The sequence below is a fragment of the Eriocheir sinensis genome, unplaced genomic scaffold (genome assembly GCF_024679095.1).
Source record: "Eriocheir sinensis breed Jianghai 21 unplaced genomic scaffold, ASM2467909v1 Scaffold714, whole genome shotgun sequence".
Lineage (NCBI taxonomy): Eukaryota > Metazoa > Arthropoda > Malacostraca > Decapoda > Varunidae > Eriocheir > Eriocheir sinensis.
The window spans coordinates 52,386-124,474 of record NW_026112070.1 but is presented as its reverse complement, the minus strand read 5'-3'; the positions used below and the strand labels follow the sequence as shown (position 1 = coordinate 124,474).

Sequence of the window (72,089 nt, the reverse complement as noted above, 5' to 3'; positions counted from 1 at the left end):
CAGGTTCAGGGATTTGCCAGTGCACCCGCCCATTGGACATGGCTTTCTGTAAAGAAGAGACATGTGAGTGAGTGTATATGCATGGATTATAATAATGTCAGTCCCAACATTTTCGTAGCAACTGATCAAACTTTTTGTACCGAAAATACTCACGGATGCCTGCTCATGGCCGTCTTCACTCTTGGTCGAGCCCCGTGTTTGCCAATGCGTTTCTTTAGTTTGACGGCCTGTGCCTTCCTCACAGACTCCCAAAAGTCCTGTGCCACCTCTATGCACACTCCTTGCTTCTCTTGTAACTTGAGTATAGCCCTCTCGTGGACTTTGATTTTCTTTGAGAAGGAGTCGATTTCGTTCAGAGTTGGGGGTTTCCCATCCTTCCCGAATATCTCTTCATCAAGTTCTTGTAACTTCCGAGATTCATCTATTTTTTTCATGATATCCTCTGGAATAGTTCCAGTTGTAGAGGCAATTACATCCACTTCACCTGGCGTGATCCTCCTTGAGACACGACTTCCTTCACTCGTTCCAGAGGTGGATTCTGTTGAGAAAGGAAATTTATCACATAAACATTCCTGCATATACGATATTCATATATTTTCGATTCACACAACATAGCCCATATTCTACCTTCAGTTGAGTCTTTGCCACATGGATCGGGCTCCTCTGCAGTGATTTGGCTGCCAGCTGCAAGAAAAGAGAACCGTAGGTAAAGACGAGCGAGATACAGAGTTAGACGTTGAATGGGTAGTAGCCCATATGTGTGTGTGTGTTTACTCACATGGAACTCCCAATCCAAGAGCCGTCACCTTCGGTCGTTTTTTCAGACTTTCAATAAAGGATTTCATTACCTCTTCCTCCTCGGAGGATAAGGTCAGCTTCGCCCTCTTTTGTAAAGAAACATATTCCTTGACACTGAACGTCTTGTCCTCGCAAGAATCGTCCACAGTCGACTCTGAATCCATGATTCTTGTTGGTTAATTATTTACCCTGTAAGCTGTAAGAAAGAAAAACTGTCAACATATTGTAGAGTAAAATATTATCCTACACATGCAAGGTAGGCGGTTTGTAGTCAGAGTGTTCCTTCTCATGTAGGCTACGTTGGTCCACGGCATAAAGATGCACCCTTTATTAGGGCCCTCCCATCCGCCAACTGGGAGACGCGCCCCTACGCTGTCTAGCCACAGCGCGGAGATTATTTTGGGTGTGTTCATAAGCTCCATGTCACTGCGCCCGGCAGGGACGTGACGCGGCCGGTAACCAGTCATGGCCTTAACCCGTCCGCTGCGGGCGACGACACAGTGTCGTCGGTAAACAAATACTCAAAACTGCGGGCGACGCACCGTTTGCGTCGGCAAATTAAAATATTCATAGAATATTCCCAATGCGTTCCCGAGCGCTCAAATTTTGACAGAGTCATCCCTGAAGGCTGCCTGTGCTTTGTGTATGTGGATGCCATCTGGCGAGGCCTATCTCGTGACTCACGCCGCGGGCCACGTGTCCAGTGTTGCCAGGTCAGCCAATTTCTGGCTAGATTTAGCCGAATTTTGCTGCATGTAGCCAGAAAAATAATCATCTAGCCGATAGCCAGAAAGATAGCCAAAAACTCATAAGAAACAGCTAGTTTTTAGCCATTTTATATCTTTCAGTCTTTTTATATATATAGATATATATATATATATATATATATATATATATATATATATATATATATATATATATATATATATATATATATATATATATATATATATATATATATATATATATATATATATATATATATATATATATATATATATATATATATATATATATATATATATATATATATATATATATATATATATATATATATATATATATATATATATATATATATATATATATATATATATATATATATATATATATATATATATATATATATATATATATATATATATATATATATATAAAAGGCAAACCCTCGAAGAAAGTGTTACGTATGCAGAGTGGTACACAACAAACGGAAGGACACTAGGTACTTCTGTCCAGACTGCAATTTGGGATTCTGTTTCTCTACTTGTTTCAAGGATTACCATACAAAAGAACACTTATAAGTGCAGCGAGAGCCAGTGTAAAAAATGTACATAAGTGTTCGTGGTGGAATACTCTGTAAAATGTGTAAATATTGTATATGTGTAAATAATATAGCATGAGAAAATGACTCATGTGTCAAAACCTTACAAATAATCTTTCTCGTGGACTACATAGTGGATTAGGCCTTTTGGGGATTACCACTGTAAAAAAAAAAACGAGCCTGTTATGATACCCCTTGGGTGGTTTGGAAAGTCATAGAATTTTACAAAAAAGTTGAAAAGAAAATGAAAGTGATGAGACATCGCACCTTTACACCTACTGAGATACGCTTTTTTTTCTATTTATACATTATCTGACTCACAAAACACAACACTCATTTCACTCATCTTCTTCACAACACAAAACACTCATATTATCTAACTCACAACACACAACACTCATTTTACCCATCTTATTCAAAACACACAACACTCATGTCACTCATCTGTCTTACTTCTGACTCACAACACTCATGTCACTCATTTACAGTAATTTACAACACACAATACTCATCTGTTTCACAACACACGTACAACACTCATTTCACTCATCTGTTTCAAAACACTCATGTCACTCATCTGTGACAACACATCACTTATCTACCAGACAATATACGCTATCGCTCATACTATTCTGAGAGAGAGAGAGAGAGAGAGAGAGAGAGAGAGAGAGTATTACTATCATGTGGTCAATTTTATTCATGTGAACATTTTGTCATCACGTTTATCTTATTGTTTTTTATTACTTTCGCATTCGCATATAATCACTACGAACATGCCTTGCCAATTTGAGGTACTAAAACGTTATATACATGCAGTAGACAAAGTAAAACATAAATAGTGACCGATATGGCAACATCATCAGCTGGTATTCACCGCTCACCAGAGTAGGCGTAGAAAAAGCTTTGCTCAGAGACGTTTTCGCTTATAGCACAAAACTTTACATATACAACAGGTACTTAGAACCCATTTTCCTTTGGTTTTGGACCACAAGGATTCCATTTCCGCAATAAAAAAAAATAGCTCAAACCCCGCCGCACTGGCGGTACATGTTTTAAAAAACTATGCCGCAGCGGACGGGTTAAGGAACGCCCGCTAGTAGCAACAGGCGAAACTCCCCAATGCGGTCGATGCCAGCATGACGCCATCTAGTTCCAGAGGAGGAGGCGTTGGCGGCGTTCACGCTGACAAAGCCGAAGCATGGATACTCTATCTTAACACACGAAGCCGATGCATGAGTCGACGACAGGTTTCTAACCGACGACATTGCGTGCGGCCTGCGGGCAAGACAAGGGTATCAACATCAAATCAAAGGAAGTGTGCAATGCCAGCCTTAGCCCGCGGGGCGGAATTGCTCATTGGTGATCATCCTTGTGGCTATAGCTCCCCGAAGGTTACAGGTATCTTTCCATATCCCGAGCAGCCACAAGGTAGTCATGAAGCTGGTACACCTCGACAAGGTTACACAGTCCCTTGCTCTGGTGGGGAAAGCCCCAGAGCCCTACCAGAAAATGTGGTTTGTTACAATCATGCAAATAGTTGGTCTGTCCACTCATTAGAAACGACCATATGCCCTCAATCTGTCAATCCTTCTTGAGTCTCGTATCACGGACTACACTCCTGGTGGTCCCCGTCCACCAATGTTTTGGGAACCACGCATTTGTATGAATTTTGTACCCATAAATTATCTTTCTTTGCGTAAAAATTTTGCATAAACATGTGTATCATCAGCCCGCAATTAGTTAGGCCTTCAGGAGTCTCATACTGCATCACATACTCCACTCCAGGTGGTCCCCGTCCACCAATTCCTAGGAACCACGCTTTTGTATATTCTGAGTTTTTTTGCCCATATTTCATTCTTTCCGCGTTATTTGCTATGTATCACGAGGAGTCGCAGCTTCAGCCCCAGCACACCGTCACCCGTCGTCGCCCGCGAGAGTGGAGTACTTCGTTCCAACCGACCGTTCGATAGAAGCTGCGTCAGTGTGAAGACTAGGGTTCCAACCGACGACATTGCGTGCGGCGGCATCACCTTCGGGATGCGTTATCGCACGGAGAGTGGAGTTACCATCGCCTAGAGAGAGAGAGGGGTCGCTGCATTGAAGGCTGATCGCATTGGAAAACACGGTATAAACGTGCGCCGCCACGAAGAGCCGCAGCTAATGCCGAGAAGCTTCTCATAAAAGAGAGGGGGTTGTGCGGAAGAGACGAGGGTGTCACATCAAATCGACCTGATAATCAGGATTGCCAGGTAGAAGCGAGCGATGCCAAGCCTTATTAGCGCGGAGAAGCTCGAGCGGGTTGTGGTGAGTTACTCCCGCTTTTCGCTCAACCTTCGTTTCCCCACACTATATATTCTACCGTTTTCTCAGGGTCCGTCCCGCACGGGGTTTCGATGCCCCGCGATGGCCGCATGAGCGAGCCAGAACCGGAAAGCCCATTAGGCTCGGCCCAGCCGCCGACTAGCCGTACCCCTCAATCTCGAAATTTCGCGCCAGAGGGCCCCTCCGAACGGTCACGAGCAACTTTGTCGCTGGAGTTGTAGGGTGCACTCGTCAAGTGCTACCGGTGTTGCCACTATTGCTACTATCACTAGTACAACTACTATTACGACTACTACTACTACTCCCACGAATATTACTACTACTAATACAACTAGCAGGTTGATAAATGCATCGGGAAATAATATAAAAATACAGTTTTCTTGATGTAACTCGGGAACTATGAGGCGTGTGAAGATTTTGAGGATACCATATGAATCCTCACTAAATTCCGCTTTGACACATATATTCGGCTTAAAATGTTAGCCCGCATAATTTCGAGCTAGCGAGTGGAGAAGAGTTAGTACTTACAATATACTGTATACAAAACTCAATACGGAGACTAGAAACGAGTCTGTATTGTTTATTTTCCTCTGTTTTTATTTGCGCATGTTCTAGTACAAGTCTTTATGAAGCCATTGATACCAAATCTATTGGAGTACGATATATCTGTGAGGGTAAAATACGTCCGTCCGAGACAGCGAGGGAGTCAAGTAAAGCGCGTGGCCACTCAGCCCCTTTTTTTTACCCTACTGTTGGCAGTTGTGCCGTTGATACAGTACGAGTGGGACGGCAGGTCCGGACATATGGTTCCGCTCTTGGTCGATCGGCCAGTGGAGCGAGGCTTCGTCCGTGTGATTATGCCTGAAAGCCTCTAAGGCAGAATCCCGGCTGGATGACCAACGATACCGCGTACGGCCTGCATCGGGATGGTCACCATTGAATTTTCGAGAGATTCGCTCCCCGCTCGTTCGCGGGCTGGGCTAGAAGATGGACCCGTGCAGAGGGAACTCGGGAGTGCCTCGACAAACAGGTTCAGGCTCTCCCCTCCCTAGTAGAGAACACCCATATGCTGATGTGCCGTACCGAATCGTTCGCAAACGACTTACGTACCGGTCAGAGTGTTGTTGGCGGCAGAGAAGCATCCTCACTGCGATCCGTTAAGACTTCTCCCTAACAAGGCTGGAGGTTTCGTCACGCAACCTGTTATAGTAGGATATCAATGTATTATTATTATTTAATATCACCACGAATTAGACATACAATTGTCAATGGAAAAAACCCACGACAGATAGATCACGCCACCTCATAGGAATGTCGTCCGTCAGTGTTTACCGTCTCTGTTTTGTATACTTCGCACTCCGATGGTGCGCAGAGGTCACCTTGACATACGTGACCAATTGTAACAATTATTTTCCAACCTGTAACTCGTCACTCCTTCACGAGAGTCCGGCTGACACACAACGACAGTCGCTCTCGCTCCGACGCTTCTTGTACATATAGGCTACGAATATAATTCGCCTTAAGGAAGCTGAAATCTTAATCAATGCCCTTTAAACGCCCCCCGACAAGCCCGTTACATTTGGTTGACAGCGGTCACCCCGCGCCTGTGCCTTCGTTACCTCGTTCTCCTCCAAGCCACGAAAACTCACCAACAAACTCCGGGGACAGGCGTACACAGGAAGGAAGGAGTCACAGTCCTGCCGTCCGCGGCAACGAGGAGGCGCCTGCCTCAGCCTCGTATGGTGGTGCTGGGTGATCCAGTGTCATTTATTAAGTCGTGTGCTGGCTACTACGACAAGCTGGCTATGTTCCCTACAAGTGGGAAGAATTTTCCCAAGACTTTTGGAATTGTAGCACAAGTCTAGACGCTGGCCCTTCCTACGACATACAATTTGCTGTGGGGCGGGTAAACTTAGCTTGCTCTTGAGCGCTGGACGGGGCCCTCGGTCATGAATCGTGTGGCGGATAAACGGCGGGGGTAACGCGCCAGCACCTGATGGCTTGTTTTGCCTTGTGAGCGCTGGACGAGGCAAGCGGATAATCGGCGGGGGTAGTTCGTTCTCCCTTAATAATGGTTCGCTTTGCCTCTTGAGCGCTGGCCGAGGCAGTCACTGACAGTTAAACGGCGGGAGTAACGGACTCAGGCCTCGCGAGCTCTGGCCGAGGCCAGCGGGTAATCGGCGGGGGTAGGTCGCTCGCCCTTTATGGTTCGCTTTGCCTCTTGAGCGCTGGCCGAGGTAGTCACCGACTGCTCGAGTGACGGGTAAACGGCTGGAGTAACGGACAAGTCAAGGAGACACTGGCCCTTCATACGACATAGAATTTGGTGTGTGGCGGGTAAACATTGCGTCTCGAGCGCTGGACGAGGCCCTCAGTCATGAATCGTGTGGCGGGTAAACGGCGGGGGTAACGCACCAGCACCTGATGGCTCGCTTTACCTCGCGGGCGCTGGACGAGGCAAGCGGGTAGGGACATCTCACTTTCAGTCCGGGAGAAAATGAGCATTTTGGGGTGCTCAACTAGTTATTCGTCGGAATATCTCATGGCTGCGGTAGCGTATTTTAATTAGCACCGAAAGCACATTCATGGCAGACTTGCGTAGCGTAGATATGTCTAAAATTGATGGAATTCATAGGGACATCTCATGACTGAGTGCTCGTACTTTCAATCAATCAGCACCGTACACATTACAGTTGAACCACATTAACTATACACTTCCGTAGTGTAGGAATGTTGCTCACTTTCAGTCCGGGAGAAAATGAGCATTTTGAGGTGCTCAACTCAGTCCAGTCCCAGAAAGTCCGATTTTTTGGGTGGGACTTGAATGAGCGAGATAGGGAGCAGGGGCTGAGCTGAGAAACCAAAATTACTCCTTTTCTCCCGAAGTTATTCGTCGGAATATCTCATGGCTGCTGTAGCGTATTTTAATTAGCACCGAAAGCACATTCATGTCAGACTTGCGTAGCGTAGGTATGTCTAAAATTGAAGGAATTCCTAGGGACATCTCATGACTGCGTGCTCGTATTTTCAATCAATCAGCACCGTACACATTACACATGAACCACATTAACCCTTTGTCGCTATTGTGGCCCTATCGGGCCACATAAGTCACGTGTGTTTTCGCGCCTATATAATGACGTCATGATGACGAAACACGCGTCTCTTTGGCTCAGCCAATAGAGGAGAATCTCGTCATCATAATTCGACCAATCACAGACCACCAGCCTGGCCGGGCTACAAGCGACGCTTCCACAAAGCCGGCAGTGTTCTGCAGACCTCCCTGGTCTTCACAAGTGGACCCAGTTGCTCCTACTCTCGCCGCCCTCACGCCCAAAATAATGAACGTAAGTAAATACCATTCACATATAGTACATTTGAATAAATTATCTCTTGAAAGAATATGGTTTCAAGTTATTGACATTATGGAAAGTTAGTGTAAAACTTACGTGAAAAAGTCTGTATCCCGATCGGTCCACAAAACCGAGTCGCCGACAACCATGTGTGGCCCTATCGGTCCACACTGATCGAGTTCCTCATAACCATATGTGGCCCGATAGGGCCACACTGGCCGCTTCTGGACATGATTTTTCGTATATACAAAATATAAGAAAAATCTGTAATTTTGCTTTTTAATACCTAATATAATGTCCAAAGTGACCATAATATATTTCCAACCCTATATATACATATATATACCGTATATATATATATATATATATATATATATATATATATATATATATATATATATATATATATATATATATATATATATATATATATATATATATATATATATATATATATATATATATATATATATATATATATATATATATATATATATATATATATATATATATATATATATATATATATATATATAATTTCAGTGCCCATTTGTAATATAAGGTTTGTATTTTAAACGAATATTATGTATTTTTATGTATTATAGCAATTAGAGATGACAAAAAGCCTCCAGGGCCAATCGAGGTCATCCTGGGACATATGTATTATGTATTTATATTATGTATTTTTGGTTTATTTGAAGACAAAAGTGGTTAAAGAGGTCATTTTAATTAACAAATATTCTCCATTGTTGCAGATTCCTAGCTCTGGTTTTTATCGGAAGGCCACCGACCCTAGGAGATGGGTTGCTCCTCCTGTAGCGGAAGATAGTGATTTGGAGGTAGAGGCTGAGAGTGATGTGGATGATAGTGACCTGGACCCTGATTATGTTGTAGAGGAAAACATGACACCTACAACTTCAGGTGAGAATAAAATAAATCTTTATTTACTTAACCCTCGGAACCAGGATGCCATTCTGGTGTAAATATATTATTATACTCTAGATAAATGATAGAGGATGACCATAAGATTTAATAAAATTGTCTAATAATAGCAATAATATTATTAGTAAAAATGTACCCCAATTCCGAGGGTTAAATTCAGTTATGCTAGATAACTACAGTATACATTCTATGAGTATATATATATATATATATATATATATATATATATATATATATATATATATATATATATATATATATATATATATATATATATATATATATATATATATATATATATAAAGAAATTAGCTTTATTTAATTAAGCCAGCTTTATTTTATCTCTGTTCATGTTACTAATTTATACACATTCCGCAGGACATGTGACTAGGATCAGGCCTGAAGAAATGCCTCTTGATGATGATGCAGGTGAGGATGATGAGGATGAGACGGTCTCGGGGGACACTCCACCACCCACCAAGAAGGTGAAGAAGGCCAAGGACCAGCCATCAAGGGTATGGAAGAAAGAAGACATCGGACACACTCCTTTACCCGAGTATAACCATCCAGTGCCTGATTTCCTCCTGAAGCCCTATGAGTTTTTCCTCCAGATGCTGACCATGGAGATACTTGAAGACATTGTGTACCAGACGAACCTGTATGCACGGCAGAAGGATGTCAGTACCGCTTTCTCCCTTGACATCCAGGACCTGATGGTGTTTTTGGGCATTATCCTCTACATGGGGGTAGTCCACATTCCTTCCCTGGATGACTATTGGGCAGTCAACACCCGCATCCCACAGGTGACCGACTACATGTCCGCAAAGCGATTTAAACAACTCAGATCCACCATTCACTTCAACAACAACGATTATGCCAAGGCTTCCACAGACCGCTTCTACAAGATACGGCCTCTCTTCACAGGAATAACAAAACAATTTATGCGGGTCAAGGAAACTCCCCATCAGTCGGTTGATGAAGTGATGGTGGCACAAGGCACAATGGCAGGGAATCTTCGCCAGTACATCGCAAACAAACCGGACAAGTTCGGCTACAAGTTATTCTGCCGTGCGAGTATCGATGGTTTCATCCACGATGTCCTAATGTATCAGGGACAAACGAGCTTCAGCAGCCACCCTGTAGACCTGACTGAGGAGGAGGAAGAACAGCTACTGAGCAACAGGATTGTGATTGTCCTTGCCAAGACCATCAAAGACCCCGCTAATTCCGCCATCTATGCGGACAACTACTTCACGAGCATCCAACTGGTTGAGTTCCTGAAAGACAAGCTCCAATGCCGCTATGTGGGGACTGCCAGACCCAACCGCATTGGAAATCCACCACTGATGTCTAGGAAGGAAATGGAGAAGAAGACCACTCCCAGGGGGAAGCACGATTATGTCTCCTGCAACGGGGTCCTTGCTATGTGTCGGAAGGACAACAAACCAGTCACTATCCTCTCTTCTGATGCCGGGGTTCTTCCACTCTCCAAGGCCAAAAGGTGGGACAAGGAATCCAAGAAAAAGGTCGACATCCCATGCCCAGCGGTCATCAAGGAGTATAATGGTAAAATGGGGGGCATTGATAAGTCCGACATGCTCACCCATCTCTACAAATCTCCGATGAAGGCTAGGTGGTATTATCTCAGGCTGTTCGGGTACATCTTGGATCTCTGCACCACTAATGCCTGGATCCTGTACAAGAGGGATTCCAAAGCCCTGTCAGAGAAGCCCATGCCCCTCAAAAACTTCCGCCTGGAGATCAGTGCCTTTGCCCGTGGCTACAAAACCAGACCTGCCAGGTGCCTCCGCGATACCCCTGAGAGTTTTGTCCGGCCAAAGAAGGGACAAAATCCCACCGCCCAGCAGACAACCTTCGCTATGACTACTCCAAATTCCACTGCCCAGTGTTTGTCAAGCAACGGATGACTTGCAAACACTGCTCAACTCACAAGGAGATGCACCGGTCTAGGTGGGTGCAAAGTGTGTCAGGTTGCCCTTTGCCACAGCGAAACTCGGAACTGTTTCGAGGAGTTCCACATACCCCCGGCTTCCAACTCGCCCTCCACATCCACCTCATCTAATAATGATATGTAATAATGATATGTAATAATTATCTATTCTAATTTCTATGTCTAAACTGGTCTAATAAAACAAATTCGTACCATTTCTCGGTCATGAAGTAAAGTAAATGGTAGGAAATTAGGTCAGAATAACTCACACTTTATTGCAGGAGGCATAATAATGATATGTAATAATTTTTTCTTCTAATTTCTATGTCTAAAACTTATTTAACCCTTAAACCGTTTGCTCAACAAAATTGTTGAGCTATTTTTTACTTACATAAAGTAAGTAATAAATGGTCCAAAACAAAATATTTCTCATCAAGGCACGTCTACATTATTGTCGAACATAAATAGTTCAATCTTGACTCAATAGATGGCAGTGGTGTGGTAGTCAGCTGATAGGACATCAACACCACCGGCAGCTAGCCGGCACGCTTCACCTGGCTCTACGTTTTTGCTTATATTGGATGCTACGTAGAAAGGTATGATGCATTTGTGTGACATTATTGCAAAGTCTAAACAATAGTGATCATGTTGATATGATGATAAGTCCCGAAGAATATGATAATGATGAAGTACTGGATCTATGAAATGTTGTCTACAATTTTGTTGAGGAGCCTGTTTATGGTAAAAATATGCCATTAGCTGGCTCATCGACAAAATTGTTGAGTTGCCCATAAAATCCAGATTTTTTTACACATTTTCTTCTCATTTTAGGAAAATGGATGCGCGGAGCTTTTACGGGAAACGACGGGATTTAGTAGCTGTCATCCCTGAGGATGGAGATGATTCAGACGACGGGCTTGCTGATGATGGCGATGATGATGTCAATGACCCAGATTTCACTGCTAACATAAATGAGGATGATTCAGATGATGCAGTCAGTGATCTTTCAAATGATGATGAGCAAATGCCCAGTGGTTCAACAGTGCAACCCTGCTTCAAAAAACGTAAAGTGAACACACCTCAACCTAAACTGGTTCCTATTGAGAAAAATGGAGCACCAACTTCTCATGTCAGTGATCCCATAAGAGGAAGGCTTTGGAGAAAGAGAGATATTGATAACTCTTACCCACTAGAGAAGAACTTTACAGCCCCAGACGAGTTATCAACACCATTTCAGTATTTTTCTAGATATTTTACTCCTGAACTGGTAGATCTTCTTGTACAACAGACTAATTTGTATTCAGTTCAGGAAACAACAGGTAGTATATGTACAACTGTAGGAGAAATGCAAAAGTTTTTGGCTGTGTTACTCTACATGGGGATATGCTCTTTGCCAGCAATGGATGATTACTGAAGTGTCCATTTTAGATATCCACTTGTGGCTGACATAATGAGTTCAAAAAGGTTAAAATGCCTGAAGAGGTATTTGCATTTTGTTGACAACCATAAAAAAAAGGACACCCAAGATGATAAGTTTCACAAAGTAAGACCTGTGTTTGAAATGGTTCGCAGACAGTGTAAGAAGATAGAGGGAAGTAATCACCAGAGCGTAGATGAGGTGATGGTGCCTTACAAGGGTACAAGGGCTGGGACACTAAGACAGTATGTGAAGAATAAACCTTATAAATGGGGTTTCAAAATTTACTGTAGATCTAGTTCATCTGGAATTGTACATGATCTACTTTTGTATCAAGGTACAACAACCTTTAATGATGAAGATCTACCTGAGAATGAGAAAGATTTCCTGCTTGGTGAAAAGGTCATGTTGGTATTGAGTAGGTCCATCCCTGATCCTTCCTCTTGTGTGGTTGTTTGTGATAACTTTTTTACCAGTTACAAACTGGTAAAGAAATTGGAGTCTTTGATTAGTATAAAATGTCTTGGCACAGTAAGAGAATCCAGATGCGGTGGAGTTGAGCTGCTATCAGACAAAGACATGAAGAAGCAAGAACGGGGTTACTATGATTATAAATCATCTGAAGATGTCATCGCTATCAAATGGCATGACAATAAATGTGTAACACTCCTTAGTAATGCAGTGGGAGTTGAACCTGAAGGAGCTGTGAAAAGATATGATAAACATCAAAAACGCAAGATTGACATTCCTTGCCCTTCTATTGTACTAGCTTACAATAAGCACATGGGAGGCATTGACCTTTCTGACATGTTGGTATCTTTGTACAAAACACCTATGAAATCCCACAGGTGGTACCTTCCCCTTTTTGGCTATTTGCTAGATCTATCAGTGGCCAATAGCTGGCTTTTGTATAAGCGTGAAGCCACATTGCTGAAGGAATCCCCAATGACACTGAAATGCTTTCGTGCTGAAATAGCTGGCACTTTAGTAAAGATAAACCAGAAGGTCAGTGTAGGTAGGCCAATATCCAGAGGAATAACACCCAAGAAGGGCAATGTAAAGAAAGCCAAGCCATCAAAGGATGTCCGATATGATGGAATTGACCATTGGCCTATGCCAACAAGCTCAGAAAAGCAAGCAAGGGGGCGCTGCTCTCTGTGCCCAAAAGGGGTTTCAGGTTTCAGATGCACTAAATGCAATGTATTTCTATGCCTGAAGAACAAACAAATGTGTTTTGTACAATATCACACAAAGACCTAGATGAATAACAAAGGATATGAAGCCAAATAATGCATACTCAACATTTCTTTCTGGATACTGTATCAATTGTTATTATTTTCTTGCATATAATGTGGAACAACTGTGATATACTTATAATTTCTTTTGCATATGGCTGTGAGGATATGAGGCTGTGATACATCTATTTATTTTCATTTCTTGCATATAATGTGATGATATATGTATATGTATTTATTTTTCTAGTATATAATCTGCAGTGGCAGTGAGAATATTTTCATTACTATCAAATTCCTTGATATTTTCGGAAGTGAACTATTTTTAGTTATAAAAGGAATTCAATACTACATATCTATTCCTAGAAAAATAAAAGAAATAGTACAATTATATTGTAAAACATGATTATAACTATAAATGATTATTTTATGGAAGTTATACTAAAAAAAAGGTATGTTATTCTTGAGAATCTACATATTTTTGTCACTACATAGGAGGAAATAATTCAGAAGATATTATTACCATGTCCTGGTATATCAACAAAATTGTTGAGGATCATAACAAGAAACCTATGAACAATATGAAAAAAGTTCCGAAATGAAAGTTGTTCCTTATTATCCAAAAGTTAAGGTAAAAACAAAAAAATAATTTTCAGTTATGAAAATTCCCAAGTGACCTACCTCCGCCGATTACCAGCTTGCCTCGTCCAGCACTCACAAGGCAAAACGAACCATTATTAAGTGCGAGCGAGCTACCCCCACTGATTACCCGCTTGCCTCGTCCAGCGCTCACGAGGCAAAACGAGTCATTAGGTGCTGGCACGTAACCACCCCCCCCCCCCGTTTACCCGCCACACGATTCATGACTGAGGGCCTCGTCCAGCGCTCAAGACGCATAGTTTACCCGCCACACACCGAATTGTATGTCGTATAAAGGGCCTGTGTCTCCTTGACTTGTCCGTTACTCCGGCCGTTTACCCGTCACTCGAGCAGTCGGTGACTGCCTCGGCCAGCGCTCAGGAGGCAAATCGAACCATTAAGGGCGAGCGACCTACCCCCGCCGATTACCCGCTGGCCTAGGCCAGCGCTCGCGAGGCTTGAGTCAGTTACTCCCGCCGTTTACCCGTCAGTTACTGCCTTGGCCAGCGCTCAAGAAGCAAACCGAACCATTATTAAGGGAGAGCGACCTACCTCCGCCGATTACCCGCTTGCCTCTTCCAGCATTCACGAGGCAAAACGAACCATTAAGTACGAGCGAGCTACTCCCGCTGATTACTCGCTTGCCTCGTCCAGCACTCACCAGGCAAAACGAGCCATCAGGTGCTGGCGCTCAACCCCGCCCATCCCCCCCCCCCCCCGATTACCCGCCATACGATTCATGACTGAGGGCCTCGTCCAGCGCTCAAGACGCAAAGTTTACCCGCCACACACCAACTTGTATGTATAAAGGGCCAGTGTCTCCTTGACTTGTCTGTTACTCCTGCCGTTTACCCCTCACTCGAGCAGTCGGTGACTGCCTCGGCCAGCGCTCAGGAGGCAAAGCGAACCATTAATGGCGAACGACCTACACCCGCCGATTACCCGCTGGCCTCGGCCAGCGCTCGCGAGGCCTGAGTCCGTTACTCCCACCGTTTACCCGTCAGTTACTGCCTCGGTCAGCGCTCAAAAGGCAAAGCGAACCATTAAGGGCGAGCGACCTACCTCCGCCGATTACCCGCTTGCCTCGTCCAGCACTCACGAGGCAAAACGAACCATTATTAAGTGCGAGCGAGCTACCCCCGCTGATTACCCGCTTGCCTCGTCCAGCGCTCACGAGGCAAAACGAGCCATCAGGTACAGGCGCGTTACCCATCACCCCCCACCCCACCCCCCGTTTACCCGCCACACGATTCATGACTGAGGGCCTCGTCCAGCGCTCAAGACGCAAAGTTTACCCGCCACACACCAAATTGTATGTAATATGAAGGGCCAGTGTCTCCTTGACTTGTCCGTTACTCCAGCCGTTTAACCGTCACTCAAGCAGTCGGTGTCTGCCTCGGCCAGCGCTCAGGAGGCAAAGCGAACAATTAAGGGCGAGCGACCTACCCCCGCCGATTACCTACTGGTCTCGGCCAGCTCTCGCGAGGCCTGAGTCCGTTACTCCCGCCGTTTACCCGTCAGTGACTGCCTCGGCCAGCGCTCAGGAGGCAAAGCGAACAATTAAGGGCGAGCGACCTACCCCCGCCGATTACCTACTGGTCTCGGCCAGCTCTCGCGAGGCCTGAGTCCGTTACTCCCGCCGTTTACCCGTCAGTGACTGCCTCGGCCAGCGCTCAAGAGGCACAGCGAACCAATAAGGGCGAGCGACCTACCCCCGCCGATTACCCACTGGCCTTGGCCAGCGCTCGCGAGGCCTGACTCCGTTACTCCCGCCGTTTACCCGTCAGTGACTGCCTCGGCCAGCGCTCAAGAGGCAAAGGGTACCATTATTAAGGGAGAGCGACCTACCTCCGCCGATTACCCGCTGGCCTCGTCCAGCGCTCGCGAGGCCTGAGTCCGTTACTCCCGCCGTTTACCCGACAGTGAGGGCCTTGGCCAGCGCTCATGAGGAAAAGCGAACCATTAAGGGCGAGCGAAATACCCCCGCCGATTAGCCGCTGGCCTCGGCCAGCGCTCGCGAGGCCTGAGTCCGTTACTCCCGTCGTTTACCCGTCAGTTACTGCCTCGGCCATCGATCAAGAGGCAAAGCGAACCATTATTAAGGGAGAGCGACCTACCTCCGCCGATTACCCGCTTGCCTCGCCCAGCACTCACAAGGCAAAACGAACCATTATTAAGTGCGAGCGAGCTACCCCCGCTGATTACCCGCTTGCCTCGTCCAGCGCTCACGAGGTAAAACGAGCCATCAGGTGCTGGCCTCAAGTCGCAAAGTTTACCCGCCACACACCAAATTGTATGTCTTATGAAGGGCCAGTGTCTCCTTGACTTGTCCGTTACTCCAGCCGTTTAACCGTCACTCGAGCAGTCGGTGACTGCCTCGGTCAGCGCTCAGGAGGCAAAGCGAATCATTAAGGACGAGTGATCTACCCCCGCCGAATACCCGCTGGCCTCGGCCAGCGCTCGCGAGGCCTGAGTCCGTTACTCCCGCCGTTTACCCGTCAGTGACTGCCTCGGCCAGCGCTCACGAGGTAAATCCAACCCAGGCCGACATAATTATAGAAGGTCGGCTCACCAGGGGCTCTACTTTGGTTCCAGTTGGCGCAGGGGCGGGGACACCGTCCGTGGCGTGGCGTGACGTCACGCCTATGATCGGGTGGTGGCCTGGCCAAGTCAGTGGAGTCAGTCTGAGTTTGTGAAGTGAAGCGTTCACATACCATCACTCCGTTTCCCTGGTGTTAATAATTCACGCTGAAGATGCCTACCACGTGTGCAGTGTTTGGTTGCCATTCCGTTTATGAAAAAGGTGTAAAAATAACATTCCATACGTTTCCGAAAGACGAAGACACAAGGCAGAAGTGGATTACTGCGTGCAGAAGAGGAGATTTTATAAATCCAACCGCTGCACATATGTGCAACCGGCATTTTGAAGATAATGCATACGAGAGAAACCTTATGTACGAGCTTTTGGAAATACCACTACCCTCAAAGCAAAGAAGGCTGCGACCAGGGGCCGTACCAACGCTGCACTTACCAATAGTAACAAGTAAGTTGTGTTAAACTTAAGGCCGGGTTCTAGCAGTATCATTACCATTATAATTTGATGATAAATCGTAATGTAATATATGGTTTTGAAATTTCATCTTTCTTTAAACTTTCTATCAAGAGAAAAATGTCTTTTTTAAGTTAAATATTTTTGCATATTTTTTGAAAAAAATAGATAAAGAGCATTTTTAAAAAATTACAAAAAATATGAAAATAATAAAAAAAGACATTTTTCTCTTGATAGAAAGTTTAAAGAAAGATGAAATTTCATAAACATCTATGAATCATTACGATTTATCATAAAATTATGGAACTTGACGCTTATACATTATAATGGTAATGATACTGCTAGAACCCGGCCTTAATAAATAATTCAATAGTCAGCATATCCTTGCAGTTATATTTTGAAAAGTTGTACTACTATTTCATCAAGACAAGTGACCAGCAGGGCTTTTTAAAGGTTATAGGAAGAAGAATATGCTAAGGGTAGCGTCATCAAACAACGTAATAGAGGATTCTAATTAGGCTCAATAAACAATATTGTGATATCATTACAGTTTGCAATACAATATACAGCAGCGTTCTGTGCCTCTATTTAATTTTTGTTACTACCGTTGCAGACTCCGTAACAATTGATGATATTCTAGAGAGGAGAAGAGGAACAAAACGATTCCTAGCAGAAACAGATGTCGCTAATGGAGCTGCTGCAACGCCTGAGAGCGAAGGTAAACATAATTAAATGTATTCTTTACTTTAGTTCTAGCTACAGGTCATTCACATATCATGAGAGAGAGAGAGAGAGAGAGGGTAGGTTCCTAAATCCCTTGTCCTCTGTTTTTTCCTTGTATCGTTCTCATGCGGTGGGGAGGGAAGAAGTTGGGGGTGGAAGGGGAGGGGGTGTGGAGAGTAAGGAGGTGAGGAGGGTAGGACAAAGAGGGTGAGGGGATGGGAGGGAAAACAGAGAGGTAATAATGAGTGCAAGGAGAGGGGTGAAACAGAAATGATGGGGAGGAGGAAAAGTAAGTAAGGCCGGGTTTACACTACCAAGGATAGCGGCTACGGCAGCCCCGGACCTTTCAAATTTGAAATTTAAAGCCCAATACGGCGGAACGGGTATGCCTCACTCTCTCTCTCTCTCTCTCTCTCTCTCTCTCTCTCTCTCTCTCTCTCTCTCTCTCTCTCTCTCTCTCTCTCTCTCTCTCTCTCTCTCTCTTCCTAACCAATACACAGACTCTTTAATAATTGATTTCAATCATTTCAGCTGTTCCTGTGACAGCTGCTGGTGGGTCGGTACCAAAGAGGAGGCTTCTTTTTGGCGATCCCACAGGTTCAGTGTCTGGCTCCTTAAGTGATGAAGGAAATCACAGAGGGAGGGAAGGAGAGAGAACAGAAGGCCACGGCACTACTACACAGAAGCCTCTTCCACCCCTCCAAGGTACTCATAATATATGTTCAGTATTTGCCTAAAAAAAATAATAACAAAACTAATGAAAAACTTGATACTAATTAAGTAGTCTTCTCTCTCTCTCTCTCTCTCTCTCTCTCTCTCTCTCTCTCTCTCTCTCTCTCTCTCTCTCTCTAACCAATACACAGACTCTTTAATAATTGATTTCAATCATTTCAGCTGTTCCTGTGACAGCTGCTGGTGGGTCGGTACCAAAGAGGAGGCTTCTTTTTGGCGATCCCACAGGTTCAGTGTCTGGCTCCTTAAGTGATGAAGGAAATCACAGAGGGAGGGAAGGAGAGAGAACAGAAGGCCACGGCACTACTACACAGAAGCCTCTTCCAGCCCTTGATGAAGTATTTGAGGGGAAGCCATTTATTTGTGAAAACAATGAGTGTATTAAAGAAAGAAGTGAGCGTGAGGAGGAAAAGAGAGAGTGGATAAATGAAAGAAAGAAACTTATAACAGAGAGGGATGAGCTTCTTCAGGAGAAATGTGAATGGGAAAAAGAGAGAGAAATATTAATTGAGAGACTGGAATATCAGAACAAAGTGGGTTTGTGGCACGGCATTGAAAAGGTTACTGAAAAGCTACAAACATATTTGACTCCAACTCAGATCGAATGCATGTTGCACAAGAAGCCTGTGAAGAGGTGGGAAGAGGAGGACATTAGAAGAGCTGTGACACTCAGAAGTTTTAGCCCCAAAGCATATAACTATTTACGAGAAACAATGAAGTTTCCTCTTCCGTCGGCTGCCACCCTCAAAAGATGGCTTATGAAACTTGATGTTGAACCAGGATTGCTGCTGCCGGTCATGAAGTTGCTGCACCACAAGTCTGCATCCATGAACCAGTACCAACGGCTTTGTGTGCTGAGTTTTGATGAAACCAGTGTAGCGCATGAGTGGACCTATGACAAGGGTACTGATACACTTTATGGCCCTAAACGTTATGTTCAGTGTGCAATGTTAAGAGGGCTAACATGCGGATGGAAACAGATCATCTACTATGATTTTGATAAACCCATGACAAGGAAAACTTTGTTCGACATCATTACTAAATCAGAGGAGGCAGGCTTTATTGTTGCTATGGTGCATGACCTTGGACCTACAAACATGAAGCTCTGGAAAACTTTAGACATCAGCACAGAGAAGACATATTTCAAGAACCCAGCTGCTCCTGAAAGAAAGATTTTGTATTTGCTGATGCCCCTCATTTGTTAAAGCTTATACGAAACAATTTTATTGACCACGGCTTCACCTTAGAGGGAAACAAACAAGTCAGCAGTGACTGTGTCAACGAGCTAGTCACCAGGTGTAAGAAAGATCTAAAAACAGCCCATCGTCTATCCCTAAAACATCTTGATGTAAAAGGCTCTGGAAGAATGAAAGTTTCCCTAGCAGCCCAGTTATTATCAGAGACAACAGCAAAAACTCTGAAATACTTTGGAGAGCAAGGGCTTCTTGTTAGCAAACACTGGGCTGCAACAAGCAACTTCACGGAATTAACAGATTCCTGGTTCGACCTGATGAACTCGAGAGTACCGAGAGACAATAAGAAGCGCAAAAGGCATGCCTATGGATGTGATCTAGAGAGACAAAAGAGTATCCTAGAAACAATGGTAAAGACTGTTGCGGAAATGAGGGTAACTGGACACTCGAGTCTCTATCCTTTTCAGAAAGGGATAATTATATCAAGCAAATCACTGTTGGATCTTTACAAAACTTTGAAAGAGACCTTCGATGTATCCTACATCCTGACACACAGACTTAACCAGGATGCCCTGGAAAATTTCTTTTGCTGTCTGAGGCAGATGGGCAATGACACCCACTCCCACCCGTCACCTGTGCAGGTAAAACACAGAGTTAAATCCTATCTTCTGGGAAGAGATATGGCTCTTGCAAACAACAACAACCGCAGTGAGGTACAGAGTCAAGGAAATGCCTCAATAGAGCCAAGTGAAACCAGTGAGACACTGGAGAGTGAACTACTTCTTTCTGCAATGTTGTTTTCCTCTCTGGATCCGAATGATTCACTTCCTGACTGCACCTCTGATGAAGTGGATGAGAAGGAAAACGAATGTGGACTTGTTTCTGAGACAACCCTAGAAGAGGAAGTAGAAAAAGAAGGATTGAGATATGTTGGAGGATACATTATGAAAAAATTTCCCCAACATACTTTTCTAGGTAATATCATTGCCGAGAACAATAACACCTGGCTAGGTTGCATCAGCAGACAACCTGGGAAACTAAGAGAGCCAAATGAAAATTTCCTGAATGATTTGCAAGTAATGGAAAAACTATTTGTCTGTTTCCATGGGGATAAATCTTTGAAACCTGGAAGGAACGCAATCAGAAACCTGGCAGATAAAACTGCACAATTTGTAAAACTACCGCAAGAAGTGGTTGATTTTTTCGTAAAATGTAGGATGTTTTTTAGAATAAGAATAATAAATAGAAATCTTTCAGACACCGCCAGACAAAGAAAAAACAAAATAGCTAAACTGGTGAAATAAAATGTGTAAAAGTAAACAATGCAGTTTCATTTTGTTTTCCTTCCCCTAGGAACCATTTCTGTATCACATACTCTGTCCTCCCTACTTATCCCTCCATATTTCTTTAGGACTCTGTCTCTTACGCCCTGATTATTTCGTAAAATGTAGGATGTTTTTTAGAATAAGAATAATAAATAGAAATCTTTAGACACCGCAAGAAAACAAAATTAGTCTGTCCTCCCTACTTATCCCTCCATATTTCTTTAGGACTCTGTCTCTCTCTCTCTCTCTCTCTCTCTCTCTCTCTCTCTCTCTCTCTCTCTCTCTCTCTCTCTCAAAGGAAATACACTCCCTCGGTTAACGTAGGTATTTTTCACCTGTTTAATATCTACACTTATACAGACTCTGTATTTGATACAAGTACACGAATTAGGCATAAAAAATTGTTTTTTTTATAAAAAATATTTTTTATTTATATAATTAATCTCTCTCTCTCTCTCTCTCTCTCTCTCTCTCTCTCTCTCTCTCTCTCTCTCTCTCTCTCTCTCTCTCTCTCTCTCTCTCTCTCTCTCTCTCTCTCTCTCTCAAAAGGAAATACACTCCCCTCGGTTAACGTAGGTATTTTTCACCTGTTTAATATCTACACTTATACAGACTCCCGTATTTGATACAAGTACACGAATTAGGCATAAAAAAAATCATCAGTGGAGAGAGAGAGAGAGAGAGAGTAATACATACGTGTGCTGAATGGAGAGCACAAACTATCATGACAGAGAGAGAGAGAGAGATAGAGAGAAATGAACCGAGATAATAGTGGGCGAGAGCTGCTGATTTCTGGCAACTCTAGGTCAGTAGCTTGGCCTAGGTGGCAACTCTAATAATAGTGTCGACGTCACTCTTTAGCCCCACCCAGCTGCGCAGGAGGAGGAGGTGAGCCGACCTTTTATAATTCTGTCGGCCTGGAATCCAACCATTAAGGGCGAGCGATCTCACCCTGCCAATTACCCGCTGGCATCGGCCAGCGCTCACGAGGCCTGAGTCCATTACTCCCGCCGTTTACCCGTCAGTGACTGCCTCGGCCACCGCTCAAGAGGCAAAGCGAACCAATATTAAGGGAGAGGGACCCACCACCGCTGATTACCCGCTTGCCTCGTCCAGCACTCACGAGACAATGTAGTGACCACAATGTGATAAATGTGAAGAACGATATGTCAGTGCGTTGTGAGAGTGAAAGAAGAGTAGAGGACTAGGTGAGTTACAGGGCAGACTGAAGAAATGAAGGTGGATGAAACGAGAAAGAAAATGGTGTGTGTTATGGGTCACTACAGTGTGGGAGTGGGCCAACGAGGTCGACGTGGACGTTTTCAAATCTAGAGGATCGGGGCGTGAACGCTGCTGGAGGCGAGACGTTGTGGCGCGTCACCTTGGAAGCCTGGCACTGGACGCAGGTGCGGGTCCAGTCTCTGAAGTCCTTGTTGAGCCCCGTCCATATGAAGCGTGAGGACATCATCCGTTGTGACGCTCGGATCCCGGAGTGAGAGAGGTCGTGCAGCAGGCGGAAGAGTGGGTACCGGTGGTTCTTCGGCAGGTAGGGCCGGATGGTGGCGGTAGATGCGTCAGCGTACAGGTGCACGTTGGTCCCGGGGAACTCGACTCGCCTCATCGACAAAGCGGGGTTATCCCTCAATTGCTGCAGCTCGGCGTCGTCGACTTGGTCTGCAGCAATGGCGGCATAATCGATGAGGGAGGAGGATGTTGCAGAGATGTTACGGGAGAGAGCGTCGGCGGGGATGTTGTCTTCGCCTTTGACGTACTGGATGTCTGTCGTGAACTGAGAGATGAAGTCGATGTGGCGCAGCTGCCTGGGAGAGTAGGTGGACTTGTTGTTGATGAAGGTTGTGGCAAGAGGCTTGTGGTCGGTGTATATGTGAAATTCCCGGCCTTCGACGAAGTATCTGAAGCGCTTGACAGCCTTGAGATATGTTGGAGGATACATTATGAAAAAATTTCCCCAACATACTTTTCTAGGTAATATCATTGCCGAGAACAATAACACCTGGCTAGGTTGCATCAGCAGACAACCTGGGAAACTAAGAGAGCCAAATGAAAATTTCCTGAATGATTTGCAAGTAATGGAAAAACTATTTGTCTGTTTCCATGGGGATAAATCTTTGAAACCTGGAAGGAACGCAATCAGAAACCTGGCAGATAAAACTGCACAATTTGTAAAACTACCGCAAGAAGTGGTTGATTTTTTCGTAAAATGTAGGATGTTTTTTAGAATAAGAATAATAAATAGAAATCTTTCAGACACCGCCAGACAAAGAAAAAACAAAATAGCTAAACTGGTGAAATAAAATGTGTAAAAGTAAACAATGCAGTTTCATTTTGTTTTCCTTCCCCTAGGAACCATTTCTGTATCACATACTCTGTCCTCCCTACTTATCCCTCCATATTTCTTTAGGACTCTGTCTCTTACGCCCTGATTTTTTCGTAAAATGTAGGATGTTTTTTAGAATAAGAATAATAAATAGAAATCTTTCAGACACCGCCAGACAAAGAAAAAACAAAATAGCTAAACTGGTGAAATAAAATGTGTAAAAGTAAACAATGCAGTTTCATTTTGTTTTCCTTCCCTAGGAACCATTTCTGTATCACATACTCTGTCCTCCCTACTTATCCTCCATATTTCTTTAGGACTCTGTCTCTCTCTCAAAAGGAAATACACTCCCCTCGGTTAACGTAGGTATTTTTCACCTGTTTAATATCTACACTTATACAGACTCCCGTATTTGATACAAGTACACGAATTAGGCATAAAAAAAATTGCGTTTTTATCATCAAAATATATTTTATACCAAGACATAATTAGTCTCTCTCTCTCTCTCTCTCTCTCTCTCTCTCTCTCTCTCTCTCTCTCTCTCTCTCTCTCTCTCTCTCTCTCTCCCAAAAGGAAATACACTCCTCTCAGTTAACGTTGGTATTTTTCACCTGTTTAATATCTACAGTTATAAAGACTTCCGCGTTTGATACAAGTACAAGAAGTAGGCATAGAAAATCATATCAGTGGAGAGAGAGAGAGAGAGTAATACGTGTGCTGAATGGAGAGCACAAACTATCATGACAGAGAGAGAGATAGAGAGAAATGAACCGAGATAATAGTGGGCGAGAGCTGCTGATTTCTGGCAACTCTAGGTCAGTAGCTTGGCCTAGGTGGCAACTCTAATAATAGTGTCGACGTCACTCTTTAGCCCCACCCAGCTGCGCAGGAGGAGGAGGTGAGCCGACCTTTTATAATTCTGTCGGCCTGGAATCCAACCATTAAGGGCGAGCGATCTCACCCTGCCAATTACCCGCTGGCATCGGCCAGCGCTCACGAGGCCTGAGTCCATTACTCCCGCCGTTTACCCGTCAGTGACTGCCTCGGCCACCGCTCAAGAGGCAAAGCGAACCAATATTAAGGGAGAGGGACCCACCACCGCTGATTACCCGCTTGCCTCGTCCAGCACTCACGAGACAATGTAGTGACAACAATGTGATAAATGTGAAGAACGATATGTCAGTGCGTTGTGAGAGTGAAAGAAGAGTAGAGGACTAGGTGAGTTACAGGGCAGACTGAAGAAATGAAGGTGGATGAAACGAGAAAGAAAATGATGTGTGTTATGGGTCACTACAGTGTGGGAGTGGGCCAACGAGGTCGACGTGGACGTTTTCAAATCTAGAGGATCGGGGCGTGAACGCTGCTGGAGGCGAGACGTTGTGGCGCGTCACCTTGGAAGCCTGGCACTGGACGCAGGTGCGGGTCCAGTCTCTGAAGTCCTTGTTGAGCCCCGTCCATATGAAGCGTGAGGACATCATCCGTTGTGACGCTCGGATCCCGGAGTGAGAGAGGTCGTGCAGCAGGCGGAAGAGTGGGTACCGGTGGTTCTTCGGCAGGTAGGGCCGGATGGTGGCGGTAGATGCGTCAGCGTACAGGTGCACGTTGGTCCCGGGGAACTCGACTCGCCTCATCGACAAAGCGGGGTTATCCCTCAATTGCTGCAGCTCGGCGTCGTCGACTTGGTCTGCAGCAATGGCGGCATAATCGATGAGGGAGGAGGATGTTGCAGATATGTTACGGGAGAGAGCGTCGGCGGGGATGTTGTCTTCGCCTTTGACGTACTGGATGTCTGTCGTGAACTGAGAGATGAAGTCGATGTGGCGCAGCTGCCTGGGAGAGTAGGTGGACTTGTTGTTGATGAAGGTTGTGGCAAGAGGCTTGTGGTCGGTGTATATGTGAAATTCCCGGCCTTCGACGAAGTATCTGAAGCGCTTGACAGCCTTGTAGATGGCGAGAAGTTCTCTGTCGAAGGCGCTGTACTTCTTCTCGGCGTTGTTGAGTTTCTGTGAGAAGAATGCAATGGGTCTCCAGGCTCCGTTTACGTGCTGCTGCAAGACTCCACCAACGCCGGTGTCTGAGGCATCCGTGGAGATTGAAGTAGTGGCGTCTGGAGTAGGGAAGCTGAGTGTGGTAACAGCCTTCAGGGCCTCCTTGGCTTTGAGAAAGGCGTCGTCAGCTTCGAGAGTTCAGGCGAGTGTGACGGACTGGCCTCTCTTGCAGGGCTTGATCATGGAGTAGAGTGGCTGAAAGATGAGCGCGCAGTGTGGAATGAAGTGGTTGTAGTAGTTGATCATCCCGAGGAACTGCTTGAGCTGGCGCTGAGTTGTCGGCTTCGGGAACTGTTGAATGGCGTCGCAGCGGGAAGAGATGGGAGTGATGCCTGAAGGAGAGACGGTGTGGCCGAGGAAGTCGACGGAGGTAACCAAACTCTGACTTCTCAACGCTTATCTGGATGCCGTAGTCCTGGAGACGGGTGAAAACTTGCTCTAGATGTTGGCGGTGTGTGTCGGCGTCAGGACTGGCGATGAGGACGTCGTCGATGTAGGCGAAGCAGAATGTCAGTCCTCGCAGCACTTCGTCCATAAACCTCTGGAAGGTTTGGGCAGAGTTCTCGAGTCCAAAGGGCATCCGTACGTACTCGTACAAGCCGAAAGGTGTAACGATGGCTGTCTTCGGGATGTCTGCTGGGTTGACTGGGATCTGGTGGAAGGCTTTTATGAGGTCGATCCTAGAGTAGATAGTGGAACCAGCAAGCTGTGAGGAGAACTCCTGAATATTCGGCACCGGATAGCGATCCATGACGGTGCGCGAGTTGAGGGCTCTGTAGTCGCCGCATGGGCGTATGTCACCGTTCTTCTTGGGAACGACGTGGAGGGCAGACGACCAGTTGCTTGAGCTGGGGCGGATAACACCTTGGCGCATCAGCGACTCGAATTCGGCCTTGGCTTGTTGGTAGCGTTTTGGAGCTAAGTGGCGAGCCTTGGCGTATGTTGGTGGTCCGGTCGTCTCGATGTGGTGCGTGACGTGGCGCTTCACAGGCTTGTTGGCTGTGTGTGGCTGCGTCAGCGTCGGGAAGGACTTGAGGAGAGACGCGAACCGGTTGCCTGCGCTGATGGTGGAGATGTGGGTGCTTTCGGCTGCTGCTGCTCTCGTTCTGGTGGAGACGGATGTTAAAGGATCCAGGAGCTTGCGACTTTTGAGGTCGATCAGGAGATTGTAGTGTGTCAGGAAATCGGCGCTCAGGATTGGTTGCGAAACTGTTGCCACGTAGAAAGTCCACTCGAACGACCGGCGAAGGTTAAGGTTGAGCTGGAGCGTCTGTTTCTTGAAGACAGGGATCCCCGTGCCGTTAGCTGCGTCGAGGCGAGCGATGGTTGGCAAGGACCTCTGGCTTGGTGTGGCGGGGAGGACGCTGACTTCGGCTCCAGTGTCGATGAGGAAGTTGGTGCGGGAGAGTGGGTCGAAGATGTGGGGCAGCTTCGAGGTGTGATGGCGGACGCTGTGCGCTGTCAGGGCCTGCCGGGGCTGTTGCGAAGAATTATGGAGGCTGCATGGGGACGTACACTTCCTGGCATCCTTCCCGAACCTCCTGTGGTAGTAGCAGACGCCGGGGCTGTGTGAGGGGCTACTACTGGAGGTGGAGTGGCGGCGGGGTGACGATTAGTGGTGTTGTGACGAGGAGTGGTGTTGTGGTGATGAGGAGTGGTGGCGTGGTGACGAGGAGTGGCTGTGCGGTGGCGAGGAGTGTCTGTGTGGTGACGAGGACTGGCGTCGTTGGCTCCTGATGTCCTCCCTGAGCGTACTGACCTCTGTTCGTAGCTTGGCGATAAGAGCCGTGAGCTGGTGGGTCAGACTGTCGCTGGTGACGGTGGGGGCATGGAGGCTGGCCACGTCCTGCGCAGCGTCGTCGTTGGACACCTTGGAGGGGCACGTTAGGGCTGGGTCGGTGTCGGACGTGGAGGCCGTGACCGCGTGTAGAGGCGCTGGCAGTGTAGCCAGGGGCCGCGGCGGCTGGAGTCCGAGAGTCGCGTCAGGCATCCCGGAGGTGTAACGGAGCACAGCACTAAGCGGTAACTACGTCGGGGAAGCACTGACTACCGACGGGGAGCACTGCCGGGAGGGGCGTCACTAACGCGTTCACTCGTTCAGGCGGTTAAGCCGCGGGCGTCACTATACTGGTGCTGGCTTGTCATGCCAGGGCGTCACTGAACAAACACACACTGCACTGTCTTCAGCGTCACTGCACATTCCACGGGTCAAGAGGGGGCGCTGGCGGTTGCCAGAGGCCACGGCGGCAGGAGGGCCGCTGCAGGAACAGCAGTGGTGAAGGCGATGCCGCGGAGGTATGAAGTCGATGGCAAGGAAACTGGGGATCACAGCGGCAGGAGGCTGGTGGGGCGGCGAGTGACTGGTGTGCCGGGCTGGCGAAGAAAGGAGGCAGCCGTGGGTGCGAGGTGGCGGTAAGACTGGCTGAAGCCTGAGGAGTCATTCGTAGAAGCGGGCGGGGCGAGGGTGAGACAGCATAGGGCGGCGTTGGAATGGCTGGCTGGGCTGGGTAGGGAGTGGCGAGGTACCACGGCGAGTAGGGCGACACCTGCGTGGAAGGGGGCTGGGCTGCTGGCGAGTCTTCGAATGGGCCGAGGCGAGGTGGCGCGGGCGAGGGCACGAACTTGCCGGCGGCGGGAGAGCCTCGGAGCACGTTGGAGAGGCCGGAGGCGGAGCGCGACCTGCTGCGGGCCGGTGGATCCTCCGGGGGTGGTAGCTTGGGCCGCGACGGAACGGACGATGCATGGCCAGCAGCGACAGCAACAAATACCCGAGGTGTACCTCGTAACTCAGGTCCGGAGGTCACCAATTGTAGCGGTAGCCTAGACCGCTACGTGAAAGCCAGGCATTGCTGCTTGTGTGCTTTCGGCCGCCGAACGAAGCTGTTAGCTTCGCCGTTGTAAGTCCGCTAGGGCAAGCCTTTGTTGGTTGATAGAAACTACCATTAACCGGTGGTGACTCCATTGACGAAGAAGTTTATTTGTAGGTACATAAATGTTTTTCCCGATTGTGAAAATTGTTTACAAAAGTTCATATGCAAAAATCTTTACAATGTTGATGGTTTGGAGAAGCTGTGCATGTAAGCGGCTTTACTATAATATTATTGATGATAACGTAAAGGTGTTATGATGTAGTGACCACAATGTGATAAATGTGAAGAACGATATGTCAGTGCGTTGTGAGAGTGAAAGAAGAGGACTAGGTGAGTTACAGGGCAGACTGAAGAAATGAAGGTGGATGAAACGAGAAAGAAAATGGTGTGTGTTATGGGTCACTACAACAAAACGACCCATTATTAAGTGCGAGCGAACTACCCCTGCTGATTACCCACTTCCCTCGTTCAGCGCTCACGAGGCAGAACGAGCCATCAGGTGCTGGCGCGGTACCCCCCCTCCCCCCCCATTTACCAGCCACACGATTCATGACTGAGGGCCTCGTCCAGCGCTGAAGACGCAAAGTTTACCCGCCACACACCAAATTGTACGTCGTATGAAGGGCCAGTGTCTCCTTGACTTGTCCGTTACTCCAGCCGTTTACCCGTTTCCCGAGCAGTCGGTGACTGCCTCGGCCAGCGCTCACGAGGCAAAGCGAGCCATTAATTTTAGACCCTTCTTTTCTTGTATTAAATCAACTCTTTTATCACTCATTAATTACTCCATAAATGATCTCACCGTCTCGTATCCCTGGTAGCGTGATCCGGCTTAAGTTGTTATTGGAGACTGGCTTTCTGGGATAAACAATGTAAAAAGAAAATATACATTTATTTAAAATCAAATGAAAGTAATTGCCTTACGCAATATTCTATGCTCAGACGATCATAACACTGGCATATTCAGCAATGGATGCAACATATGACAAACGACATGTCTTAAACATAATACTACAATATGTGCTCAGTTGTTGCCAATAATAATAACACTCGTCGTTCCACAAGCAGTGGTTTGTATATCTCTGCTTACATCACAATCATTATGTACTCTCTTCACAAAATCCTAATAACACATTCCTATAGTATAATCTACTACAAGTCACGGAAGCACCAAATACCACACCCAGTGGTTTTACCTTTGCTTTACATCGCAAACAAATAATCACAATCCTGTCCCACTCACAATCCTACTTCAAATCTCCTACATTATAATCTCCAGGACAATACAGTCGCTTTCCCTTAGATTCTCGAATTTCTACTCACGATTAAGATCACAACAGCCATTCTCGGCTGAGTGAGTAGCAGGTCTGCTTGAGGCGAGAACCAAGCTCGGTCTACCTATACCACTGATTTCTAGGCCACATTTTTCTTTGCTTTAGGCGGACTTACATCCTTGACACGCCCTTAATTTTCTACATAACCAATGGTCAATACTTCCTGTCACACCCATCTGCTCGCTCATTATGTTGTATTGTTTTACTTCTCCTGCTATTCGTGAGTCAGTCTTAAGACACTCCCACAGTGATTTTTCTGTTAAATTATTGGCTCATAACATGTCGCCACAACTGACGTCACGAGTCAGAGTCTTTTTCAATGGTTGTTCACACTTTCTGACCACGCCCACTGGGCATCTGTTTTCTGTATCTGAGTCTGGGTATCTGTTTTCCTTTACCCTCGTTGTTTCCCCTCTTTGGTACTTGAGATGTTTACACTGTTATATATGTCACCCTTTTTGTTAGTGTTTGTCCTGTCAGATGTTTACACAGTTGTATACCTGCCTTTCCTCTCTGGGTATCTGTTTTCCTTTACCCTCGTTCTTTCCCCTCTTTGGTACTTGAGATGTTTACACTTATATATATGTCACCCTTTTTGTTAGTGTTTGCCCTGTCAGATGTTTACATAGTTGTATATCTCACTCCTCTGTTTCCTCGTCTTCTGGGTCCTGACATTAAGGGCGAGCGACCTACGCCCCTCCGATTACCCGCTGGCCTCGGCCAGCGCTCGCGAGGCCTGAATCCGTTACTCACGCCGTTTACCCGTCAGTGACTGCCTCGGCCAGTGCTCAAGAGGCAAAGGGAACCATTAAGGGCGAGCGACCTACCACCGCCGATTTCCCGCTGGCATCGGCCAGCGCTCGCGTGGCCTGAGTCCGTTAATCCCGCCGTTTAACCGTCAGTGACTGCCTCGGCCAGCGCAGAAGAGGTAAAGCAAACCATTAAGGGCGAGCGACCTACCCACGCCGATTACCCGCTGGCCTCGACCAGCGCTCGCGAGGCCTGAGTCCGTTACTCCCGCCGTTTACCCGTCGGTTACTGCCTCGGCCAGCGCTCAAGAGGCAAAGCGAACCATTAAGGGCGAGCGACCTACCCCCGCCTATTAACCCGTTGGCCTCGGCCAGCGCTTGCGAGGCCTGAGTCCGTTACTCCCACCGTTTACCCGTCAGTTACTGCCTCGGCCAGCGCTCAAAAGGCAAAGCGAACCATTATTAAGGGAGAGCGACCTACCTCCGCCGATTACCCGCTTGCCTCTTCAAGCACTCACGAGGCAAAACGAACCATTAAGTGCGAGCGTGCTACCCCCGCTGATTACTCGCTTGCCTCGTCCAGCACTAACGAGGCAAAACGAGCCATCAGGTGCTGGCGCGCAATCCCCCCCCCCCCCTCCCCCACCCCCACCCCCCGATTACCCGCCATACGATTCATGACTGAGGGCCTCGTCCAGCGCTCAAGACGCAAAGGGAACCATTAAGGGCGAGCGACCTACCCCCGCCGATTACCCAGCGCTCGCGAGGCCTGAATCCGTTACTCACGCCGTTTACCCGTCAGTGACTGCCTCGGCCAGCGCTCAAGAGGCAAAGGGAACCATTAAGGGCGAGCGACCTACCCCCGCCGATTACCCGCTGGCATCGGCCAGCGCTCGCGAGGCCTGAGTCCGTTACTCCCGCCGTTTACCCGTCAGTTACTGCCTCGGCCAGCGCTCAAGAGGCAAAGCGAACCATTAAGGGGCGAGCGTCCTACCCCCGCCGATTGCCCGCTGGCCTCAGCGAGCGCTCGCGAGGCCTAAATCCGTTTCTCACGCCATTTACCCGTCAGTGACTGCCTCGGCCAGCGCTCAGCAGGCAAATCGAACCATTAAGGGCGGGCGACCTACCCCCGCCGATTACCCGTTGGCCTCGGCCAGCGCTTGCGAGGCCTGAGACCGTTACTCTCACCGTTTACCCGTCAGTTACTGGCTCCGCCAGCGCTCAAAAGGCAAAGCGAACCATTATTAAGGGAGAGCGACCTACCTCCGCCGATTACCCGCTTGCCTCTTCCAGCACTCACGAGGCAAAACGAACCATTAAGTGCGAGCGAGCTACCCCCGCTGATTACTCGCTTGCCTCGTCCAGCACTAACGAGGCAAAACGAGCCATCAGCTCCTGGCGCGCAACCCCCCCCCCCCCCGATTACCCGCCATACGATTCATGACTGAGGGCCTCGTCCAGCGCTCAAGACGCAAAGGGAACCATTAAGAGCGAGCGACCTACCCCCGCCGATTACCCAGCGCTCGCGAGGCCTGAATCCGTTACTCACGCCGTTTACCCTTTAGTGACTGCCTCGGCCAGCGCTCAAGAGGCAAAGGGAACCATTAAGGGCGAGCGACCTACCCCCGCCGATTACCGTCACTCAAGCAGTCGGTGACTGCCTCGGCCAGCGCTCAGGAGGCAAAGCGAACCATTAAGGGCGAGCGACCTACCCCCGTTGATTACCTACTGGTCTCGGCCAGCGCTCGCGAGGCCTGAGTCCGTTACTCCCACATTTTACCCGTCAGTTACTGCCTCGGCAAGCGCTGAAGAGGCAAAGTTAACCATTATTAAGGGAGAGCGACCTACCTCAGCCGATTACCCGCTTGCCTCGGCCAGCATTCGCGAGGCAAATCGAACCATTATTAAGTGCGAGCGAGCTACTCAAGTTGATTACCCGCTTGCCTCGTTCAGCGCTCACGAGGCAAAAACGAGCCATCAGGTGCTGGCGCGTCCCCCCCCCGTTTACCCGCCACACAATTCATGACTGAGGGCCTCGTCCAGCTCTCAAGACGCAAAGTTTACCCGCCACACACCAAATTGTATGTCGTATGAAGAGCCAGTGTCTCCTTGACTTGTCCGTTACTCCAGCCGTTTACCCGTCACTTGAGCAGTCGGTGACTGCCTCGGCCAGCGCTCAGGAGGCAAAGCGAACCATTAAGGGGCGAGCGTCCTACCCCCGCCGATTGCCCGCTAGCATCGGCCAGCGCTCGCGAGGCCTGAGTCCGTTACTCCCGCCATTTACCCGTCAGTGACTGCCTCGGCCAGCGCTCAAGAGGCAAAGCGAACCATTAAGGGCGAGCGACCTACCCCCGCCGATTACCCGTTGGCATCGGCCAGTGCTCGCGAGGCCTGAGTCCTGGCCGATGCCATCGGGTAATCGGCGGGGGTAGGACCTACCTCCGCCGATTACACGCTTGCCTCTTCCTGCACTCACGAGGCAAAACGAACCATTAAGTGCGAGCGAGCTACCCCCGCTGATTACTCGCTTGCCTCGTTCAACACTCACGAGGCAAAACGAGCCATTAGGTGCTCGCGCGCAACCCCCAGCACCCCCCCCCACCCCCGATTACCCGCCATACGATTCATGACTGAGGGCCTCGTCCAGCGCTCAAGACGCAAAGTTTACCCACCACACACCAAATTGTATGTCGTATAAAAGGCCAGTGTCTCCTTGACTTGTCCGTTATCCCTGCCGTTTACCCGTTACTCGAGCAGTCGGTGACTGACTCGGACAGCGCTCAGGAGGCAAAGTGAACCATTAATGGCGAGCGACCTACACCCGCCGATTACCCGCTGGCCTCGTCCAGCGTTCACGAGGCCTGAGTCCGTTACTCCCGCCGTTTACCCGTCAGTGACTGCCTCGGCCACCGCTCAAGAGGCAAAGCGAACCATTAAGGACGAGCGACCTACCCCCGCCGATTACCCGCTGGCCTCGGCCAGCGGTCGCGAGGCCTGAGTCCGTTACACCCGCCATTTACCCGTCAGTTACTGCCTCGGCCAACGCTCAAGAGGCAAAGCGAACCATTATTAAGGGAGAGTGACCTACCTCCGCCGATTACCCGCTTGCCTCGTCCAGCACTGACGAGGCAAAACGAACCATTATTAAGTGCGAGCGAGCTACCCCCGCTGATTTCCCACTTGTCTCGTCCAGCGCTCATGAGGCAAAACGAGCCATCAGGTACTGGTGCGTTACCCCCCCCCCCTCCCCGTTTACCCGCCACACGATTCATGACTGAGGGCCTCGTCCAGCTCTCAAGACGCAAAGTTTACCCGCCACTCACCAAATTGTATGTCGTATGAAGGGCCAGTGTCTCCTTGACTTGTCCGTTACCCCAGCCGTTTAACCGTCACTCAAGCAGTCGGTGACTGCCTCGGCCAGCGCTCAGGAGGCAAAGCGAACTATTAAGGGCGAGCGAACTACCAGCGCCGATTACCTACTGGTCTCGGTCAGCGCTCGCGAGGCCTTAGTCCGTTACTCCCACATTTTACCCGTCAGTTACTGTCTCGGCCAGCGCTCAAGAGGCAAAGGAATCATTATTAAGGGAGAGCGACCTACCTCCGCCGTTTACCTGCTTGCCTCGGCCAGCATTCACGAGGCAAATCGAACCATTATTAAGTGCGAGCGAGCTAACCAAGTTGATTACCCGCTTGCCTCGTTCAGCGCTTACGAGGCAAAACGAGCCATCAGGTGCTGGCTCGTTCCCCCCCCCACCCGTTTACCCGCCACACAATTCATGACTGAGGGCCTCGTCCAGCTCTCAAGACGCAAAGTTTACCCGCCACACACCAAATTGTATGTCGTATGAAGAACAAGTGTCTCCTTGACTTGTCCGTTACTCCAGCCGTTTACCCGTCAGTTGAGCAGTCGGTGATTTTCTCGACGAGCGCTCAGGAGGCAAAGCGAACCATTAAGGGCGAGCGTCCTGCCCCCGCTGATTGCCCGCTGGCCTCAGCCAGCGCTCGCGAGGCCTAAATCCGTTACTCCCGCCGTTTACCCGTCAGTGACTGACTCGGCAAGCGCTCAAGAGGCAAATCTAACCATTAAGGGCGAGCGATCTACCCCCGCCGACTACTCGCTGGCATCGGCCAGCGCTCGCGAGGCCTGAGTCCGTTACTCCCGCCGTTTACCCGTCAGTTACTGCCTCGGCCAGCGCTCAAGAGGCAAATCGAACCATTAAGGGCGAGCGATCTACCCCCGCCGATTACCCGCTGGCCTCGACCAGCGCTCGCGAGGCCTGACTCCGTTACTCCCGCCGTTTATCCGTCAGTTACTGCTTCGGCCAGCGCTCAATAGGCAAAGCGAACCATTTAGGGCGTGCGACCTACCCCCGCCGATTACCCGTTGGCCTCGGCTAGCGCTCGCGAGGCCTGAGTCTGTTACTTCCACCGTTTACCCGTCAGTGACTGCCTAGTCCAGCACTCACGAGGCAAAACGAACCAGTATTAAGTGCGAACGAGCTACCCCCGCTGATTACCCACTTGCCTCGTCCAGCGCTCACGAGGCAAAACGAGCCATCAGGTGGTGGCGCGTAACCCCCCCCCCCCCCGTTTACCCGCCACACGATTCATGACTGAGGGCCTCCTCCAGCGCTCAAGACGCAAAGTTTACCCGCCACACACCAAATTGTATGTCGTATGAAGGGCCAGTGTCTCCTTGACTTGTCCGTTGCTCCAGCCGTTTACCCGTCACTCGAGCAGTCGGTGACTGCCTCGGCCAGCGTTCACGAGGCAAAGCAAACCATTAAGGGCGAGCGACCTACCCCTGCCGATTACCCGCTGGCCTCGTCCAGCGGTCGCGAGGCCTGAGTCCGTTACACCCGCCATTTACCCGTCAGTTACTGCCTCGGCCAACGCTCAAGAGGCAAAGCGAACCATTAAGGGGGAGCGACCTACCCCCGCCGATTACCCGTTGGCCTCGGCCAGCGCTCGCGAAGCCTGAGTCCGTTACTCACACCGTTTACCCGTCAGTTACTGCTTCGGCCAGCGCTCAACAGGCAAAGCGAACCATTATTAAGAGAGAGCGACCTACCTCCGATGATTATCCGCTTCCCTCGTCCAGCACTCACGAGGCAAATCGAATCATTATTAAGTGCGAGCGAGCTACCCCCGCTGACTACCCGGTTGCCTCGTCCAGCGCTCACGAAGCAAAACGAGCCATCAGGTGCTGGCGCGTTACCCTCCCCCCCCACCCCACCCCCCCGTTTACCCGCCACACGATTCATGACTGAGGGCCTCGTCCAGCGCTCAAGTCGCAAAGTTTACCCGCCACACATCAAATTATATGTCGTATGAAGGGCCAGTGTCTCCTTGACTTGTCCGTTACTCCAGCCGTTTAACCGTCACTCGAGAAGTCGGGAGCTGTGATGGAAACGGAAAGCAGGACAAAATGGTGGGAACATGGGGAGACGGTCAGCGGGGCAGTGACTTGGCGTCTACATACAGGGCCCATACCACATGGAGGCGGGCGAGCGCCGAGCGTCACTAAGATCCAAACGGTACCGGTACTAGCGGCAATGCGCAGTGCCGAGTTATTATGACGCTTCCCGGCACCCAAGTGATCCTGAGGCTTCGCGGTACCAGGTACCGATAACCAGGTACCGGTACCTGGTACCGCAGAGAATCGATTCCTCGCGGTACCCGGTACCGGTACCTGGTACCGCGAAGCCTCATGATCACTTGAGTGCCGGGAAGCGTCATGATCACTCGGCACTGCGCATTGCCGCTAGTACCGGTACCGTTTTAGACGCTGAGTCACTGCCCGCTGACCGTCTCCCCAAGTTCCCACCATTTTGTCCTGCTTTCCGTTCCATCACAGCTCCCGTTTCATTTTATTATTTTATTTATTTATTGGAGTTACTGGATAATTCTTCATGTCCGATTCTTTTTCTTTTTTAGGTTGCTAATAAATATTTTTATTGTTATTAGACTATGATCGAGTAGTCGAGTACCCATATCACAGAGATATCCACTCACTGAGTGGTGATCTCTCTCTCTCTCTCTCTCTCTCTCTCTCTCTCTCTCTCTCTCTCTCTCTCTCTCTCTCTCTCTGAATGAAGTGAATATTTATTTTTTCGATAAAAAAATAGCATGTATAGTTATTATGGATGTACTCGATCATAGTCTAATAACAATAACCATATTTATTAGCAACCTAAAAAAAAAATCGGACATGAAGAATTATCAATAAATCCAATAAATAAATCCGAGCAACTGGTACCGGTACCGAGCAATCTGGTACTGGTACCGTACCGTTTAGCTGGTGATACCGGTACCTGCCCACCCCTACTCTCTAGACTCTGTTAAGGTTGGGTGTTACTGACATTGCTCTGACTAGTGAGTGGACTTTCCTCATCAGACTTGTGATGCAGACCACCTCAGATCTCAACAACGTGGAGAAGGACACCTTTGAGGCGTACGTATTTATATATTGGTATCCATTTCGATTCAGTTGGTAAATTAAAGATAACTTTCAAGGTGGGTGCTGACCGCATGGCCGCTTGACGCCGTGCTGTGGCGTGGGTTGGTTAAGAATGGGCTGTGCTGTGTTGAGGGTTCACTCACCTGGTTAGTCACCCCAGTTCCTTAGAGTTAAGTTTTTTGAGGACAGAAAGAGCGGGTAAGGGGCAGCTCGGAACGAAACTCGGTTGTCTGTATAGGGCCCCACAAGTTTTTTTTTTTTTTTTGGGGGGGGGCCTCACTTCTTGCTACGGCCCTGCCCTTCACACACCTGCCATGACCCTCTGTACGCCCCACATACCTGTCACAACCCTCTTTACCCTCCCTTTGGTACATTCAGACCTAGGGTTGGTGCATTCGGGCAGTGGTGCATTAAGAGTATGAACCTACTCAACTCTACATAGTCTGTCGTGTCTGAAATACTGTATTCTGCATATGAGTACAGAATGGCGGGTCCTATTAAATGTCAGCAGTGTATTAAGGGGCAAGAATTTTCCTCAAATTGGATAGCGTGTGATGTCTGTGAGAAATGGTCGCTTAAGAAGTGTCTGTTTCTTCATAGTGTACAGGATGGGGATCTAAAGAAGGTGGATTGGATGTGTAAACCATGTAGGAAGAAGGTGATGGACTGCTACAATGAGTCTGAGAGCATGAAGAGTGTGATTAGCAAGCTGACTGAGGGAAATCAGCAGTTAAAGCTTGAGAACCGTGCACTTACAGAAAAGTTGGAGGAGGGTGGAGTAATGCCAGAGATCAGTGAGTGCATATCAAGGTTAGTGGTCAATTCAGAGAGCTTACACCAGAAAATTCATGAAGTTAAAGATGAAATAGTCAGCACAGTTGTAAATGTAGTCACTGTTGAGGGTTCAGGTGCTGAAGCTGTGTTGGATAAAAAGAAAAATGTGCTGGTTGACACGAAAGAGGAGATTATTAACACTATGGTTAATTTGCACTTTGATAAAGGCCAGAAAAGTGATACATATGCTGCTGCAGAAAAGAAAAAGAATGAGCTAATTGTAAAGTCACTTGATTCACATAATAATGCTGTCAGTAGAAAGAATGAGCTGGTTAAAGTCCTGAGAGATGTACCAGTGGTCAACACGAAGTTTACTGGATGAGGTAATGTTGTGATGGACTTTGCAAACGAGCAAGAGGGGAAAAGGGCAGCTAATAAGATAAGTAGTGTATTGAGTAATGTCGAAACTAGGATGACTAAGAAGTTTGCTCCCAAGATAATGATTTGTAAAGTGTCCATGGAAGAGTGTCAAGATGATGATGATGAATATTTAATTGCTAAGAACAGCTATCTTCAGTCAGCTGAAGGTGTCCATGACAAGATTGAATTGATTTTCACTAAGCCTGCACATGGTAATACTAGTCATTTTATTCTAAGGTGCACCCCAGAAATAAGAGAGCTCATTCACAGGTATGTTGATGTGTGCTTGCAGTGGGCCAGGTATAATGTTAGGGATAGGTATCATGTATTTAATTGCTATTGTTGTCAAAGGTATGGACATACTGAGCATAACTGTAATTTTAAGAAAAATGGTGATGCTGTTGTGTGTGCCAAGTGTGCTGGTAATCATTTGACTAGGGAGTGTTCCAGTAAGTCGTGTAAGTGTATTAATTGTGTGCGACTATCAAGGCCAGAAACAAATCATAAGGTTAACAGGCAATGTAAAACTTTAGAAATTGGGCTAAAGAATCTGAGGGATATGACTGATCATGGATACTAGGAGAAATGGTAATATTCAATGTGGGTTTGTTAATATTCAGTCAGTAGGGAATAAGACTGTTGAACTACGATAATTAATCGCTGAAAAGTCATATGATGTTTTGGGTATTGCGGAAACATGGTTAAATGAATCAGACAAATCTAAAATTGTGGAAATGACACTACTCACACATTCATGCACACTTCAAGAGGTACTAGAAGGGGCGGTGGAGTAGGAATATTTATTAATACTAATGAATGTTCTCAATTAAGAAATTTGCCTTCACCATATATTACAACTTTTGAACACAGCTGTAACTTCCATGGTCAACACCTCTCAGAGGCTAACATTTGTTATCATTTATCTACCACCAAATACAAATTGTCAGCTGTTTTTTGAGGAATTTACTGAATATCTGGAGGGCTTTGATCATTCACATGGTATAATGTTTATATCTGGGGATTTTAATATTTGGATGGATGATGTACATAATCAGTGTAGGAGTGATTTTATTGCTGTTAGAATCTTTATATTGTATTAATAAAGTAAACGATGTAACCTCTCGCTCTGGCCACATGCTTGACCTTGTGCTTTGTGATCCCATGGGTGTTAGCGTCAATCAGTTAGATATTGAGCCAGATTTTACTATATCTCCTTATCATAAGTTAATTACATATACTGTGGATGTGAGTAGAGACTTGGAAACGAAGAAAACTATCACTTTTAGACTTAAGAGTAGCTATGACCCTAAAGCATTAGTTGATAATGTACTTAACAAATTAACAACTGAACTCCAGAAAAGGTGTCCCCATGAGCACAGCAACAATGTGACAATGGATGGTTGTCTAGTTTGTCTGGTTCACCTTTATAATACTGTACTACAGACTGAATAAAACAACATGTGTCCAGTAGTCACTAAAGACATTAAAGTGAGGGAAAACACACCCTGGTTCAATACCGAGATTAAGCATGCCATCAAAACTAGAAAACTTAAGGAAAAGAGGTGGCGTAGTTTGCGTACGGAAGATTCCCGCAGTGGTTATGTTAGTGCTTGGAATACTGTGAATATATTAATTAGACAAAGAAAGTGTACTTATTATAGAGAGAAGATTATTGAGGCTGGTTCAGACATTAAACGGTTGTATTCAATCTTAAACACGCTAATGGGTAATAGGAGCAACACTAGAAGGCTTCCAGATGGCTATACTGATGCTGATCTAGCTAATAGATTTATAAACTTCTTCGATGAAAAGATTTAAAAAATTGTTGGTAACTTTCAGGGAGGCTTGGTGATGAAATCAAATTATTTGCCTGATATCCCCTATGTTGGCTTGTCATCTTTTCATGATATTAGTATTGAGAAGTTACGTGACTTAATGAAACCTATTAAGGTAACGTACTGTGTGAACGATCCGATGCCCCTATCTGATACAGCTAGTGAGGGAGGCTTCTATGAGCTCTTAAAATTTATTTTATGCATTATAAATTCAAGTATCCAGCAGTGTGTTTTTCCTCAGAAAGAAAAGCTGGGAAGTGTCAGACCCACCTTGAAAAGTAAACTTGATCATATACTTGATATCTATATCATATACTTCATATCTATATCATATATTTGATATATATATCATATATTTGATATCTATATCATATACTTGATATCTATATCATATACTTGATATCTATATCATATACTTGATATCTATATCATATATTTGATATAGACCTGTCTCTAACCTTTCATTTTTGTCTAAGATAGTGGAGAATGTAATTTTAGTTCAATTTTTGGGATATTTATCAACTATCCATGCCTTACCTGATAAGTAGTCTGCCTATAGGAAGTTATATTCTACATAATCTGCTCTGTGTAGTGTAACAAATGATGTTCTTGCATGGTTGGATCAGGGAAAGTTTGGTGTACTAATATTACTAATATTACTTTCCATGCAAAATACTTCTTTGTCTTGGCTCTAGTGGCTCTCGCATTCATTCATGGTGGCCTTTTATTTATGTCTTGTCCTGCTTTTTCCACTGCTATACATTTTTCATAGAATTTATGCATTTTATTTTTATATTTCTCTTACATTTCATCCAATAACCCTCCATCAAGCTCCTGTCTCCAGTCTGTTTCATTTATCAAATTTGTATTTTTTTCACAATCTCCCTTTTTGAAAAATATTATTATTATTATTATTATTATTATTATTATTATTATTATTATTATTATTATATGAATCAATGAAGGTGACCTGCCGGAAAGCACAAATGCTATAAGCCAAAAGGCCCAGCGGGCGGTATCCCACAATTTGACGGTCGCTGGGATGAAACACCAGGAAAATTGTGATGTATTACATCGGGCAGGCAAGCGACGATGTAATGGTTGGTCGATATTAAACATAATTTAGAAAAAAAAATAAGATAATTATCCCACCAGGCGACGATGCCGAAGATTAATCTCAAGATTCAGAAGAAGAAATTTAATCCGGTTGAACACTATCTAACAGCTTTAAGTGAGACTCAGCTGCAGAAATCCAAACGGAAATATAGTTTGGAAAACCAATGGGCTCATCGGTTGTCCCTTTTCTCATCACTGTAGCAAATATAGTCGCAATTTAATACAACATGGTCACTTTTACCCAATAGACTTTCCACTTTTTAAATTGCTCACATTTTCCTCTGAAGTGATTATTAAATCAACTCTGACTTCCTTCTAAATATTTAAGGGATATGCACATATTGAATAAGGAAACAGCCTCCAAGACATTCCATAAATTTAAATGGAGTACTCATATCACTGCCTCTAACATTATCATATCCAGCCAATTTATAGCTACCTGGAAAATTAAACCAGCTGTTACAAGGATATAATTATTATTTAGTTCACTGGCAAGCTTTACTAGTTTCAGCATCTGTTCATCGTTTGGTTTTCTACTGCTTGTGCTTCTACATATTGCATGTGTTATATTTATTGTATTATATTATTGTATATATGTATGTATATATTATATATCTGAAAGTGTTTTTATTAACATGTATAGTTTCAGAAAAGACATACCCTACCACATGTCATTATTTTCTGTGTCTGTCAAGTTGACATGCAACTTTACTTGACTGGTTGCAGTGAAGCATAATACTGATAATTAAAATTCATCATCAGGTCCAACTGTACTACTGAGGAGTATGAGTTGGCCTGCAGACAGAGGTTTGCTGAGGACAACATCATGTATGAGTGACTCATCATCTACTTGAGGACCAGAAGGCATGCCTTTGGACTTAAGGGTGTTGAGCAGCGGAAAGTATTGCGATGGGCACGCCCCTTCCAGTGGGATGAACAGGGTAAGTGATTGTTTTTGATTGATTATCTGTTTGAAAGTCTGTTTGATGCTATCTGCAATAAACAGAGGCCAATATTTGAAATTAATTAAAGTGGTTATGTGTTGAAGAATGTACACTTTTGCGGCAGTTTGTGTTCATGATTTTCTCTCATGAGCTTAATGATGATTTATTTTGATAATGTGATTAGTAGAGGAAAGGGAGAAGGGATTGATTTCATGGCCATGGCTGTAGTATAAGATATGCTATGGTATACTGATTAGAAATAAAGATATCCCACTTTTCATCCTTATGTACATAAGGACGTAGGAGTCTGCAAGAGGCCGGTAGGCCTATACAAGGCAGTTCCTTTGAGCTCCCGTGTATCTAACCCCACCTAGTATCGCTGTCCATTAATTTATCTAATATATTTTTGAATGTGACAATTGTATTGGCACTCACCACATGACTGCTAAGCCTATTCCACTCATCCACCACTCTGTTAGTAAACCAATTTTTGCCTATATCCCTGTTGAATCTGTACTTATCCAGTTTCAACCCATTACTTCGTGTCCTGCCAGTTTCTCTTACCAAAACAAACTTATGAATATCCCCCTTATTAAAGCCCTTCATCCATTTATAAACCTCGATCATGTCTCCACGCACCCTTCGCCTTTCCAGAGAATGCAAGTTTAAATGTTTGAGTCTTTCCTCGTATGGAGAGTTTCTCAACCCCTGAATCATCTTAGTCATCCTCCTCTGCACCGATTCTAACATTTTGATATCCATTCTGTAGTAAGGTAGGAAAGAGATGGGTTGCTGCTTTATTGCCAGTGTCCCTACCCACTGCTTATTAGTGCTAAGGACCAGCTCATTGTCAGAGGTTGTGTCCCAACCACCTGAAGGAGTTAAATTTAATACAACTTTGAGTGACAGGCTCTCTCTAGCACAGGTGCAGGGTTCATGGAAGCAAAGATGAGTGTCAAAGCAAGTTCCAGCTGTGGTTTAAAATCTGTTGTCATTGTCGTGGAGTGGCCTTGTATGGAAGCTTCTCTTGCATTTCTCATACTGTGATTATTATGCATTTATAAACATATCAGAAGCTGTACAGAGTGGACCATGATGGGAAGCCTCGGCAGCTCGTGGTGAGGTCTTTTGAGGAGGTTGCTGCTGTGTTATATCATCATCACAGCAGTCCCACTGCAGGACATAGCGGCTGGGTTACCACTTGTCAGAATGTCTCCTCAGTTTACTATTGGCGAAACATGACCCAGGACATGAAACATTATGTATGTAAATATTGTTTATGTATTGCATGAAATACCTGATCACAAGTAGTGCATCTTTACAGAAAGTTGATACAATTAAAATGATTGTTAGCTAATTCAATACTCTCCAGAATTGTTTTGCTGAATCCTCAAGCAATTTTCTCACAGTTTTCACATTTGTTTTCTAGATTGAAACATGTAGTAAGTGCCAGCACTACACGCCAATGAAGACAAAGGCCCCAGAGATGCGTCCCATAAAGGTGAAGGAGCCGTTGGAACTTATAGGAGTCGACTTGGTCGGTGATATGTGAAGAGTGTTACCGGGTGGTTTGGCTTGGGGTTTCTTTTAAAAATGGTACAAGTATTAGGTAAACAACAGGTACAAGTATTAGGTAAGCAAAAAAGTTAAGAAATCAAATGTACATATATTCCAACACACACACAGACACAGAATTCCTAACTCTTCGAATTTGTCTTCTCGCAAATTTATAATAGCACAAAGGAAAACTGTTAGTTCTTTTAACATTCATAAGGTTTTGTTGGTAAGAGAACTGGGTAGGACACGAAGTAATGGGTTTAAACTTGATAAATTCAGATTTAACAGGGACATAGGCAAAAATTTGTTTACTAACAGGGTTGTGGATGAGTGGAAAAGGCTTAGCAGTCATGTGGTGAGTGCCAATACAATTGTCACATTCAAAAATAGATTAGATATATTCATGGACAGCGATACTAGGTGGGGTTAGATACACGGGAGCTTAGGCTAAAAGGAACTGCCTTGTATAGGCCTACCGGCCTCCTGCAGATTCCAACGTTCTTATGTTCTTATTAGGCTCATATTTCTCATACACAAGGATACAACAAATGAGTGATTCAAAGTTAGATTTTGAAGCTGAAATCGCACTATCTCTGCTCAAGCTTAAATTTACATGATCCTTTCAAAAACTTATCCCTTGCATAATTGTAGAACTCCCTTGCACACAGATATGCATGCATATCTATATACATGCTTTTGTCCAAGTATAGTTACTGTTGTAGGTCACGAGACAGGTCAGATACCATTTTGATGTCTTGTGGGCCTTTTCTGGGTTGTGCTTTTGGAATGCCTGGTTTTGGTTGCAACTCTCATCTATATCTCTATATATAGGCTGTTCTTCTCCGCCTGATGCTAAACTCCTATAACATTCCAAGTGGAGCCTTCACATTGTATGAAACCTCTTTGAGTTTTCTTACAAAGTCTCACCAATTTAATCAATCTCTCAGGAACCATCTGCCTTTTTTTTCAACTCTGTCAAATGCCTTGCTTAAAACTTTATACATATGTGAGCTACCTCAAATGCCAGCCGTCTTACTCTTTTGGGTTTACTTTATGATAATTGTAAATATGAAAAGAACAATGCTTTATAATGCATGGTAGTTAGCTCTCATTGTTGTTCATGGAACACAATAATTCTCTCTCTCTCTCTCTCTCTCTCTCTCTCTCTCTCTCTCTCTCTCTCTCTCTCTCTCTCTCTCTCTCTCTCTCTCTCTCTTTTCTGGGTTATAATGCACTTTCTCTTTGCCTGTATAATTTGATCTAGCATGGGTGATTTATCTAGCTTTACCTAGTGTCTGCACAAGCTGGTGTAATTGGTTATGTTGGGTTTTGATGGCTTTGCATGATGTATTTTTTGCTTCCTGCTTTATTAAACTATCCAGGTCCAATGGCTGTTAGTGATGAAGGCTACAGGTACATTTGCACGTTTGTCGACTTCTACACAAAGTTTGTCGACTTTTTCCCACTTAGAGATCAGACAGCTTATGGGGTGTCCAGGTGCATACGCTCCTTTATCCACAGGTAAATTTTTATCATTAGTTTCCACACTTGGATGAAATATTTACTGCCATGTCATCACTACTTTTGAATGTAATTTCAAATAGTCAGTTTGGATGCTAAACAATCCATCTTAAAAAAGGTATCCTGATGTCAAGATTAATTTAGTTTTCATTGTTTTCCTTTGATGTTTACCTCATCATCACCGTGACTGATTTTTTGCCTTCAAAAAATATGCAAACATTCAACAATCTGATGTAATAAACAAAACATATTCATCATTGGTAGAATCATTAAAAAAAAAATCTGTCATACAATCCATCCACGATATTTTCCCTATTTTGAAAATTAGTGAAACGGAATGAGTCCAAGCTGTGAGTTTGCTACTGGTAATCATTATTTATTTAATCATGTATTACCACAATTGTTTTGAGGTTGCAGCATGTTTTGTCATCAATGCATGTAAAAGTCCGTGCAGTTGTACCACTCCATATATTTCTCTCTGTTTGTTGCTTCTCACAACTGTTTTATTTCATCAATTGTATTTCAATTAAAAGCTCACTTTAGTTCTTGTATAAAAGTTATTTGCCTTGCCATATTGTTTGAACTAATTATGAAATTTAATCATAACCATCAATTGATTATGTTTAGGCATAATATAAGAATGTGATACAAAAGATGCAGATTTTTTTTCATGTGTAATGACATCTGCTTTCCTTAGGTGGGGCAAGCCTGCAAGGATCCTGACTGATCACGGACGTGAGTTTTGTTCCTCGGTAAGTCTTTATGTTACTGTTATTTCTGTTGTAATTCATGGAATGGTCATCAGGATGTAATGTTATATTCAGGTATGCCTGAGAGGTGCATTATTACCAATACAGTTGTCAGAGGAGGACATTTACATCATCTAATGCTTCGTTAGCTCTAAGATGCTGAACAAACTTCAGGTATTATTAACTTGCCAAAGCCCACCTCGAGGCCTAGAAGTGCAGCGGCTTCAGCGAGCTTACTCAATGAAGCCTGCAGGCCCGAGCGGGTTGAGGACAGTAGCGCCACGTCATCGGCGAAGGCGAGGTAACCGATCTTATTGTTACCCGCCTGTACCCCGATGTTGTTGGGGAGTGCAGCCAGGGCCCAGTCCAGGCAGATATTAAATAGGTAGGGGGAGAGGGGGTCCCCCTGCAGGACGCCCCTAGTGATGTTAGTGGGGTCGCCTACGTCAATTTGGGTGGCAGCGTTTTTGTGCATCTGGCAGACATACTCAGTGAGTCTAGATGGAAAACCCCACCTCCTGCACGCTCCCAGCAGGGATGGGTGACTCACTGAGTCAAACGCCTTTTTAAAATCCACCCACGCAACATATAGGTTAGAGGGGGCCCGCTGCGCCGACTTAATCATCGACCGTAAGACAACGATGTTTGCGGCGCAGCCCTCCTCCCTCTTAAAGCCCTTCTGCTGCGCGGGCAGAGGCGTATCCCGGTCCAGCCGTCTCGCTAAGATCCGGTTTATGAGCCTTGTGATCAGGGGAGTGATTGTAATAGGCCGGAGATCCCCTGGTTCCGATGGAGATGGCACTTTGGGCAGCAGGATGGTTCTGACCTTTACCCAGTCGGAGGACAGAGCCCCGAGCCAGATGCACTCGTTGACCACCCAGGTAAGCCTGGCAGACCCGAGCCCTGCCAGGTCGCTAATGAGACGACCGTCAGGGCCCGGCGCCGTTGCTTTGGGGGTGGCCTTCAGTGCCGCCTCGACCTCCTCCTCCGAGACGGTGCCCATCACTGATGGGCTGACCCGTCTAACGAGATCCGGGGTCCGGCGGTCCTCTGGACTCGGCTGACTAAACAGCCCCTTCCAGAAGGTTAAAGAGCCCTCCGGAGGGGCCGGGGTGATGAGAAGATCATCCCCACTCACTACCTATTTCAGCACCCGGCCTCTGTCCCTTCGATACTGGGTTTGGAAGGCTGCAAATTTTCTCCTTCGCAACCTCGATGGAGTGAGGTTTGTGTGATGCCCCGATCTTGGTGGGGCAAGACGTGGGGGGCGGGGAGGAATCGAGGCATCGAGTTGTGCCTGGATGTCTGCCAGATTTCTAGGTTTGGGAATGGAGAGGTTTTCTGAGGCCGCCTCAACGGACTCTTCCAGGGCTCTGGCTAGCTCCCCGTCATTCTCCGTCGGTGCGGCCTCTTCCCCCTCTCCACTGCGGCTGAGCGCAAGTTCTAAAGCTGCCGGGGCCTCTACTGGCTGCGCGACCAGTTCAGCCGCGGGTCGCTCCTCAGCTCTTACACCCCCTCTCCGTGCCCTCACGGGGGACCCACCAACGGCGGCCCTAGGTCTACGAGGCCGCCGCGAACTCCTGCGTAGTGATCTCAGATAGTCCTGGTACTGCCGGTTCTTACGATGGGATGTAACCGAGTCAAGAGTACGGTGGGGGAGAACTTGCGCAAATGGTCGCACATAGCTCCGCAACCGAGAGCTCAGGGTGGTCCCTTTCAAAGGCAGCCATCAGGCTATCCTCTACGGGGTCCCATCTGGCCCTCGGTCGGTTCACTGTCTCCTGCATAAGCGCGACATGAAAAGTCTCTGGGTGTGCTCTTCGTTGGTGAACCCTGCGCCCCGCAAAGGAGGCGTAGGTCGAGCCACACTCCGGACAGGTAGGGGAGCGGTCTTGGCCCCGACCGGCGACAGCTTCCGCCATCCTGGATGTGGATAGGCGAAAATAAGAGAGGAAAAGAAAGCTATCGCTGTGAGATGAGCGCTCAGTTACGCAGGGATTAAGAAGGGTGGCGGGTAAACCCCAACTCTGCGTGTCCAGCGGGACCACGTGGAGGCCACTCACCAAAAGTAACTATGTTTCTGGTCTACCCCAGGCCTCCTGGGTTCGACCTTCGGGCTACTCTTTGGCTAACGCTTTAGAGTCATAGTTACTCCCGCCGTTTACCCGCACTTGGTTGAATATCTTCACTTTGATATTGAGAGCACTGGGCAGAAATCACATTGCGTCAACATCTATCTCTGACCATCGCAATGCTTTGTTTTAATTAGACAGTCGGGTTCCCCTGGTCCGTGCCAGTTCTGAGTTGATCGCTGGGCGCCAGCCGAAGTGGGTTTGGAGCGAGGGACGACTGCTGCTGCTACCTAACCGGCCGAAAGCCGGCGATAGAAGAGCGGAGCCCACGCCAGCGACGTGTGGTTGGTGATGAAGCCGCCTCCTCTCTGTGTGCACTGCAACGTTGACTTGTATGTTTTTGGTTATCTTGACTGCCGTCGTGAGAGGGTTCTGGGTGGCTGACTGAATGATGGAGTCGCCTTCTTCCCGGGTGGTGTGACGAGGGCCTCCACATCTTTTTGTATTTTCTAAACTTTCAGTCTCTTCATACCTCCTTTTCCATCGATGGACTGTTCTTTTACTGATCTTCATCATCCCGGCTATTTTCTTTGTTGACATGTCAGCATTGGCCAAATCATCGACAGTTGTCTCTTTCCTGCCAGGAAGCGCCTCGGTGCCGTGTGCAAAATGGCGTCGTGTGCATTCAACCGCCAGTCACGGTCAAGCGAGCGTTTGTAAAGGCATGTTATTATATCATTATTTAGGATGATTAAAATGACACATAAATGAGTGATTTCATTTCAATTATAATGTTCTCATGATTTGAGTATATCCATGGAAAATATATATATATGATTTACTTTCAATCTATATATAACGAAGAACTTCTGTTGTCTAATTTCCAAGTGAACGATATTCTGCTTGTCAAAAAGTTTCGTCCGTTACTTGTAAAACGACGTGGTTTCATGGTTCTTTTTCTATTTAAAGAGTATATAGTTGATTGGTAATATTAATTAGCATTAACAGTGATAGGATGTGCCTCAACACAAGATTTGAAACGAATTTGAAAGCTTGCCATAATCTAGTTCGTGAACGAAAATAGACGAAGTAACGGTTCCCGCCATGGGACGGACAGAGAGAGAGAGAGAGAGAGAGAGAGAGAGAGAGAGAGAGAGAGAGAGAGAACATCCACAGATTCATCCATAAAGCCAGCCAGCCAGCTAGACAGACAGACAGACAGACAGACTGACCGAATATTCATGTTCCTGTCAGCAAAAAAGTCACGCTACCGTTCTAGGGGTAACGTTTGGAAGGTGGGGGGGGCGGGTCAGGGGTGGAGACGAAATAACGGTTCCCGCCATGGGACGGACAGAGAGAGAGAGAGAGAGAGAGAGAGAGAGAGAGAGAGAGAGAGAGAGAGAGAGAGAGAGAGAGAGAGAGAGAGAGAGAGAACATCCACAGGTTCACCCAGCTAGACACAGACAGACAGACAGACAGACGGACAGACAGAGTATTCATGTTCTTATCAGCAAAAAAGTCACGCTACCGTTCTAGGGGTAGCGGTTGGGGAATCGGGGGGTCAGGGGTGGAGACGAAGTAACGGTTCCCGCCATGGGACGGACAGAGAGAGAGAGAGAGAGAGAGAGAGAGATTTACATAGGTTTACATAGAAAATCAGACCACACAGACCCCATGGTCCAGACTTGGTGGTCTGTCCTTAAACCTAAGTGATTTTACATTAATCAGAAGACTCCAAAACGTTGCATTTCTACTCTAGTTGATATTAAGTTGAAGGAAGTGACGGTCGAGCTTATTTTTGAAGGAGTCAATCGTGTTACACTGGACCACTGACGGTGGAAGCTTATTCCATTCTCGCACTACAACGTTGGTGAAGAAAAATTTGGTGCAGTCTGAATTTACTTGTCTACATCTGAGTTTTACGCCATTGTTCCTCGTGCGCAAAGTGTCATCGATCATAAACAATGTTGATCTGTCTACATTCGTGAAACCATTAAGTATTTTAAAACATTCGATCAGTTTTCCTCGGAGGCGACGTTTCTCAAGAGAGAACATGTTAAGGGTAGAAAGCCTTTCTTCGTAGGATTTGTTGCGCAAGGAAGGGATCATTTTCGTTGCCCGACGCTGAACACCTTCTAATTTAGCAATATCCTTTGCATGGTGGGGAGACCAAAACTGTACCGCATATTCCAAGTGGGGTCTGACTAAACTGTTGTAGAGCAGAGTATTACATCTTTATTCTTGAATACAAAGTTTCTTTTAATGAAGCCCAACATTCTGTTCGCTTTATTTGCTGCATCGATGCATTGCTGTGAGAATTTGAGGTTTGACGCGATTTTGACCCCCAAGTCTTTGACGCATTGAACGCTTTTGAGTTTAACGCCGCGCATTTCGTATTCGAACTTCTTATTCCTCGTTCCAACTTGAAGGACCTGGCACTTGTCTACGTTAAAGGGCATCTCCCATCTATCCGACCAAGCTGAAATTTTGTGCAAATCCTCTTGGAGGCTTTGCCTGTCTTCGTCAGTGAGAACCGAGTTGCCAATCTTTGTGTCGTCTGCAAATTTACTAATGCGGTTATTGAGTCCAACATCCACGTCGTTGATGTAAATAATGAAGAGCACTGGGCCAAGGACCGAGCCCTGAGGGACGCCACTAGTGACAGGCGCCCACTCTGAGTTAAATCCGTCAATCACTACTCTTTGTTGTCTGTTGCTCAACCAATTCGCGATCCATTGGTTTACTTGACCGTCAATACCTATTTGCTTTAATTTGTAAAGTAATTTATGATGCGGGACTTTATCAAACGCTTTCTGGAAATCAAGATAGACTACGTCCAGTGATTTGGTTACGTCATAAACAGTGAAGAGGTCATTATAAAAGGTTAATAGGTTTGATAGGCAGGATCTTTTGTTTCGGAAGCCATGTTGTGAGTCCCCAATCAATGAGTGGCTTTCAAGGTAATTCACAATTTTGTCTCTAATTATGCCCTCAAGTAGCTTACCTACAACCGAAGTTAGACTAATGGGCCTGTAATTACCTGGTACTTTTTGTCTCCTTTCTTGAAAATCGGTGTCACGTTAGCCTTTTTCCAATCTGAAGGACGATGCCTTGTCGCAAGGACATATTGAATACGGTTGTGAGGGAGGAGAGTATTTCGCTCTTTGTTTCTTTCAGCAGAGTTGGATATACTTTGTCAGGTCCAGGACTTTTATTTGTTTTAAGTGAATGGAGAGCTTTAAGGACTTCATCGGTTGTTATTTCAAAATTAGGCAATGCATGCTCGAGATTTACAATAGTACTGGTGTTGGTGGTAGCGAGAGGAAGACTGTTAGTATTAAACACCGAGGAAAAGTAATTGTTTAAGAGGTTTGCAATGTGTTGGCTGTCAGTCACTAGTGCTCCGTCGCTGTTTGTTAAAGGTCCAATACCACTTTTGATCGCCTTTCTGTTGTTTATGTAACTGAAGAAAGATTTCGGATTATATGTACAGTTGGCTGCAATATTTTCTTCGTATCTACGCTTTGCCTGACCTACTAGTCTTTTTACTCGTCGCCTGGCATCATTATAAAGTCTAATGTTTTCGGGTGTGCTTTGTTCTTTCTTTAACCTGTAAAACAATTTTCTCTCATTGACTGATTGTTTAATTTCGCTATTAAACCACGGTGGGCTTTTATTAGTGTTAATTCGCTTCTCGCACAAGGGGACGAATGTGTTCTGCTGAGTGAGTAAGTGATTTTTAAGGCTTAGCCAGGCTTCCTCTACGTTGCCGTCATCTGATAGTTATATTTCTGTTAGTTTTTGTCGGATTTCTACGAAGTTAGCTCTTTTGAAATTGGGCACCTTTACTTTATTTTCAGTCACTGATGATTGAGCTTTAATGTCGACGCGCACTAATTTATGATCGCAAGAACCGAGGTGTTCTCCTACCGTGACACTACTGATTAGGTTATCTTGGGTCGTTATAACAAGGTCGAGTATATTATTTTGTCGAGTTGGCTCAGAAACCATTTGGCTTAGATAATTTTCTTCTAGAAATTCGATCATTCAATGTGACTCGCCTTCTGTACCTGACAGTGTCGCCCAGTCGATATGGGGGAGGTTAAAGTCTCCTAATATCAGTGAGAGAGAGAGAGAGAGAGAGAGAGCATCCACAGATGCAGCCAGCCAGCTAGACAGACAGAAAGAGTGACTTAATTTACATGTTCCTGTCAGAAAAAAAGACACGCTACCGTTCTGGGGTTAACTTTTGGGCGGGGGGGGGTTCAGGGGTGGGGACGAAGTAACGGTTCCCGCCATGGAACGGACAGAGAGAGAGAGAGAGAGAGAGAAAAATCCACAGATTCAGCCGGCCAGCTAGACAGACAGACAGACAGACAGAATAATCATTTCCCTGTCGGCACAAAAGTCACGCTACCGTTCTATGCTAGGGGTAACGCTTCGGGGGTGGGGGGGGTCAGGGGTGGAGACGTAGTAAAGGTTCCCGCCATGGGACGGACAGAGAGAGAGAGAGAGAGAGAGAGAGAGAGAGAGGAGAGAGAGAGAGAACATCCACAGATTCAGCCAGCCAGCCAGCCAGCTAGATAGACAGATAGAAGATTCATGTTCCTTTCCCCCCCAACCCCCACTCAGAATAATCGTTGCTACATGCCATCAAAGAGAGAGAGAGAGAGAGAGAGAGAGAGAGAGATGTTTTTCAAGGTGGTTATGGCAATGTATGGTAGCGAGTTTGGAGTAGGTTTTGCGGGGTAGTCAGTACTACGGCAGATGGTTACAAGGGGCTATGGTAGTTACGGCAGGGGTTTGGTATGGTAGAGGGGTCATGTTGGGTGTTGAACATAAGGTATATGAGGGTCGTAAGTAGTGTGGGAGGGTTGAAAAGTGGCTGTGCTGATGAGAGTAGGTGTATGGCAGCAAGGGCTTCTGTAGTAATGGAATGAATGAAGGAAGGAAGGAAGGAGGACAAGACGAAAAGAAAGAAAAGGAGGAGTGAGAGGAAGAAGGTGGACCACAGAATTGCCACGGGTACTGCCAAGGATTATATAATATAAGGATAGCTCACTAAGCATTTATTTTACCCACAGTGCAGCGCGTATGCAATCTGGTTCATATAAAGTGTATTGGGGGGCCATTACTTATTGATCTTGTCATTCATTCATGGCCAGATTTTTTTTTTTTTTTTTTTTTTTTTTTTTTGGTTGCTGGGGATGTGTGGTTGAATTGGGCAGCTGTTGAGGTGGCCAGTGGTGGAGATATTTGAGGAATATGTTATGTGGGGGTTGCTGGGAAATGTTGCTGTCTGCCATGTATCGGTGCTTACGTTTTCTGCAATTTTGCAGGGGTAACTAGTCCTGTCATCAAAATAGCTAACATACATATATATTAAGTGAAGTATCAAGTATCAAATGGTTAATAAATAATGTATAAAGGGATCAATGTATACGTAAGAATACACAAAGACTATAGCAACTTCTATATTATCTATAACGATATTGATGACAGGATTGGTTACCCCTGTAAAGTTGTAGTGGGTGGGTGTTGGTGGATTTTTGAGAGAACGTCAGCGTCGCTGTGTGGTGGTACCTTTTTCTAACATATTTATCAAATGATTCTGTTCTGTACTGTTTGCCAACTCAACAGCTGCCTAATTTAATTGCATATCATTAGCAATAAAAAAAAAAAACGCAAAATCTGACCATGAATATGAATAAATAAGGGGTTGGTTTCTAGTACATTTTATACCGCGACAACAGGGTGAGAGTGACATACCGCAGTCATGACGTCATCGATGACGTTTCAGTGAGCTATCCTTATAGTATATCATCATTGGGTACTGCTATAGTTAAACTGTTACAAATACTTCGTTTGGGCGAGTTGGCCTGGCGCCTGACCGCTGGCCCCGCGGGGCGCTGGTGGGGCCTTGCTCCCCGCCCCCTTGCTCGCTCCTCCCGCAGTCTTCCAGAGGCCAATAGTCCCCGGGGGAAACTTCCAGCACAACAATATGTTATCAAAGTAGCGTGCTCAGTGAAAATGGTGATTTGTGGTGTATATGGGTGTTACAGTTGCTCAACTGCGGAAAGTCGTCAAGGTGTTAAGTTAATTAGGTTTCCTAGAGACAAACACACCTTGAAGAAGTGGATTTTGGCCTGCAAACGAAAAGATTAATAAAGTGAGGATGAAGTCTGCGCGGGTGAGGTCCAAACATTTTCCAAGAAAGCGATAACATTAAAAAAAAAGCCAATAAAGCTCCATAGTGAAAGTTTGGTAAAGGTAAATTGATCTAGTTAAAAAATTCCGTAAATATTATACAATATAAAGGTATGTATAAAAAAAAAAAAAATATATATATATATATATATATATATATATATATATATATATATATATATATATATATATATATATATATATATATATATATATATATATATATATAAATTACTTGCATTATATGACAGGATTAGTTACCCCTGCAAATTTAGCTGTAGAAAACTAATGTTAAGAAAAGGGAAGAAAACGTAAACATCGATGGTAAACAGAGCAATCAATATTTCTGCAGCTTGTTTACCACATTATTTATGTTATTGTATACTATTAGCCAACACAACAACTGCCTAATTTAATGACTTATCCTTAACAATCGAAAAAGCGCAAAAATCTGACCATGAATAAGCACAAATAAGGGTTTTCTAGTACATTTCATACCCCGTGAGAGTGAACCAGGTGGCATACCGCAGTCATGACGTCATCGGTGACGTTTCAGTGAGCTATCCTTATAGTATATTATCCTAACGGATCCCCACCCCAATTGGAAGGCAGCGTGACGTCATGGCATGCATAAGAAAGCTGTGTAACGAAACACACGAGATCCTGCTCCCGTCGGGGATTAACCAGCGATCAACGAGGCGGGTATACCCCGCCTTAACCACTCGGCCACGGAGACGCCCTTCTCATGAGGCGAGCTAGGGAAGAGTTGGTCATCAGGGCGGCCGGTCAGCTGCAATACAAAGTAAAGCCAGCGCAGAGTAAATAATTATAAAAAAAAAATACTAAGCTTTGCAAATTCCTGTTCGTTAAGGTATATCCTTAAGATACACCTCTACTTAGAGCAAGAGAGTTTCGATAAACAAGCTTTGAAACACTTACTTAACCGACGCGTCCTTGGCATCTTAAGTATAAACGTGAACGGGCTAAGTCCGAATTCTTACTTGACCGACGCGTCCTTCCCAGCAAACCAGCACCGTCGGCAAAATTTGTGACGTCAATTCGACGGAGGGCCTCCGTACTCCAACGACTTTAATTATCGTGTCCTGCAGTGACATGCTGTAAATGCGTGTGTAAAAGACGTTTTTTTTATGAATGTGGCCCAATGGTATCTATGTGATGGATAATGAATCGATCGGTCTTTTCAGAAACTGCAAACGACCATGGGCATATAGTATATACACTTATGTGCACACACACACACACACACACACACACACACACACACACACACAACACAATTAACATTCACTAGTGTGTTATCATTATTAATATATGTAAATTAAAATGAACATGTGTACTACGTGGAGTTCTATACCCATATTGTGATGCGAAAAAAAAGTCGGGTGATGTGTTCCCTGCACGCCGCCGTGACACAAGTCAGTGTGCACTGTGACGTGGGCGTCAGCGGGTGTGAGACGTGCGTGTTTCTGTGCAATGCAAGTTTGCTGAAGTTCTTATGTATCTTATGCTGCACTGTGGTAGTTAGTTGTAATAAGTGCAGAAGATTCGCTGTAACTGATGAAATGACTCATTCACAACCCAATAGCCTAGCTACGTGCTTTACTTTGTTTTCTGGTGATTTTTTTCTTTTTGTTTTTACTTAAATTCTCGCATTCTTTTCCTAATACTGTAATATTATATGTGCTAGTGGCAGATTCGTTGTCATAACATTTATTAATATAGTAGCCTACTGCATAGTGTAAGTGCATAATGCTTTTTTTTATTAATTTCAAGAACGTGTCCGTAGGCATAGGAGTACGCATAGCCTACTGCATAATGTAAGTGCAGCATGATTTATATTTTTTTATATTTTATTAACTACAGGACTTCACAACATACTTATGCCAGTAATTTTCAGGATGGTAGCAGCATGCTACCAGCGATAAAAAAAAAGTAACAATTTTATACGGACTAATTAAGAATTGAAATTTTATTTATTTATTTATTTATTATTTACTTAAAGTAGCCTACCTACATGCAGCCTACTGTCAATGACTAGGATTTCTGTGTTCAAATTATGGGCCGGAGGACCAAAACAAGTTCAGGTAGTAGAATAATTACGAATGAGCAGCAGTTACATAACGGTTGTTGTATAGTTCATGCATCATTTGTGGGAAAGTTAACATTAACTATGGAACAGATAATTGAGCCAGAATAATGAGGATATGGTAAATCTGATGGGAGCTATATAGCTGATATATCATCATATTTAATATAGATTTAAATGGTTTGACATATATGTATGTTGCACGATGAATATATGTATGGGAACAAATTTAGTTGAAGTTGTAATGACAACTACCTCAAACTATTACAGGTGTATATATTTTATTTGTTAAGACCATTATATTTTACTGTTGTAATTTAATCATTCATTAATTCAAAGTGGACAATGACATTTCATTATATGCTGTTATACTCTTCAAGATTCTTACTTCGTTTGATTTACATGTAACATGCAAAAAGTAAGTTTGTCACGTGGTATAATTTCTCATGCAATTTTTTTTTTATTGGTTTAGTTAAGTAACTCTCGTCTAGAATTATAGTTATAATTTCAGTCGTTGCAATACATTAATTTCTTATGTCCTTATGCCAGTGTGGCTTGTGGTAAAAGTGAAGGGCGATGTGGGTGAGTGGGGGCTGGGGCTAGCATATTATATATGATCGGCATATGGGAGACATATGACCGGCATACTACGTCGGGCCTCCGGTAAAACGATGAGCAAAAGGGACATGGGCCGACGGAGTTTTGCACCGTCGGACCGCCGCAACAACACACGTCGGCCCGAGGGAGGGCCGACGTACTTGTGTTTGCTGGGAATTGTCATCTTAAGTAACGTGAACGGGCTCAGTCCCAATTCATACGTGATCGATGCGTCCTTGTCATCTTAAGTAACGTGAACGGGCTCTGTCCCAATTCATACGTGACCGACGCGTCCTCGTCATCTTAAGTAACGTGAACGGGCTCAGGCCCAAACATAAACATTCCTTCCCCTTCCGTGGGCATGAGGATCCTTCGTCACACAAACCGTAATCTTAGAGTGTTTTGGGCCGCAACGGAACCCGTCGCATCACGGGGGAAGGGGAGGCACGAAGGGACAGCAGACGGCGCCTCTTCCCCCTTCCCGCTCCCTGACGCTGAGACCTCTCCTGTATTTTTCTTCGCATTATTGGACCAGGTGAGCACATTTCCATGTCATAATGTTAGTTTTTAGCAGTTTAATGACAGAGGTTACCTTTATGAACAAGTAAAACAGTCGAGTGTAGCCCTCATTACTTAGAGTAGATGATGCCAGTCTACACATGGACGAGACCCTCACAAAGATTATTTTCCTTCCATTATTTGCCCAAGTAAGCACATTTCCCTGTCATAGTGTTAGTTTTTAGCTGTTTAATGACAGGGTTGACCTATGTGAACAAGTAATAAGGTCGCCTGTGGCCCTCGTTGCTCAGAGTAGAATATGCCAAAATACACATGGCCAAGGACCTTACTAGGCTATTTTCATCCCAAACACAACTTATATATATCATTTAGGTCTTCACACTTTACCCTAGGGATAATAATACCTGCCCCTTAACTATACGTATTATGAAATCAAACAGGTTTGGAAATTAACCTGACCTAGCGAGACATAACAGAAGGCAATCTAACCTCCCCCCTAAAAAACTAACATGACATAACCATGGTTATAGTTTATAATGTATTGGAGGTTTCAGCTAGACACAGGTTAGCTTAGGTAAACTGCTTTAGGTTAACTTCAGTTTGGTCATGTCGGGTTAGGTTAGTTTATATTTCTGACCCTGCGTGCCTTAATATTGTTAATGAACATGTATTTGCATCCCCTAACTATAATATTAAGTCATAAATAGTGAAATGATGTGTTGTTGGGAAGTATCATTTTACCTAAATCTAAGTGAACATTTAAATTGGGTAGTTGTAGGCTTCAGTGCCTCTGTGGTGTAGTAGTTAGCATGCCTATCTACAAATCTGCAGGCCCGGGTTCGATTCCTGGGCAGTCGGTAATGGTAGTTGGTTAGGTCAGGTAGGTTGGGTATGAAAATATACCTAGTGTTACTTGAGTGTTATAATTTTGTCATTGTTTATAGAGATATCTGATAACATGGACGAGTATCAGCAACTGTGAGATGACTGGGAAGTTTTGGATCAATTGGATGAGGAGCTGGATGATCAGGCAGATGCCCAGGGAGTTATCGGACGTAAACGTCGCAGGATTGTTAAAGGTAAAATGTGGTGACAAGTTGTATCTTTTCTGTTTCTGTTGTCACTAATGCTTCTTAGATGTCATTTGATATAAAAATCGTAACTACAGTACACTTCCAGATCGGATGAACCCCTTCACAGCAATGAGTGACGACGAGTTTGTCGAGCGCTTCAGATGCAACAAAACTTCAATGTATGATCTCATTCAAGAAATTAAAGACCAGCTTTCAGCCCCAACTGACTCAAGAGGTGAATGCCCTAAAGCCCCTTGGGACTAAAATTATATGAATGGTTGTGTCGGTGGGAGTGAACGAACCTCTGCCGATAGTGGGCCACTCACCTTCATGGGGGACATTGGCCAAAGTCTATCGATAGATAGAGATCAAATGTAATTTATAATTTAATGTAAAGTAAAAATAACTGGTTGCTTTAATTTCATTGTAATTTGGAGTACATTGGTCGTTTTACAGTCACTATATAAGTTTCCTCTCTTTACAGCCTGCCCTGTTCCGCCACACCTGAAAACCCTGATTGCAGTACGTTGCATAGCAACGGGAGACCACCAGATGACATTAGGGGACTGCCATGATGTGTCGCAAATGACTGTCAGCAGATATTTGAAGGTTGTGTCAAGAGCAATCGCTAGTTTGAGCCAGCGTTATATAAAACCTCCTTGCGGCAATGACATGCGACGAACAATTGAGCAATTCCATGACATCAGTGGAATGCCTGGTGTGGTAGGGGCAATTGATTGCGTACATATATCTATACTGAGACCATCTGTGGAAAACCCTGAGATGTTTAGGTGTAGAAAAGGATATTTTTCATTAAATGTCCAAGCTGTGTGTGGGCCAGACCTGCAGTTTCATAATGTTGTTGCCCGTTGGCCTGGGAGCGTCCATGACAGTCGAATTTTTGAAAACAGCAGGCTCTGTGCTGAAATATAAGTTAATTTAAATCCCAGGTATCATCTACTTGGAGATGCAGGATATCCCTTGAAAAGGTATCTAATGACACCTGTGTCATTTCCAGATAATGCTCATGAGAGAGCTTATAACTACAGTCATTCCCAAACCAGAAACACTGTTGAACGGGCATTTGGGATATTAAAAAGGAGGTTTGGGTACTTAGGGAAGAGAGTCAGGACAAGTTTAGACACCACCAAAACTATTGTAGTTGCTTGTGTGGTACTACACAATATTGCGGTGAAAACTAGGCTGGTTTTACCACAAGATGGAAGGGACGTGAACCTAAATGTCAATAACATCCATAATGAAGTTCCTGCACATAGACGAGGAAATGTAGAAGGCAGACTGAAACGGCATCAAATCATCAGGGACTTCTTCTAAGCATCATGTAGACACCACCATTGTTCTGGATCTGGATCTGGACAATAATGCGCAGGGCACCCGTACAGGTGCATAACACGCATATTTGTGTTGGCTGTTGGGGGGACGGGGGAGCCGAGTGTGCAGGGGAGGGAAGTGAATCAAGTGTAGTTGTTAGTGTTGGTATGTTGTGGTGACAAGTGAGTGTGTATTTGTTTTATGAATGAATGATGAGGTGGGAAGAAGTGTGTATGTATGTTCTCGTAAAATCTTTATTTTCATTGTTAATTACATCACAAGTTACTTTATAGTTTTATTCTTTCCTTAACTTAGTCTATATTACATAAACATTCCCTGTGACGTCCTACCTGTGTACATCCTTAGTTATTATTTAGCTTTTCAAGTTCTTTTTTTTGTTATCTCTTCTAAATCTAGCCTCTTCCTCCCTTTGTTCTGCTTCAGCTATTTCCACTTTCATGTGTTTGATTTGTAGATCGATCAAATGCTCCCTCTTCTCCAGAAACCTATTGTTTGTAATCTCCTCTCCCTACTAATTTCTAATAGTTCTGGTGTGGTAGTCGTGTTTTGTAGCTGGTTGCTGCTCTGTTTCTTCGATGCCTTGTCCTGACAGTTGATGGTGAAGGGGCGGGCACCTCCTCTGGTTCTATTGCTTGTGGTGATGCTAGAACCTCCTCTTCCACGGAATTTGTTGCAGGATGTGCTACAACACTGCACACTACAAGTGTACTTTCTGAATATGAATTTGCTGTCAACAGGGAGGAATATTAGTATATGAAAAATATTCCCTAAAATAACACAGTTGCAGATTAACACACTATAGGTAGTTGGAACATCTTGTTAATCAACTGTATCTCTCACTGCACACAACTGTCATTAAAACTTATGAGTTTGTGAACAACTGAATTATGGTTACATGAACAAATTGCTTACAGGCTGTAAAGCCTTCTGGCTGAAGAGGGTGCTTACTGATAAAAGCTATATTGCTTAGGTTTATCACCTCCAAAATCTTACCTCTCACAAAGAGAGACTTGGTAAATCGGAGACTTTGTCGGTGCGACTTGGCTGATAATAAATGTATTTTAGTACACAGAAGCAGAGTACTGTGTGGTGCAGCTACTTTAATTTCTTACTATATACCAAAAAATATTTATTATTTTTGGATACTTTGCAATATTACATGACTGAATACTTACGACTTCACAGTTTCTGATATCTCATGATCGTAGTTTACAAACATGGCAGTCAAAACAAGTCATAATAGGAACTCACACGTGGCTGGCATTGCATCGAGGTCAAACGGATTTCCTATGTCGTGCAAATCCGTGCCAAGTATTGTCAGCACTTGGTCCGATTCTTTTGGCAGATCCGCAGGAGGGGCACCTCCACCAGTTCTCATGTCCTCCCGCCTCTTCACTGCATGTTCTTGTTTTGCCCTAAAATGAAGAAACAGTAAATATATGTTATTGGATTAATATATATATATATATATATATATATATATATATATATATATATATATATATATATATTTATATATATATATATATATTTATATATTTTTATTTTTTTTACATTGTATTTGTGCTTTTTTTTTTTTTTTTTTTTTGCAACTAATTCAATAATGTAGTTTTAGGTGTGCTTTAATTAGGATAAATCAGAGACGCTGTACGAATACTGTCACTGTCGTTCATATGCTTTGTGAATGGGGATTAATGGGATGGGTTGATGGGCCTGGGAAACCTCTTATCTATTTTATCCCACAATGAAAAAAAGATGCAAATAAGAAATTGACGGGTATGGTTACCTTCCTGAACCCTAACTTGGCAGTTACCCTTACATAAAGACCTATATATTTTATTAATGGATGGATGAATGTTCTATACATATGATCTGAAAATCCATAAATGCACTGAACAATAGTGATCGATCACAGGTAATTCATGGGATCAGTGCAAAAATTGCATTCCAGGTTAAGTGCATTAAGTTGCTATTTATATTACGACGTGTTCAACAATGGAATATATCTCTCAGTTAGAAAGTCATGTAAATAGCATTATTTTTCAGTCGTTCTTTCTTGAGCTGCTGCTCAGTGCGCTGCGGTCCCAGGTTGTGGGAATTGAACAGGCGCGTGATTCGGGCCCACGCTGCCCTCTTCTGGAGGACGACCTTCCCGTCTGTCCTCTTATCTTGGAGGATCTTCTCCTCACAGATGAGGCCCATGAGAAGGTCTCGCTCAGGAGGTGACATTGGACTGCTTCTGGCACTCAGTGTTCCTTCCATTTCTAGAAATCCTACGTTCCCTGAGAAAGAAGACAAAACATGAAGCAGTAATAAATAAATAAATAATGTAAATTAGCCAAAAAAATATGAGACTTTTAGCCCATTATCAGTAACCTAGTCCCTACTACAGGGGTGGTTAAGGCTACTAGGTTAATAGTTTGTTTGTCCTGGACTATATATAGATGCACAAATGAATAAAAAAAATGTGCTAGACCTGGGATGGAAGGCAATAGCTATGTCAACATTATCCGGAAAATGATTCAATCTGATCATATAAAGGGCTGAAAATAACCTTATTCATGAACTCGTACCTGTAGATTCTGACATACTAGCACAACTTTGCATATGGTAACCATAAAATACAACTGCTTTCTCCAAAAAAAAACATATTTGCCCATGATGACCCTGAGTCCTGAAAAGGACATGCCAATTTCAGCAGCATAATTACCCAACAACTAACATTATGATAGGCTACTCTGAGCTATGAAGGCAACCCTCGACCTTTTTACCTGTCCATATAGGTCAACCCTGTCATTAAACAGCTAAAAACTAACACTATGACAGGGAAATGTGCTCACCTGCTCCAATAATGAGATGAAAATAGCCTTAGTCTGGGCCTCATCCATGTGTGTTTTGAGGGCCACACGCGACCTTATTACTTGTTCACATAGGTCAACCCTGTCATTAAACAGCTAAAAACTAAAACTATGACAGGGAAATGTGCTTACTTGGGCAAATAATGGAAGGGAAATAATCTTTGTGAGGGTCTCGTCCATGTGCAGGCTGGCATCATCTACTCTAAGCAATGAGGGCTACACTCGACTGTTTTACTTGTTCATATAGGTAACCTCTGTCATTAAACTGCTAAAAACTAACATTATGATAAGGAAATGTGCTTACCTGGTCCAATAATCGGATGCATAAACTGGGGCTGCTCTCGTTGTCGTGTGGAAATGTAAACAAAACCAGCAGTGATGAAGATCAAGAAGCGCACTCCGCACTTCCGACATACCAACCTTTCCGTGCTAGCGACTGATCGGTCCGCACGAACACAAAGTAACACAAAGGAAGAACAAACAACAGCAGACCTGCTGGTCCTTACAAGGTTGTTTGTGACAAGCTACACTAACTATCTAATCAAAGGTGAAAGATGAAGGACAGCAAAGGCGAAGGCTCCTCCCCACCCCCCCCTCCCTCCAGCCAAAGCTGGCAGGAAAGGAAAAAGAACCATGCAGCATGGAAAAACTGCATGGAATTTATGTAGGAAAGAGGAAAGAACTACCATTACTGCTACCACTAACCGGGCGATAAAAGCGGACAAGGACACCAGTATTCGAAGGAACTTAACGTTATTACGACAATGAGTAATATCTTAGTTGCTGGTTGGATTCAAAATACTTGTCTGATCTATTCTTGAAGGCCGTAACTGTTGTACTATCAACGACATCACAAGGTAGAGAGTTCCAAACATTAACAACTCGATTGAAGAAGAAGTGTTTAGCTTCGTGCGACGATAATCTTTTACCAGTAATCTTCAAATTGTGATTTCTTCTTGTTCTATTTGATCGATCAATTGTAAAGTAATCTTCCGCATTAATATCACTGAATCCTTTAAACATTTTAAACACTTCTATTAGATCGCCTCGCATTCTTCGTTTTCATAGGCTGAATAAATTTACTTCTTTAAGCCTTTGTTCATATGACAAATTTCTCAACCTAGGAATCATCTTTGTTACTCTTCGTTGGACCCGTTCCAACTTTTCTGTCTTTTCTGTATTAGGGAGACCAAAACTGTACACAGTACTCTAGACAGGGTCGAACCAACGAATTATACAGTTTTAATATTACTTTTTCCGATTTATTATTAAAGACTCGTCCGATGAAGCCAACCAATTTGTTTGCAGTTTTAACTACCTCTGAACAATGCTGACCGGGCTTTAAATCGCTTGATATAGTGATTCCAAGATCCTTTTCTTTACTTACTGCAGAAAGTTGTTGGCCATTCATTACGTACCGAACGCGATTGTTATTTTTCCGATGTGCAACACTTTACATTTGTCAACGTTAAATTTCATTTGCCATTGATTGGCCCAACGTGCAAGTCGATCTAGATTTGATTGTAAAGCTTCTTCGTCGAGTGTCGCAGTTACTTTACTTGCAATTTTGTGTCATCAGCAAATTTTGATACTTTGCAAGTGAGCCCATCATCGATATCATTAACATAAATTAAGAAGAGCATGGGGCCAAGCACTGATCCTTGAGGTACACCGCTTTTGACATCGAGCCAGTTAGATGTAACACCGTTTAGAACTACTCTCTGTTTCCGCTCAGAGAGCCAGTCCGCAAGCCAATTGTGAATGTTAACCGAGATACCGTGCGCCAGTAGTTTGCTGAGCAATCGATAGTGGGGGACCTTATCAAATGCCTTTTGAAAATCCAGATATATGATATCTACTGATCTGCTTTCATCGAACACCTCAAAAATATAGTGAAAAAAATCAAGTAAGTTAGTCAACCACGAACGTTTACTACGGAAGCCATGTTGCGAATTATTTATTATATTATTTTCTTCGAAGAATTTCACCATATTGTCGCAAATGATAGTCTCCATTAACTTACAAACAATAGATGTCAGGCTAATTGGTCGATAGTTTCCTGGATGAGACTTGTCCCCCTTTTTGAAAATTGGTGTGACATTTGCAAGTTTCCAATCCGACGGAACTTTTCCAGCTGTTAAAGATTTATTGAATATGATGGAGAGCGGTTTACAAATTTGATGTTTGATTTCTTTTAAGACCCTAGGGGTAATTTTGTCTGGACCAGGAGCTTTGCTTACTTTAATCTTTTCAATTGTGCGTAAAATGTCACTTTCTACGATGAGCACGCCACTTAACATCTTTTCGGCCCTTCTAACCTCCGGCGGTTGAGGTGATAAACAATCTTCGTCGGTAAATACGCATGCGAAAAAGCTATTTAGGATTGTAGCCATTTCATTTTCATCGTTCGTGTGGTTACCATTTTCATTAGCAAGCGATCCGATACCACAAGTGAGTGACTTTTTATTATTTGCATAGCTAAAAAATTCTTTAGGATTCGATTTACTTGTTTCCGCTATATATTCTTCAAGATTTTTCTTGCTTCGTTTTATTAATTTCTTGGTTTCGCGGCGAATTCTGTCCAACTCTGGTTTGTCAGCCTCGCTCTGAGTTGATATGTATCTACTGTATACGCATTTTTTAAGAGATAGGCTATTTTGAATTTCGTTATTCCACCATTTGGGTTTCTTCTTAGAAGCTGAACGTCTGTTTCGATGGGGTACGCATATGCTTATGGCATTGTTCAATATTGTGGTGAAGGCCCCCCAATATTTATCAATATCTGTTTCCGCCGTGATTTCAGTCCAGTCAGAATTATTTAGAATTGATCGGAGTCTTACGAAATTCGCTCTCTGATAATCAGGCACCTTTTCTTTACTAGGAGTTACTTTAATTTCTTTCATATTGATGCTGAATGTGATTGATCGGTGATCGCTAGAACTAAAAAATTGGACCAACATTTACTTCGTTAACTAGATCAGCTGTCGTTGAAAAGATAAGGTCAAGTATATTATTTTCCCGAGTCGGTTCTTGAACGTGTTGATGCAAATCACTTTCTAGTAAATTTGTGTACAGGTTGAGCCCTGTATGACAGTTCAACGGTTCACCCCATCTTTTCACTGGCAAGTTAAAGTTCCCAACAATTACTGCCTCGCAACTGCTACTTGTTTCTAATAATAATTCACTTAATGCGTGGTCGATATCAAGAGTCTGCCTTGGCGGTCTGTAGATAAGTCCAATTACTATTTTACGAGATTTATTTTTAATTTCAATGAAGACCGTGTCTACATTGGTTATAATATCTGTTATCACGGATACTGGATGGAGAGAGTTGTGGATATAAAAGATAACGCCTCCACCCTGTCTGTTCTCTCTTTCATGACTAAAGATGGTATAACCCGGTATTCTATATTCCGCAATGAAATCTCTATTTGAAGTGTCTATCCAAAATTCTGTGACTCCGATGATGTGATAATGATTTGTAGCTGCGAGGACTTCTAAGTCTTCAAATTTGTTACGTAGGCTACGAGCGTTTACATAGCAAGCTTTAATGTGATTCGAGTCGGGAGTTTTGCGGGTTGAGTGCACCCTTACGGTGGAGCTGCTGGTATTCACGCCTCCGCGTTTTTTGGCTTTCGAAGAGCCACTTGGTCACAGAGCAGCTTCCCGAAACGGGCTGCTCCAACAGGGTTTAAGTGAATGCCATCAGGAAGGAACAAGTCTGAATCGTAGTAAAAATTGTTCCACAAGTTAGCGAACTGGACGTTTTCTTGTGAGCAAAGGGACTGAAGTATGTTGTTTGTGCTGAAGGGATTATTGTAAAAACTAGATTCGGCACCGACCCTCGGGAGGATTCCTGAGATTATGATGTTACTGGCATCCGTTTTACGTTTATACTGCTTGATCATGCGGCGGTATTTCTCAAGCAGTTTCTCAGAAAGGGTTCTCTTTACGTCATTTGTCCCCGCGTGAATGACAAAGAGGATGTTTCGGTCAGCATTTCTCGTGACATCATCGCACGCTGCGGTGATGTCGTCCAGTCTGGCACCTGGATAGCAGTAACGTTTTCTGCGGCCGTTTGATGAACGACCACAGAACTCAACCAGCTGGCCACGCACCATGGAGTTCCCAACTAGGCGAGTCTCGAACTCATCCTCCATGGTGCCTGCCAGCACCTGGAACCTATTGAAGGTTTTGGGGGTCAGTAAATCCTTGTTTGCCTGCTTCGGTTTGGCTCCATTCCTTTCAGGTTGGAACCCGACATCCTGTGAAGCAGGAAGAGAAGCGTTAAGTGGGGCAGGCTGGAAGTTGTCCTGTGAGGCAGGCTGGGAGTTAGCCTGTGAAGCAGGCTGGGTGTTAGCCTGTGAGGCAGGCTGGGGTCAGCCTGTGAGGCAGGCTGGCGGTTGTTCTGTGAAGCAAGCCGGGGTTAGCCTGTGAGGCAGGCTGGGGTTAGCCTGTGAGGCAGGCTGGGGTTAGCCTGTGCGGCAGGCTGGTGGTTGTCCTGTGAGGCAGGCTGGGAGTCAACCTGTGAGGCAGGTAACACGTCCTCTCGTGAAGCAGGAGGGTCGTCTGGAGAGGGCACAGTCTCGGTGGAGGGCCTCTCCACCATCGATGGTGGAGTCACTGCCACATTAGTTAAAACAAATTCCTGAAGGGCTACAAATTTCTTTTCAAGATCATTGTGCTTGACTTTCCATTCAGTCACAGCCTTCTGAAGATGTAATCTTTGAACGCAGAGGCGGCAAGTTTTACTCAGCTGGAAGAACTGAGCTGCAAAACGTCCGGGACAGACGTCACACTTAAGGTTCGAAGGCATTGTTAGAAATTTAAGCGAGTTAACAGTTTGGGCAAATTTTAAACGCGCTTTCGAAATAACTTAAATTGTGACCATAAATTGAATTGTATAAAAATTGTGCATGGAAATTAGATACTGCTGTGTTAGATGCCTCCAACACTGGGAGTTCGCTCCCACAGGGTCTTGAAAACGCCTCAAAGACCAATCGCTTGTCCTGAGCCTCGGTCACGAGAGAGACTTTCACAACCCGGCGCTTTTCAGCTATTGTCCTCGAAGTTTTGTCCCATAGAACGGGTCCCATAGAAAGGGGAAGGGAATTGACTGATTAAGTTTACCGGAGTCTGCGGTCCCGTCATGTGGATCCTTCAGGGAAGGGGAAGGAATGTTTATGTTTGTGGGCCTCAGTCCCAATTCATATGTGACCGACGCGTCCTTGTCATCGTAAGTAACGTGAACGGGCTCAGTTCTAATTCATACGTGACCGATGCGTCCTCGTCATCTTAAGTAACGTGAACGGGCTCAGTCCCAATTCATACGTGACCGATGCGTCCTTGGCATCTTAAGTAACGTGAACGGTCTCAGTCCCAATTCATACGTGACCGATGCGTCCTTGGCATCTTAAGTAACGTGAACAGGCTCAGTCCCAATTCATACGTGACCGATGCGTCCTTGTCATCTTAAGTAACGTGAACGGGCTCAGTCCCAATTCATACATGACCGATGCGTCCTCGTCATCTTAAGTAACGTGAACGGGCTCAGTCCCAATTCATACGTGACCGACGCGTCCTTGTCATCTTAAGTAACGTGAACGGGCTCAGTTCCAATTCATACGTGACCGATGCGTCCTTGTCATCTTAAGTAACGTGAACGGGCTCGCTCAGCTTGCCTCGTCCAGTGCTCACGAAGCAAAACGAACCATTAAAGGCGAGCGAGCTATACCCGCCGATTACCCGCCCGCGGGCGGGCGGGCGGGCGAGCTACCCCCGCAGATTACCCGCTTGCCTCGGCCAGCGCTCACGAGGCAAAGCGAGCCATCAGGTGCCGGCGCGTTACCCCTGCCGTTTACCCGCCACACGATTCATGACTGAGGGCCTCGTCCAGCGCTCGAGAGGCAAAGTTTACCCGCCACATAGCGATGAGATATGAAGTTTCCAGTTAAGATTTTGAGTTAAGGATAGACCGAGGATGTTTAGTGTTGAGGAAGGTGATAGCTGGGTGTTGTCAAAGAATAGGGGATAGTTGTTTGGAAGATTGTGTCGAGTGGATAGGTGGAGAAACTGTGTTTTTGAGGCGTTGAAGGACACCAGGTTCTTCTTGCCCCAATCGGAAATAACAGTAAGGTCTGAGGCTAAGCGTTCTGCAGCCTCCAGCCTTGAGTCGTTAAGTTCTTGAAGGGTGGGTCTTCTATTAAAAGAAGTTGAATAATGCAGAGTGGAATCATCGGCGTAGGAATGGATAGGACAGTTCGTTTTGGAAAGATCATCAATGAACAACAGAAAAAGAATGGGAGATAGGACAAAACCCTGTGGGACACCACTGTTAATAGATTTAGGGGAAGAACAGTGACCGTCTACCACGGCAGAAATAGAACGGTCAGAAAGGAAACTGGAGATAAAGGTACAGAGAGAAGGATAGAAACCGTAGGAGGGTAGTTTAGAAAGCAAAGATTTGTGTCAGACCCTATCAAAAGCTTTTGATATGTCCAGCGCAATAGCAAAAGTTTCACCGAAACGGCTAAGAGAGGATGACCAAGAGTCAGTTAAGAAGGCTAGATCACCAGTAGAACGCCCCTTGCGGAACCCATACTGGCGATCAGATAGAAGGTCAGAAGTGGAAAGGTGCTTTTGAATCTTCCGGTTAAGGATTGATTCAAAAGCTTTAGATAGACAAGAAAGTAAAGCAATAGGACGGTAGTTTGAGGGATTGGAGCGGTCACCCTTCTTAGGTACAGGCTGTATGAAGGCATACTTCCAGCAAGAAGGAAAGGTAGATGTTGACAGGCAGAGGCGAAAGAGTTTGACCAGGCAGGGTGACAGCACGGAGGCACAGTTTTTAAGGACAATAGGAGGCACTCCATCAGGTCCATAAGCCTTCTGAGGATTGAGACCAGAGAGGGCATAGAAAACATCATTTTGAAGAATCTTTATAACAGGCATAAAGGAGTCAGAAGGGGGATGAGTAGGAGGAATATGCCCAGAATCGTCCAGAGTGGAGTTTTTAGAAAAAGTTTGAGAGAAGAGTTCAGCCTTAGAGATAGATGAGACGGCAGTGTTGCCGTCAGGACTGAGGAGTGGAGGGAAAGATGAAGAAGTAAAGTTGGAGGAGATGTTTTTGGCTAGATGCCAGAAGTCACGGGAAGAGTTAGAGAAAGCAAGGTTTTGACATTTTCTATTAATGAAAGAATTTTTGGTTAGTCGAAGAATAGATTTGGCACGATTTCGGGCAGAAATGTAAAGTTCATAATTAGCATTAGTTTGAAGGCTCTGGTACCTTTTGTGAGCTACCTCTCTATCATTGACAGCACGAGAACAAGCATGATTAAACCAAGGCTTTTTAGCGTGAGGAGTAGAGAAAGAACGAGGAATGTATGCCTCCATTTCAGAGACAATCACCTCTGTGATGCGCTGAGCACACACAGAGGGGTCTCTATCTTGGAAGCAGTAATCATTCCACGGGAAATCGGAAAAGTACATCCTCAGGTCGTCCCACCGAGCTGAAGCAAAATGCCAGAAGCATCGCCTCTTCGGTGGGTCCAGAGGGTGTACAGGAGAAATAGGACAGGATGCAGAAATAAGATTGTGATCGGAGGAGCCCAACGGAGAGAACAGTTTGACAGAATAAGCAGAAGGGTTTGAGGTAAGGAAGAGGTCTAGAATGTTGGGCCGATCTCCAAGACGGTCGGGAATACGTGTAGGGTGCTGGACCAACTGCTCTAGGTCGTTGAGGATAGCAAAGTTGTAGGCTTGTTCACCAGGATGGTCAGTGAAAGAGGATGAAAGCCAAAGCTGGTGGTGAACATTGAAATCTCCTAGGATGGAGATTTCAGCGAAGGGAGAGTGAGTCAAGATGTGCTCCACTTTAGAATTCAAATAGTCAAAGAATTTTACATAGTTGGTAGAGTTAGGTGAGAGATAAACAGCACATATGTATTTAGTAATAGAATGACAGTGAAGTCTTAACCAGATGGTGGAAAATTCAGAAGAGTTAAGGTCGTGGGCACGAGAGCAAGTGATGTCGTTGCGCACGTAGGCGCAACATCCAGCTTTGGATTGAAATTTAGGATAGAGATAGTAGGAGGGAACAGAGTAGAGATTGCTGTCAGTAGCCTCAGAAACCTGTGTTTCGGTAAGGAAGAGAAGGTGAGGTTTAGAGGAGGAGAGATGATGTTCCACAGAATGAAAATTAGAGCGAAGACCGCGAATGTTGCAGAAATTGAGAAGAAAGAGGTTCGAGGAGTTATCAAGACACCTCTCGGGTCGGCAGCCAGAAGGGGAGTCCTCCCTGGGGGAGGACTCCCCTTCTGGGACTCCGAGGCTTGGTGTATGTGCGCCATTTTGAAATTTTAATTTTGGGAAAAGGTGTATATGTTGTGTGTATGTTGTGTGGAGAGGAAAGAGAGGATTTGTCTTTTGAGAGCATGTTGAACTACTCTCTGGTGTCGATGAGGCAATAGGGAAACGGTTAGTGAGGACATGGGAAGGGTCTTTGGAGGCTTCAGCTCCTTCTCACCTCCATATATACCTCACCGGGAGTGGCTTGCGCCCGCTCGGTAGGTGTCTTCCTACCTACTCCAGCCAAATTGAAGCACATTAAATATACACTATCGCAGCGAACTTATATCTAAACTTGAAGTCTTTCCTAGTGCCATCCCATGACTGAAGGATCGTATTTTCAATTAAGTAGCATCGTCAGACATTAAAATTAAAGCACATTAAATATACACTTTGTGTAGCGTAGCTATATCTAAAATTGAAGATATGACTAGGGACATCTCATGAGTGCGTCATAGTATTTTCAATGAATTAACTGTTCTTGGTCTTTTTTTCACTCCTATAAAGAGCCCGTGAGCGTCCTTAGATCCTACCGTCGTGGGCCAAACAGTATAAAAAAAGACTATTATCATACATCACCATCCTAGTTATCATAAAGAGGCTTCAAAAGACACTCTTTTACTAATAAGGAAGCTGTTTAGGATTCTTCTTGGTTGTTATTGACTCGCTAGCTGCTCCAAGGAACGTTCCTCCACCCCACCGCCGTCGTGGGCCAAACAGGGAGAGAAAAGGACTATCATCGTACATCACCTCCTCAGAGGGTGCTCTAGGGACGGTCCTATATTAACCCAGTTTCATTTTCAGACAGGCTAATTTTACCCCAGTGGGTTTTTTTTTTTTTTTTGGGGGGGGGGTTGCCTTCATTGGAGAAAGGTAACGTCATTTCTCACCACTGGCATCATAATGCCATGTTTCTCAAAGGCAGAAAGTGCTCTATTTTACCCTGGTTTTCTCATGTTCCCAGTCCCCATAGGGCCCATGTTATAAATTGGTGATCCAGGACCGCCCGAGGTGAGATTACTTACCAAGTGAGCCTAGACTAAATATCGCGAGACAGGTTAGTTTTACCCTACAGTTGGCAGTTGTGTCGTTGATACAGCAGTCCTGCTCAGTACGAGAGGAACGGCAGGTCCGGACATATGGTTCCGGTCTTGGTCGATCGGCCAGTGGAGCGAGGCTACGTCCGTGGGATTATGCCTGAAAGCCTCTAAGGCAGAATCCCGGCTGGATGACCAACGATACCGCGTACGG

General features: G+C 45.1%; 2 protein-coding genes and 1 pseudogene across 2 annotated transcripts; all 3 read left to right on the top strand.

Moving 5' to 3' along the window:
• Positions 1-7,513: 7,513 nt before the first annotated feature.
• Positions 7,514-10,661, top strand: LOC126994078 (piggyBac transposable element-derived protein 3-like). The gene is made up of 3 exons (XM_050853322.1): positions 7,514-7,785; positions 8,547-8,712; positions 9,112-10,661. Exons 1-3 carry the CDS (start codon positions 7,780-7,782, stop codon positions 10,659-10,661), a joined length of 1,722 nt encoding a protein of 573 aa, XP_050709279.1. The 5' UTR covers positions 7,514-7,779.
• Positions 10,662-16,585: 5,924 nt separating this feature from the next.
• LOC126994077 (uncharacterized) lies at positions 16,586-22,490 on the top strand. The gene is made up of 5 exons (XM_050853321.1): positions 16,586-17,015; positions 17,635-17,739; positions 18,276-18,449; positions 18,639-19,138; positions 22,449-22,490. Exons 1-5 carry the CDS (start codon positions 16,727-16,729, stop codon positions 22,488-22,490), a joined length of 1,110 nt encoding a protein of 369 aa, XP_050709278.1. The 5' UTR covers positions 16,586-16,726.
• Positions 22,491-55,391: 32,901 nt separating this feature from the next.
• Positions 55,392-59,616, top strand: LOC126994076 (putative nuclease HARBI1; annotated as a pseudogene).
• Positions 59,617-72,089: the final 12,473 nt, after the last annotated feature.

Bases quoted from the DNA above. Each gene is read 5' to 3' on its own strand.
- LOC126994078 (XM_050853322.1), top strand. The intron at 8,713-9,111 runs GTGAGAATAAAA...CACATTCCGCAG, and splicing joins CATGACACCTACAACTTCAG to GACATGTGACTAGGATCAGG.
- LOC126994077 (XM_050853321.1), top strand. From the start codon at position 16,727: ATGCCTACCACGTGTGCAGTGTTTGGTTGCCATTCCGTTTATGAAAAA. The intron at 17,016-17,634 runs GTAAGTTGTGTT...CTACCGTTGCAG, and splicing joins GCACTTACCAATAGTAACAA to ACTCCGTAACAATTGATGAT. The intron at 19,139-22,448 runs GTGACACTCAGA...GTCCATATGAAG, and splicing joins AGGAGGACATTAGAAGAGCT to CGTGAGGACATCATCCGTTG.